At 43.6% G+C, this 72,089-nt stretch overlaps 1 pseudogene; it reads right to left on the bottom strand.

Moving 5' to 3' along the window:
- Positions 1-15,121: 15,121 nt before the first annotated feature.
- Positions 15,122-67,357, bottom strand: LOC109879603 (ankyrin repeat and fibronectin type-III domain-containing protein 1-like; annotated as a pseudogene).
- Positions 67,358-72,089: the final 4,732 nt, after the last annotated feature.

The raw sequence follows: 72,089 nt of genomic DNA, 5'->3' as shown, positions 1-72,089 counted from the left end.
AAGTGACTACAAAATATCTCAAAGTTACCTGTAAACTTTGCCAAAACATTTCAAACTACTTTTGTAATACAACTTTAGGTATTTTTAAAGTAAATAATCGATAAATTTGATGATGATCTGTGTTCAATACAGGAAGAAAACAAACTGACGCTACCTTTCTGGTCACGCACCTCTAACAAACAGTACACTTGAAGTGACCCTTGTTTTGAAAAGGGCTACTTCTTCATTACACAAAGGAAAAACCTCAACCAATTTCTAAAGACTGGTGATCCATCCAGTGGAAGCGGTACGAACTGCAGGACGGTCCGATAGAAATCTGGATTCCCAATGAAAACTCATTGAAAAGAGAGTGACCTCAACAACAAAAAATCTAAATGGTCTTTCCTCTGGGTTTCGCCTGCTACATAAAGTCTGTTATACTCACAGACATGATTCAAACAGTTTTAGGAACATCAGAGTGTTTTCTATCCAAATCTACTAATACTATGCTAATCTTATCTTCTGGGGATGAGTAGCAGGCAGTTGAATCTGGGAATGCATTTCATCCGGATGTGAAAATACTGCCCCCTGTCACCAAGAAGTTAAAGAATAAACCCTCCTCCTCATAGCTACCGATGTCCCTTAATGTTGATGATGTGGTTGTTACTGACAAGGAGCACATGGCTGAACTCTTTAAAGGTCCTCAATGATATCAACGTTGCCCTTGATTCTAAGCAATGTTGTGCTGCTATTTTTAATGACTTGGCCAAAGCTTTTGATACGGTAGACCATTCCATTCTTGTGGGCCGGATTTGCTAACTTTCTCTCTCAAAGATTTAGTATATACATTCAGAACAGCCACTGCCTGTCACCAAGGCTTGATCCAAGGCTCCACACTCTTCTCAATTTACATCAACAACATAGCTCAGGCAGTAGGAAGCCTTATATACAGTCTTACAGTCTTATATACAGCTGGCGCCTCCCCGGGTTTTGTGTTAACCTTTTTGGGACACTGTTGAACTCTTTTGGGATAGGGGGCAGCATTTTCACTTTTGTATGAATAGCGTGCCTAGAGTGAACTGCCTCCTACTCTGTCCCAGATGCTAATATATGCATATTATTACTAGTATTGGATAGAAAACACTCTGACGTTACTCAAACTGTTTGAATGATGTCTGTGAGTATAACAGAACTCATATGGCAGGCGAAAACCTGAGAAAACTCCAACCAGGAAGTGGGACATCTGAGGTTTGTAGTTTTTCAAAGCTTGGCCTACCGAATACACATTGAGATACGGATAAAGTTGCACTTCCAATGGCTTCCACTAGCTGTCAACCGTCTTTAGAAAATTGAATGAGGATTCTACTATAAAGGAGGGGCTCATGAGACCTCTTTGAGTCAATGGTCTGGCAGAGAGCCTTGGTTTCATGACGTGCGCTCCCGACAGAGTTACCTCTCGTTCCAGTGCTTTTCTGAAGACAAAGGAATTCTCCGGTTGGAACATTATTGATGTTTTATGTTAAAAACTTCCTAAAGATTGATTCCATATATCGTTTGACATGTTTCTAAAGGTCTGTAATGGAACAAAAACTGAAGTTTTTGTCTGGATGAAGTGCCTGCGCCTCATGAAGATGCATTACTGGACTGAACACGCTAACAAGAAGTGGCTATTTGGACATAAATAATTAAACTTTATGGAACAAATCAGTAATTTATTGTCGAACTGGGATTCCTGGGAGTGCCTTCTGAAGAAGATCATCAAAGGTAAGTGGATATTTATGGTGCTGTTTCTAACTTTGTTGATTCCAAAATGGTGGATATTCCTCTGGCTGTTTTGGGTTCTGAGCACTGTTCTCAGATTATGCTTTTTTTTTGCATTAAGGAGAAGTCTATCTATAATTATGTGAATAATGCTTGTATCTTTTATCAATGTTTATTATGAGTATATCTGCAAAATCACCGGATGTATTGGAATCAAAACATTACTGCACCTAAGGCGCCAATGTAAACTGAGATTTTTGGATATAAATATGCACATTATCGAACAAAACATACATATATTGAGTAACATGATGTCCTATGAGTGTCATCTGATGAAGATCATCAAAGGTCAGTGATTGATTTCTCTATTTCTGCCTTTTGTGACTCCTCTCTTTGGCTGGAAAAATGGCTGTGTGTGTCATATGTGTCATATGTTGTGCTTTAGCTGTAAAGCATTTTTGAAATCGGAAACGATGGGACACGATGGGAACAAGATGTTTTTCTTTCATTTGCTGTATTGGACTTGTTCATGTGTGAAAGGTACATATTTAAAAAATATATTTTTGAATTCCGCGCGCTGCCTTTTCAGCGGAATGTTGTCGAGCGCTAGAAAGGTTAAACGCTCTACAACAAAGCTTTCTTGGTGTCCAACAAGCTTTCACTGCCCTTAACCTTGTTCTGAACACCTCCAAAACAAAGTTCATGTGGTTTGGTAAGAAGAATTCCCCTCTCTCCACAAGTGTGATTACTACCTCTGAGGGTTTAGAGTTTGAGGTAGTCACCTCATACAAGTACTTGGGAGTATGACTAGACGGTACACTGTCCTTCTCTCAGCACATATCAAAGCTACAGGCTAAAGTTAAATCTAGACTTGATTTCCTCTATCATAATCGCTCCCCTTTCACCCCAACTGCCAAACTAACCCTGATTCAGATGACCATCCTACCCATGCTAGATTAACGGAGACGTTTATAGATCTGCAGGTTAGGGTGCTCTCAAGCGGCTAGATGTTCTTTACCATTCGGCCGTCAATGCTCCTTATAGGATACATCACTGCACTCTATACTCCTCTGTAAATTGGTCATCTCTGTATACCGGTCGCTTATTTAAAAAACCCTCTTAGGCCTCACTCCCCGCTATCTGAGATATTTACTGCAGCCCTCATCCTCCATATACAACACCCATTCTGCCAGTCACATTCTGTTAAAGGTCCCCAAAGCACACACATCCCTGGGTTACTCGTCTTTTCAGTTCGCTGCAGCTAGCAACTGGAACGAGCTGCAACAAAATCTCAAACTGGACAGTTTCATATCAATCTCTTCATTGAAAGACTCACTCATGGACACTCTTACTGACTGTTGTGGCTGCTTTGCGTGATATATTGTTGTCTCTACCTTCTTGCCCTTTGTGCGGGTGTCTGTGCCCAACAATGTTTGTACCATGTTTTGTGCTGCTACCATGTTGTGCCGCTGCCACGTTGTTGTCATGTTGTGTTGCAGCCATGCTATGTTATTGTCTTAGGTCTATCTTTATGTAGTATTGTGTTGTCTCTCTTGTCGTGATGTGGGTTTGTCCTGTATTTTTATTTTATTTATTTTACATTTTAATCCCAGCCCGCAGGAGGCCTTTTGCCTTTTGGTAGTTCGTCATTGTAAATAAGAATTTGTTCTTAATTGACTTGCCAAGTTAAATAAATAAAATCAATAAAATATACTGCGTTTTCAAAATACCCCTCCATATACTCTTCAAAATTCCTTGCGGAACCACATCACGTGTTGCTACCATGTTGTGTTGCTACCATGTTGTTGTTATGTTTTGTTGCTACCATGATGTGTTGTCATGTGTTGCTGCCTTGCTATCTTGCTATGTTGTTGTATTAGGTTTCTCTTTATGTGGTGTTGTGTTGTCTCTCTTGTCGTAATGTGTGTTTTGTCCTATATTTTGACTTTGTTTGAAAAAAAATATGTAGGATTTTTGCCTTTTTGTAAGCCGTCATTGTAAATAAGAATTTGTTCTTAACTGACTTAGTTAAATAAAGGCTAAATAACATAAAACATTAAAAAAAGTGACTAGCGAAAGTATTCACCCCCTTTGGCATTTTTCCTATTTTGTTGCCTGAAATTAAAATGGATTTGTTTCGGGGGGATTTGTAACATCTTATCTAAACAACATGCCTACCACTTTGAAGATGCTAAATATTTTTTATTATGAAACAATCAAGAAATAAGACAAAAAAACGGAAAACTTGAGCGTGCATAACTATTCACCCCCGCAAAGTCATAACTTTATAGAGCCACCTTTTGCAGCAATTGCAGTTGCAAGTCTCTTGGGGTAAGTCTCTATAAGCTTTGGTAGATTTTTGCCCATTCTTCAAGGAAAAACTGCTCCAGCTCCTTCAAGTTGGATGGGTTCCGCTGGTGTACAGCAATCTTTAAGTCATACCCCAGATTCTCAATTGGATTGAGGTCTGGGCTTTGACTAGGCCATTCCAAGAGATTTAAATGTTTCCCCTTAAACCACTCGAGTGTTGCTTTAGCAGTTTGCTTAGGGTCGTTGTCCTGCTGGAAGGTGAACCTCCGTCCCAGTCTTAAATCTCTGGAAGACTGAAACAGGTTTCCCTCAAGAATTTCCCCGTATTTAGCACCATTCATAATTCCTTCAATTCTGACCTGTTTCCCAGTCCCTGACGATGTAAACATCGGGGGTTCTCGGAGTGATGAGAGGTGTTGGGTTTGTGCCAGACATAGCGTATTACTTGATGGCCATGGCCAAAAAGCTAAATTTTAGTCTCATCTCACCAGATTACCTTCTTCCATGTTTGGGGAGTCTCCCACATGCACCTTGGCGAACACCAAACATGATTGCTTATTTCTTTCTTTAAGCAATGGCTTTTTTTCTGGCCACACTTCGTTAATGCCCAGCTCTGTGGACTGTACGGCTTAAAGTGGTCCTATGGACAGATATTCCAATCTCTGCTGTGGAGCTTTCCAGCTCCTTCGGGGTTATCTTTGATCTCTTTGTTGCCTCTCTGATTAATGCCCTCCTTGCCTGTTTCGTGAGTTTTAGTGGGTGGCCCTCTCTTGGCAGGTTTGTTGTGGTGCCATATTCTTTCCATGTTTTAATAATGGATTTAATGGTGCTCCGTGGGATATTCAAAGTTTCTGATATTTTTTATAACCCAATCCTGATCTGTACTTCTCCACATCTTTGTCCCTGACCTGTTTGGAGAGCTCCTTGGTCGTCATGGTGTCGCATGCTTGGTGGTGCCCCTTGCTTAGTGGTGTTGCATAGTCTGGGGCCTTTCAGAACAGGAGTATATATACTGAGATCATGTGACAGATCATGTGACACTTAGATTGCACACAAGAGGACTTTATTTAACTAATTATGTGACTTCAGGAGGTAATTGGTTGCACCAGATCTTATTTAGGGGCTTCATAGCAAATGGGTTGAATACATAGGAATACACACGCAACGCTTTCCTTTTTTAAACGTTTTATTTTTTCATTTCACTTCACCAATACTTTTGCAAGGCACTGTACTTCACACCCTAGCAAACTATTACTACATTGCTATAGCCTACACAATATCACAGATTATTTGCCCAGACTCACAACATTTTCCCTTCTAGCTCTGCCACCAAATGTTTGCATACTTCTGGTGAAGTGAACAAGTTTAGCTACTATTGTAACATTATGGAATAATGTTTTTTAAATAAACAAATGGCGGGAGAGGTTTACAGACACTCCTGGCCTGCAAAACGATGACTCATATCACGCAAATGAGAGACAAGTGAACTGAATCACACAGGGTTGTGACAGCTAAGGAGGACACTCTGTCTCACTGTTTTTGACAATAATGCTCTCCCCATTGAGTAGAATATATCACGTGACATCTAGATTGCTACCAATATGAGTTATTTCTTGTGTAGGCTGCTATCTTCCTTGAAATACTATATAATCCTGGGAGGGGACAGCTGACTGGTGACTGCACCTTAGGTCGACAGACACCTTGGTGCACTGGTCATTCGCATGGGCTTTAGCGGCTTGCGAGTACAGCCCACATCATGGTTTATGTGTCAAATGCTGCCCTGCAAAAAATATATTTTGAACTGCTAGAAACAAGCCATTTTCTCTGTGATAATGGTGGAAACATAATGGTCACGAATCTGCACTCAATGTATTCTCTATGGCACTGCGATACAGCCTATAATCTCAATTTCTTTTATTTTTTTTATTTTACCTTTATTTAACCAGGTAGGCAAGTTGAGAACAAGTTCTCATTTACAATTGCGACCTGGCCAAGATAAAGCAAAGCAGTTCGACAGATAAAACGACACAGAGTTACACATGGAGTAAAAACAAACATACAGTCAATAATGCAGTATAAACAAGTCTATATACAATGTGTGCAAATGAGGTGAGAAGGGAGGTAAAGGCAAAAAAGGCCATGATGGCAAAGTAAGTACAATATAGCAAGTAAAATACTGGAATGGTAGTTTTGCAATGGAAGAATGTGCAAAGTAGAAATAAAAAATAATGGGGTGCAAAGCAGCAAAATAAATAAATAAATAAAAATTAAATACAGTTGGGAAAGAGGTAGTTGTTTGGGCTAAATTATAGGTGGGCTATGTACAGGTGCAGTAATCTGTGAGCTGCTCTGACAGTTGGTGCTTAAAGCTAGTGAGGGAGATAAGTGTTTCCAGTTTCAGAGATTTTTGTAGTTCGTTCCAGTCATTGGCAGCAGAGAACTGGAAGGAGAGGCGGCCAAAGAAAGAATTGGTTTTGGGGGTGACTAGAGAGATATACCTGCTGGAGCGTGTGCTACAGGTGGGAGATGCTATGGTGACCAGCGAGCTGAGATAAGGGGGGACTTTACCTAGCAGGGTCTTGTAGATGACATGGAGCCAGTGGGTTTGGCGACGAGTATGAAGCGAGGGCCAGCCAACGAGAGCGTACAGGTCGCAATGGTGGGTAGTATATGGGGCTTTGGTGATAAAACGGATTGCACTGTGATAGACTGCATCCAATTTGTTGAGTAGGGTATTGGAGGCTATTTTGTAAATGACATCGCCAAAGTCGAGGATTGGTAGGATGGTCAGTTTTACAAGGGTATGTTTGGCAGCATGAGTGAAGGATGCTTTGTTGCGAAATAGGAAGCCAATTCTAGATTTAACTTTGGATTGGAGATGTTTGATATGGGTCTGGAAGGAGAGTTTACAGTCTAACCAGACACCTAAGTATTTGTAGTTGTCCACGTATTCTAAGTCAGAGCCGTCCAGAGTAGTGATGTTGGACAGGCGGGTAGGTGCAGGTAGCGATCGGTTGAAGAGCATGCATTTAGTTTTACTTGTATTTAAGAGCAATTGGAGGCCACGGAAGGAGAGTTGTATGGCATTGAAGCTTGCCTGGAGGGTTGTTAACACAGTGTCCAAAGAAGGGCCGGAAGTATACAGAATGGTGTCGTCTGCGTAGAGGTGGATCAGGGACTCACCAGCAGCAAGAGCGACCTCATTGATGTATACAGAGAAGAGAGTCGGTCCAAGAATTGAACCCTGTGGCACCCCCATAGAGACTGCCAGAGGTCCGGACAGCAGACCCTCCGATTTGACACACTGAACTCTATCAGAGAAGTAGTTGGTGAACCAGGCGAGGCAATCATTTGAGAAACCAAGGCTGTCGAGTCTGCCGATGAGGATATGGTGATTGACAGAGTCGAAAGCCTTGGCCAGATCAATGAATACGGCTGCACAGTAATGTTTCTTATCGATGGCGGTTAAGATATCGTTTAGGACCTTGAGCGTGGCTGAGGTGCACCCATGACCAGCTCTGAAACCGGATTGCATCGCAGAGAAGGTATGGTGAGATTCGAAATGGTCGGTAATCTGTTTGTTGACTTGGCTTTCGAAGACCTTAGAAAGGCACGGTAGGATAGATATAGGTCTGTAGCAGTTTGGGTCAAGAGTGTCCCCCCCTTTGAAGAGGGGGATGACCGCAGCTGCTTTCCAATCTTTGGGAATCTCAGACGACACGAAAGAGAGGTTGAACAGGCTAGTAATAGGGGTGGCAACAATTTCGGCAGATAATTTTAGAATCAATGATTATTCTCTGGGTGATGTTTTTGTAGGTCATTTACGAGCAATTTAGAGCAGACCGAAATGGCTTTTGTCAACTTGAGCTGGCAAACGTCAATCAGCTAGCTAGGTTGGCTAAGGAAACATGCAGTAATTCAATGTTGGCTAGCAATACATATACTTATGAACAAGTCAAGGTACCTCAAATCAAAATCAAATCAAATCAAATCAAATTTTATTTGTCACATACACATGGTTAGCAGATGTTAATGCGAGTGTAGCGAAATGCTTGTGCTTCTAGTTCCGACAATGCAGTAATAACCAACAAGTAATCTAACTAACAATTCCAAAACTACTGTCTTATACACAGTGTAAGGGGATAAAGAATATGTACATAAAGATATATGAATGAGTGATGGTACAGAGCAGCTTAGGCAAGATACAGTAGATGGTATCGAGTACAGTATATACATATGAGATGAGTATGTAAACAAAGTGGCATAGTTAAAGTGGCTAGTAATACATGTATTACATAAGGATGCAGTAGATGATATAGAGTACAGTATATACGTATACATATGAGATGAATAATGTAAGGTATGTAAACATTATATTAGGTAGCATTGTTTAAAGTGGCTAGTGATATATTTTACATCATTTCCCATCAATTCCCATTATTAAAGTGGCTTGAGTTGAGTCAGTGTGTTGGCAGCAGCCACTCAATGTTAGTGGTGGCTGTTTAACAGTCTGATGGCCTTGAGATAGAAGCTGTTTTTCAGTCTCTCGGTCCCAGCTTTGATGCACCTGTACTGACCTCGCCTTCTGGATGATAGCGGGGTGAACAGGCGGTAACATCGGGTGGTGTAGGTGTCCTGGAGGGCAGGTAGTTTGCCCCCGGTGATGCGTTGTGCAGACCTCACTACCCTCTGGAGAGCCTTACGGTTGTGGGCGGAGCAGTCTCGATTGTGCATCTGTAGAAGTTTGTGAGTGCTTTTGGTGACAAGCCAAATTTCTTCAGCCTCCTGAGGTTGAAGAGGCGCTGCTGCGCCTTCTTCACGATGCTGTCTGTGTGAGTGGACCAATTCAGTTTGTCTGTGATGTGTATGCCGAGGAACTTAAAACTTACTACCCTCTCCACTACTGTTCCATCGATGTGGATAGGGTGGTGTTCCCTCTGCTGTTTCCTAGAGTCCACAATCATCTCCTTAGTTTTGTTGACGTTGAGTGTGAGGTTATTTTCCTGACACCACACTCCGAGGGCCCTCACCTCCTCCCTGTAGGCCGTCTCGTCGTTGTTGGTAATCAAGCCTACCACTGTTGGGTCGTCCGCAAACTTGATGATTGAGTTGGAGGCGTGCGTAGCCACGCAGTCGTGGGTGAACAGGGAGTACAGGAGAGGGCTCAGAACGCACCCTTGTGGGGCCCCAGTGTTGAGGATCAGTGGGGTGGAGATGTTGTTGCCTACCCTCACCACCTGGGGGCGGCCCGTCAGGAAGTCCAGTACCCAGTTGCACAGGGCGGGGTCGAGACCCAGGGTCTCGAGCTTGATGACGAGCTTGGAGGGTACTATGGTGTTGAATGCCGAGCTGTAGTCGATGAACAGCATTCTCACATAGGTATTCCTCTTGTCCAGATGGGTTAGGGCAGTGTGCAGTGTGGTTGAGATTGCATCGTCTGTGGACCTATTTGGGCGGTAAGCAAATTGGAGTGGGTCTAGGGTGTCAGGTAGGGTGGAGGTGATATGGTCCTTGACTAGTCTCTCAAAGCACTTCATGATGACGGAAGTGAGTGCTGCGGGGCGGTAGTCGTTTAGCTCAGTTACCTTAGCTTTCTTGGGAACAGGAACAATGGTGGCCCTCTTGAAGCATGTGGGAACAGCAGACTGGTATAGGGATTGATTGAATATGTCCGTGAACACACCGGCCAGCTGGTCTGCACATACTCTGATGCCGTCTGGGCCTGCAGCCTTGCGAGGGTTAACACGTTTAAATGTTTTACTCACCTCGGCTGCAGTGAAGGATGTTTTCGTTGCAGGCCGTGTCAGTGGCACTGTATTGTCCTCAAAAAAGTTATTTAGTCTGCCTGGGAGCAAGACATCCTGGTCCGTGACTGGGCTGGTTTTCTTCTTGTAGTCCGTGATTGACTGTAGACCCTGCCACATACCTCTTGCGTCTGAGCCGTTGAATTGAGATTCTACTTTGTCTCTATACTAACACTTAGCTTGTTTGATAGCCTTGCGGAGGGAATAGCTGCACTGTTTTTATTCGGTCATGTTACCAGTCACCTTGCCCTGATTAAAAGCAGTGGTTCGTGCTTTCAGTTTCATGCGAATGCTGCCATCAATCCACGGTTTCTGGTTAGGGAATGTTTTAATCGTTGCTATGGGAATGACATCTTCAATGCACGTTCTAATGAACTCGCACACCGAATCAGCGTATTCGTCAATGTTGTTGTCTGACGCAATACGAAACATATCCCAGTCCACGTGATGGAAGCAGTCTTGGAGTGTGGAATCAGCTTGGTCGGACCAGCGTTGGACAGACCTCAGCGTGGGAGCTTCTTGTTTTAGTTTCTGTCTGTAGGCAGGGATCAGCAAAATGGAGTCGTGGTCAGCTTTTCCGAAAGGAGGGCGGGGCAGGGCCTTATATGCGTCGCGGAAGTTAGAGTAGCAATGATCCAAGGTTTTTTCAGCCCTAGTTGCGCAATCGATATGCTGATACAATTTAGGGAGTCTTGTTTTCAGATTAGCCTTGTTAAAATCCCCAGCTACAATGAATGCAGCCTCAGGATGTATAGATTCCAGTTTGCAAAGAGTCAAATAAAGTTCGTTCAGAGCCATCGATGTGTCTGCTTGGGGGGGAATATATACGGCTGTGATTATAATCGAAGAGAATTCTCTTGGTAGATAATGCAGTCGACATTTGATTGTGAGGAATTCTAAATTGGGTGAACAGAAGGATTTGACTTCCTGTATATTTCTGTGATCACACCACGTCTCGTTAGCCATAAGGCATACGCTCCCGCCCCTCTTCTTACCAGAAAGATGTTTGTTTCTGTCGGCGCGATGTGTGGAGAAACCCGCTGGCTGCACCGCCTCCGATAGCGTCTCTCCAGTGAGCCATGTTTCCGTGAAGCAAAGAACGTTACAGTCTCTGATGTCCCTCTGGAATGCTACCCTTGCTCGGATTTCATCAACCTTGTTGTCAAGAGACTGGACATTGGCGAGAAGAATGCTAGGGAGTGGGGCACGATGTGCCCGTCTCCGGAGTCTGACCAGAAGACCGCCTCGTTTCCCTCTTTTACGGAGTAGTTTTTTTGGGTCACCGGCTGGGATCCATTCCGTTGTCCTGGTTGAAAGGCAGAACACAGGATCCGCTTCGTGAAAATCATATTCTTGGTCGTACTGATGGTGAGTTGACGCTGATCTTATATTCAGTAGTTCTTCTCGACTGTATGTAATGAAACCTAAGATGACCTGGGGTACTAATGTAAGAAATAACACGTAAAAAAACAAAAAACTGCATAGTTTCCTAGGAACGCGAAGCGAGGCGGCCATCTCTGTTGGCGCCGGAAGTACCTACCCAGCAGCTGCTGAAAATACACTTCCACTTCACAGCCGCTTCAAGAAGAGATTTACTGAAAGTAGTCTGAACTTCATGTGTCTCACCTGACACGATGAGGTTGGTGCCTGAAAGTGATCATTTGAATCTACAGTAGGCATAAGCTATTACTGTAAAGAAATACCGTATGTTCAAGTGATTTTTACAGGAGGCTTCCGAATTACAGTTAATAACAGTATTTTTCAGCACTTTACCCACAATGCAGTGCAATCTACGGCATGAACGCTGTAAAACACATGTATGGTGTTATACTGTGCATCCTACAGTGTTTCTCTGTTGAAATTACAGTAAAGTCTTAAAGGGCAGAATGTGTTAAAAAGGACCGACATCACATTGAAAAACCTCTCCAAACTTTGAGCATTGTGAACGTGCTCCCATGTCTACTTCTACAACCGTTCACGTGATCTGTAAAAAAGAAACTCAAAACAATGGAGGTTTTATTTGATAATATTCATTTATATATTGTTTTCATGACGTGATGCCTCCTTCATGACTGTGCCCAGTGGATCTGCCAAAGGGTCCTTGTAAAGACCTGGCTTTTCTTCTCCTTTGGCAGGTGAGGGACTTGCAAACCCCCTCACCCTCTGCCCTTTCACCCTTCAGAATTGACCTCTGACCTCTATATTGTTGACAGACCCAGTAGCCTGACGTCTAACAGTAGATACATTTAGGACCGTTTTCTTTATGTCCAAGTATTTTTTTGCAGTCTGCCCTTGTAAAAACAGTTTTTAACAATCTGAATAAAAGATACATCTAAGCGCTAACACAAGAGTTCAAAACATCTGTTCAAAACATCTGTAAAACCAAAACTTATTTTTTAAACATTTTTTATATGTAAACACACATTTTTGTGGGGGAGGGTAAAGGAAACTAGAGAACCTGGCTCGTAGAACCCAACCACATCTAAGGGAAGGTTATAGAACAGGGTAGAAGGTTCTAGGTCTAAACTTTTCTGGACCAACAATGTCAGAGTAAGTGCAGGCTATCATTCCAGACATCAGGGCACCATATTCAACCAGGGTCTTTCACACGGGGCTGAAATGCCTTCTGTTTGAACCCTTTCAAAGAACTTAGGAAAAAAACCTTGAATGTTTTGCTACATTGGATTTCCACCAAATGAACACAAAGATGAGTGCTTGACTAAAACCAAATCCTGCAGCCACTGTGAGCTCAAAGAGCTTACTAGTATCACATTGAAGAGCAACTTGGCCATTACTATTTCCATTGGAGTACTTACAGTACTGTATTGACTAACAGACCCCAAATGAGGTGACAAACACCTCTTACTGCTCAGATAACACAAAACACTGCACTGACTAACAGTTAGCACATGGCTAGTATGGCACGGTCTTCAGAGGAATTCTGGAAGATGTACAATTGTCTCGAATCACAAAGAAACAAATGGGAAAAAAACTTTGCGGAAGTATTGCTTCTCTTTCTTTTGTTCCTGTTTGGGTTTCGTAAAAAATAAATACAAATCTGTTGTCTCTGCCTTTCTTATCGATAGCTGCGTTGGATGAGATTATTTTTTGTTCAGGAGATGCCATGCACAAAGTATTTGTTCTTGCTCTCAGGAAGAAAAAGAAACACCAGAAAGTAAGTGCCAAGATCCCAAAGAAATAGCATCCTCCTTTCTCCCATCCCTCCCTCCCGAATGTAGCGCACCGGGCTGTGCATGCCAACCTCCCCACGGTAAGCACGGGGAGTTGGCTCAGGTCTATAACCTGACTCCGCCAATCTCACCGTGTGCCTCCCCCCAAAAATGTGGCGGCTGCCTCTCGTGCATGCTTCATCGTGCCAACTCCTCGTATCTTCGCCGTTCCACGTTTGCTGCTTCTATTTCCTCCTTAGGACAGCGATATTCTCCAGCCTGCGCCCAGGGTCCCTTGCCTTCCAGTATCTCCTCCCATGTCCACTCCTCCAGAAAACGCTGCTTGGTCTTTTTGTGGTGGGATCTTCTGTAACGATCGCCGTTGGTGGAATTAGACCAAGATGCAGCGTGGGGTAGGTTAATCATATTCTTTACTGATAACCAGAAAACAAGAAAGAGAGAACCAACGACATGTACAGCCTTGTAGGGCTCAACAGCAACAATACAAGGACAAGATCCCACAACATAGGTGGGGAAAAAAGGCTACCTAAGTATGATTCCCAATCAGAGACAACGATAGCCAGCTGCCTCTGTTTGGGAACCACACTCGGCAGAACGCGAAGAAATACAAAACATAGAATGCCCACCCAAATCACACCCTGACCAAACCAAATAGAGACATATAAAGGCTCTCTAAGGTCAGGGCGTGACAGGTTGAGGAAGGAAGGGACATTTACATGGGATGGGAGGAGACTTCATGGAAACAGTCTCACAGAAGCAGTTCAGTTAACAAAAACAAATACACAAGCATAAAATGATTAACTAGGCTCTGTACAGTAGTTGGTTGGAAAAAAACAACCAAAGAGGAAAAGAGAGAGAAAGAGAGGGTGAAAAGGAGAGAACGTTCCAGTTCATCCTAGGTAGGGTGCCTACCTTTGGTCCCATGTGAAACATTCGAAGTTCATGGTCCCATATTTCTAAAGGAGAAATTTCCCTATAATAGTCCAGAACTAAATTCCATGATTGGGGGGAGGGGACCACCCCAACCCATAGTTTCAGACAGTAGTCACCCTGCTGTACTGCAGTGCCAGGGGTGAGTACTCCTTGATGTGGACGCACAGCTTGCCCAGGGGCCAGGGGTTCTGTACCTCCAGGGGACAGAAGCCATCCTGGAGCCACTTCTCCCTGCCGTCCACCACCAGTACAAGGCCAAAGTGATCCAGCTGCCCAGGGCTGTACATACAATGCTCATCCTCCACTCCCCCTCCATTACTTCTGCTACTGCAACCTCCGAGGAGCTGCCGCGACACTGCTTTCATCTCCTGCACCACAAGCTGGACCATCTCCCTGGCCGATGTGCCTGGGGTCACCTGCAGTTTGGAGGGAGAGAAACAGAGAGACAGAGATGGGGGTAGGGATCGAGAGAGGAACAAAGACAATCAGATTAAGCAGAATGTGATTGGTCAATAGTATAACTGGAGAAGAGTTATGACAGTTTTATAATTGGATATCCAAATCAGAGAGTTGCCCAAAAATGGACAACAATTCATTACAACCTGATATCCTCAAGCCAAGTTCCCCATACCTTCACACTGATTTCCTTGGGTACCCTTGTTCGGTACTGTGGGTACACCCGTAACATGGCGTTCCAGCCTTTCCTGTTGGTACCAGGGGAGGGGGCACCTGAGAGCCTCTGGGAGCCGCTGTCCTCTGACAGAATGCGAGCAAGGGGCTGGGGGTTTCGCAGGCACTGCTCCGTAGGGCAGTAGCAGTCCACAGAGGTGGGTCGGTGCTAGTGGCGGGTGGCGGGAGGAGGATGGCAACGGTGAGGGTGAGTGGGCAGGATGACCAGCAAAGGGAGAGGAGAATTCAACACTACTGGTTCTCACACAGAAGGCCTTCCTCTTCTCTGCGATCCTCAGTTGATCGATCTGCCGGCTGGGTAAGATGAAGTCGCTTTCACTTCGCCTCTCCCCCCGGGCCCCACTCTGCTCAGCTGTCGTTTGCCGGCAGGGCCCGTTTGGGGCACCGAGGCCTGGAGGACGTCGGGGGTGGAGTCGCTCAGCTCCCCCATCCCTGAACCCTCTCCAACCCCTCCTACGGGGGCGTGTTAGGCAACACATCACTGGAGAAGTTGATGATCCAGGCCAGGGAAATGCCACCTGTGGGCTGCTTGTAGCGGTCATACTGTATAGCATCTATGATCCACCGAGCCTCCCGCCACACCTCCTTCATTTGCTGTAGAAAGGGGAAATACGTAGGAAAAATATATTGTTTACTTTTAGTGCTCTTTGAAACATCATGTGCTATAATTGAACTCCAGGTGACCTGTAATCTATTAGCTCCTTGTGTGATGCTATTTTAGCACTTAAATGACTCTAGTTATCACTATTGAGCACCTGGAGACTAAATCCATATCAAGATATCAGGGTTATGGTTACATCAGCTAGGACTTCCATCTACCTGCATGTGCTCCTGGACCTGCTGGTGTTTCTGCTTGGCAGCGTGGAGCTCCGCCTCGGAGAAGGCCTCCCTTAGGATCTGCTGGGACATGAGCAACTCCAGCTCCAGCAGGGCAGACACACGGCAGTACTGCCATATAAAGCTGGGGCAGTAGGCTTCAAAGTGAACTGTAGAGGGGACAGGATTGAAAAACATACAAAAAGACGAAATAATTCACACCTTTCCAAATGTGACCCGATTCAGTATACTAAGCGTGTGTTGCAGTTCACGACTTCACAGAAGAGCCATTTGAACGCAAAAAAAAACATTTTTTCACCAAAATGCATTTTTTGGGGGCAGAAATGCCTTCTTGTACGTCTGAACTTTCATGTGCCTTAATAATAAACTTTTATGCCAACTGTAAATACGAATAAAGTTGGTAAATTACGAGCCTAGTTGGTTAGCCAAAGAAAAAGTCAGGAACCTTCCCACTAGATTGGCTGAAATAATGAGTGGGCTGGACATGCCGAGAGATGAGTTTCATATTGGTCTGCGGTGTAGCACCTTGTGTTTATAAAATTAGCTCTCGTTATGCGTGGATAAGCTTTTTCTTTTTTTTCTTTTTTTCCCCCAATTTCGTGGCATCCAATTGTTTTTTAGTAGCTACTATCTTGTCTCAGCGCTACAACTCCCGTACAGGCTCGGGAGAGACGAATGTTGAAAGTCATGCGTCCTCCGATATACAACCCAACCAAGCCGCACTGCTTCTTAACACAGCGCGCATCCAACCCGGAAGCCAGCCGCACCAATGTGTCGGAGGAAACACCGTGCACCTGGCAACCTTGGATAGCACGCACTGCCCGCTACAGGAGTCGCTGGTGCGCGATGAGACAAGGATATCCCTACCGGCCAACCCCTCCCAAACCCGGATGACGCTAGGCCAATTGTGCTTCGCCCCACGCCCCACGGTCACGGCCGGTTACGACAGAGCCTGGGCGCAAACCCAGAGTCTCTGGTGGCACAGCTGGCGCTGCAGTACAGCGCCCTTAATCACTGCACCACCAGGGAGGCCCAGATAATCTTTTCTACTGCAGTTTTTCGAAATATATAACGTTAGCAATGGAGAACTGCAAAAATGTTGCTTCTGCTCTCAATAACATTGCTGCCCTGAATTTATCAGGAGCTATTGACAAAGGTCAGTGGGAAAAAGTTGTGATGGACCACTTTCTGGAGGACGATCGTGCCATGCTGACTCTCTCTGACTCTGACTCTGAATCAGACGATGAGGAAATCCCTGATTTAGGTAAAAACCCTTTCATTGAAGAAGACATTGTAGAGTCAGCGATCAACAGTGTTGTTGTCACATGCATATTATTAGCATATTTGGATAGAAAACACTCTGAAGTTTCTAAAACAGTTTGAATGATGTCTGTGAGTATAACAGAACTCATATGGCAGGCAAAAACCTGAGAAAAAAATCTAACCAGGAGGTGGGAAATCTGAGGTTGGTCGATTTTCAACTCAGCCCCTATCGAAGATACAGTGGGATATTGGTCATGTTGCACTTCCTAAAGCTTCCACTAGATGTCAACCGTCTTTAGAAACTTGTTTGATGCTTCTACTATGAAGGGGGGCTGAATGAGAGGGGAATGAGTCAGAGGTCTGCCAGCAGTCACGCGCTGGTCACATTCATTTCACATGAGAGGTATCTCCCGTTCCTTTGCTTTTCTGAAGACAAAGGAATTCTCCGGTTGGAATATTATTGAAGATTTATGTTAAAAACATCCTAAAAATTGATTCCATACATCGTTTGACAAGTTTCTACGGACTGTAACAGAACTTTTTTACATTTAGTCTGCAACTAGTGAATGCGCTTTGTGAGTTTTGATTTGTTTACCAAACGTGCTAACAAAAGTAGCTATTTGGACATAAATGATGGACATTATCGAACAAATCAAACATTTATTGTGGAACTGGGATTCCTTGGAGCGCATCTTGATGAAGATCATCAAAGGTAAGTGAATATTTATAATGTTATTTCTGACTTCTGTTAACTCCAACATGGCGGATATATGTATTTGTTCTCTGAGCACCGTACTCAGATTATTGCATGGTTTGCTTTTTCCATAAAGCTTTTTTGAAATCTGACACAGCGGTTGCATTAAGGGGAAGTTTATCTATATTTCCATGTATAACACTTGTATTTTCATCAACATTTATATTGAGTATTTCTGTAAATTGATGTGGCTCTGCAAAATCACCAGATGTTTTTGGAACTACTGAACATAACGCGCCAATGTATACTGAGATTTTTTTTTATATAAATATGAACTTTATCAAACAAAACATACATGTATTGTGTAACATGAAGTCCCGTGAGTGTCATCTGATGAAGATCATCAAAGGTTAGTGATTAATTTTATCTCTATTTCTGTTCGAGGGCTTGCCTGCTAGCTAACATTGAACCTATTTGGCTGAATTTAGCTAGCTATGGCAATCGGTTTGTATTGCTAGTAACGTTATCAATGGATTGGGATTATAGTACATTTTTTAGCTAGCTAGCTAATGTTAATATGACATGTCTAAATAAAAGACCCAAGTTAAAATTTGTTGTTAGCTATCTAACGATAGCTGAGGTTAGATGGCTGGCTTGCTAGCTAACATGATCTTGTGTGTGTAACTTTTGTGATATTTTCTCAGAATGCCAATTCACATTGCTAGTTATAGCCTACTGTTAGCCAGCTAACAGGCTAACATTGAACCTATTGGTTAACTTTAGCTAGTTATGACAATCGGTTTGTATTGCTAGTTAAAGCTTGCTGTTAGCTAGCCAGCTGACGTGTATGAACTGTGTGTATTGATGTTATCTCAGAATGCCGTTTCGCATCTATTGTACAATAATGCTAAAATATTTGTATCATGTGGACCTGAATTGTGATAAATACAGTGGCCAAAACAAGAACAAGGTTGTGCTCTGGTATTGTGCCTGGTGGACCATGCACAAGCTCCACCACAGACTGGATCATTCACTTCCTGATCACAGGCCACACCAAGTTTGCCCCTGGCTGGTGCTTCGGCCTCATTAAGCAGTGCTTCAGAAAGACAATTTTGAACACTTTGTCTGAGATTGCTGGTGTTGTGAAGGACCGCACTGTGACAGAGGTCAACATCCCACAGCTGGTTGGACTGGAGGATGGTACGGTGCTGGTGGAAAGCTATGACTGGCAACAACACCTGACTCCGTACTTCAGGCTACTGCCACAGATCAAGCAGTACCAGCACTTCAGGTGAATATCATTTTCAGTGCATTGTATGAGGTTATTCTTCTTATCTAAACTTGGGAGGTTCATTGATGTTGTGCAGTGTTGTAATGTCTTTTTGTTGTTGTTGTTGTTGCTATTCCCTGTTTTACAGCTTCGATGCTCTGGAGCCTGGTGTAGTTGTCACCAAGGAGCGTTCGGACTGTCAGGACCAGGTTTCAGCTGCTGCTCAACGCCGACATCCTTCCTCCCATAGATGGTCTGCCTGTACAAACAGCTAGACAAACATATATTTTTGAGAAGATCAGGGACTTTTGCGACGAAGAGGCTATGGACATCACATGTCCTGCACCAAAGTCAAGTGCAGGACCGAAAAAGGCTCTCTCCTAACACACATGCTATACTTTGCTGTACTTTTTGATCCTGCTGCTCAGCTACTTTACTTGATTGTATGCATATAACTACCTCATCTGATATCGTTATTGATATTGTTACTGTAATACTGTATATATATTTTTTTATTGACACTATTTCTTATATTGTTACTATGCAAGTATCCATTTGGCTGTAACATTTACACCTTCTGTAGAGACCCATCCACTTAGAAAGACTTAGCAAAATATTAATATGTGTGGTCGTAACAATATCATGTAACCATATCAAGTGTCCACAACATAAATATATGGAGCATGCATCTATTTATGTAATGTACATTTGCACCTCACTCAGGTTTCCACTCAGGATGCATGGCCTTAACTTAGGTATGGAATACTATGTGATAAGTATGTGTGTAACAGCATACAAAGTATGCTTATGTAGTGATGTGAAGGCATTTGGGCAGTGGGGTAAAGTACTAAAGTAAAAATATTTTAAAGTACTAATTAAGTATTTTTGGGGGGTGTCTGTACATTACTTTACTATTTATATTTTTGGCAACTTTTATTTCACTATATTCCAAAAGAAAATAATGTACTTTTTACTCCATACATTTTCCCTGACACCCAAAAGTACATTTTGACAGGAGAATCAAATTCACACACTTATCAAGAGAACATCAAGAGAACATCCCTGGTCATCCCTACTGCATCTGATCTGGCAGACTCACTAAACACACATGCTTCATGTGTAAATGAGTGTTGGAGTGTGCCCCTGTACGTCCGTCAATAAAAATGTGTTTTAATAATTGTGCCTTCTGGCGTAATATAAGGAATTTGAAATGATTTATACTTTAAGTGAAGTATGACAATTTAGTACTTTTTCTACCACTGGATGTAAGGGGTGCGTACAGGCGGCAGAGAAGTCAGACGCAGGAGAGCAAAAACTGTGTTTCCAAACGGCGTAGTTTAATAATAACAAAAAAAAACTACCGGAAAACAGAACAATCAAATAATGGCTACATCACCCGATGCACACTAGGACAGACGTGCACAAGCATTTACAATCAACAATTACCAACAAGGACATGGGGGGGAACAGAGGGTTAAATACACAACACGTAATTGATGGAATTGGAACCAGGTGTGATGAAAGACAAGACAAAACCAATGGAAAATTAAAAGTAGATCAGTGATGGCTAGAAAGTCGGTGACTTCGACCGCCAAACGCCGCCCGAACAAGGAGAGGGACCAACGGCGGGAGTCGTGAATATACCCCCCCTTGACGCGCGGCTCCAGATGCGCATCGACACCTCGGTGACGACCCAGAGGGCAAGGCGGTCCGGACGAAGACGGTGGACCTCCTGCAGCATTGAAGAGTCCAACACGTCCCCGACCGGAACCCAGCACCTCTCCTCCGGACCGTACCCCTCCCACTCCACGAGATACTGAAGGCCCCTCGCCCGACGCCTCGAATCCAGTATGAGGCGAACGGAGTACGCCGGGACCGCCCTCCCGGTGTCCAGAGGGGGCGGAGGAACCTCCCGCACCTCAGACTCCTGGAGCTGGCCAGCCACCACCTGCATGAGGAGAGACACATGGAACGAGGGGTTAATGCAGTAATCGGGGGGAAGCTGTAACCTGTAACAAACCTTGTTCACTCTCCTCAGGACTTTAAATGGCCACACAAACCGCGGACCTAGCTTCCGGCAGGGCAGGCGGAGGGGCAGGTTCTGGATCGAGATCCAGACCCGGTCACCGGCGCCTCACTGCGGTGGCGATCTGCGTTCACCTTTTGGCGCGTCACGGCCTGCTGAAGGTGAACATGGACAGCTTCCCATGTCTCCTCTACGCGCCTGAACCAGTCGTCCACCGCAGGAACCTCGGTCTGATTCTGATGCCAAGGCGCCAGATCCGGCTGGTACCCCACTACGCACTGGGAGGGAGAGAGGTTAGTGGAGGAGTGGGAAAGCGAGTTCTGTGCCATCTCTGCCCAGGGCACGAACTCCGTCCACTCCCCCGGCCGGTCCTGGCAATAGGACCGCAGAAACCTGCCCATATCCTGGTTCACTCTCTCCACAGAACATGGAGAAGGACCAACTTCGGCGGAAGTCGTGACACTGGATGTGGCTGGGGGTTATAGCATTTCTTTCACATGGCCCATCAATTTAGACGAGTGCGTCTGGGTAAGTGTCATCTAATATTTATAAAATATTTTTATCTGGACACTTTCTGTTTACTTGGAATGTTTCCTTATTGTAGGCTACTACCACTTTTAGTCTTAAGTTTTACTACACTACTCAGTGTTTAGCACATGACCTCACATGTGAATCCTTATAGAGATGGGTGGGGTTGGCTTAAAAGGGTGTGAACAATGCTGAATGGGTGTACACAAAGGAGAGCTCTCCAGTAGGTACCAAAACATTCAAAGGCCCTTTTCGCAAAAGCGAGTTTTCCAGTTTATCAACTTGTAAAGCAGAATTACTTTCCGTTTGTTCCTCAAAAATGCAGTATGTGATATCCCATTTTGTAGATCTGAGTCTCTACTTTTATCCAATGTAAAAATAAACAATTTCAAATTTTGCTACGTAAAACCAATTTGAGCCGGTCAGTCACAAATGCACTTTATGCAGTTGACTCCTGATCAGTGTACTTCAGATAAGTTTCACGTAACTTTTTAATGACTTTTAATTGCTTTGGGTTTAGTGCACACTGTCACAACAGTCTCAAGCATTCATTTGGAGTCAACTGCACAAACCATTGTAAGTCCCAATAGGCCAACTAACCTGAGGTCAACTGAATGTACATAGTTGAATAAATAACAGTAATGGGAAGAAATAAGGAAATCCTACTAGACAGAGCAGTACTGACCCAGCTCAAAGACCTGCAGAGGCAAGGTGAGAAAGCCTGATCGGGGGGAGTAGGGGTTGTTCTGGCCTGGGACTGTACACACGTTGTCTGAGGGGGGCAGCAGTAGCAGGAAAGGACACCTTGTCCCCAAACTCCAACACTTCCTGGGCATAGATACGGAATTCTTGTGCCTGGAAGAGGGGGACAGCATACTGAGTCACAACTATGACATTATTGCCATGTAGTAGATGGATATACAACATGGATGTAAGAAGCTCTTTGAGCTGGGTCAGTACTGCCAATATTTTTCAAGACCTCTGGTGGGTATTACCATCAGAACAAATGAATCTTGCTTTTTTAGTAGACTAAGGGCAATTTATCTATTTGACAATAATTCCGTACAACTGAAGTAAAGTATTTTTACTTGTTTGTTTACCATCTAAAGTACCAATTTACCCGACAACTTTGTTTCCAATTCATGAAATCCATTAATTAAGACTTGTCTTTAACCTTTTCACGCGTGAGTTCCAAATATCTCTAACGGTCACACCAGCGTGAGTTTATTTATGCACGTGATGTCAAAATGTGATTGTTAAGAAACAGGAGAGTTCCTCTACACTGTCCTCAAATCAAGGCACTGTTCCCAAATGTGATTGTTAAGAAACAGGAGAGTTCCTCTACACTGTCCTCAAATCAAGGCACTGTTCCCAAATGTGATGGTTAAGAAACAGGAGAGTTCCTCTACACTGTCCTCAAATCAAGGCACGCTGCCTGTTATTTATCTACAGACCATGTTTCAACTTGTCAATTTTTAATTATTTTCTAACAACAGTTTGAATTGAGGTGTGTTCCACCTCATTAATTCACATAAGAAGTAGCCCATTTCAAATCAAATCATATTTGTCACGTACACATATTTAGCAGATGCTATTGCTTGTGTAGCGAATTGTATGTTTGAGGCTTTACTGAGCTGGGGAAAAGCTTCACTCTTCAACGAGAGCCCAATCACTTCCTCAGTGTTTCCTCAGATCAAGAATGAAGACATTGCACATCTCTAGTCAGAACCGGCCTTGTACAGACTTTTCCCCACAGCACATTTTCTCCCTGGCACCTGCATTGCCTTCATTGTTTTGGACTTTGGACATGTGTGCATTCCTATCACAGTAAGTGGCTTATTTTCTGTATATCGTGTTGTCGTTTCTACTGTAGCACACAGTATGTATTTTTTTAAATGGTACCTTTATTTAACTAGGCAAGTCAGTTAAGAACAAATTCTTATTTACTATGGCGGCCTATCCCAGCCAAACCTTCCCTTTCACCAAAAACAGAAGATGCTGAGCCAATTATGAGCCTGTAGACCGCTGCACCACTCGGGAGCCATGGATCAAAATGTATTTATTTTATTCATGTTTTCAAGTGCTGGTGACAAATCATGCATTCTGATTCTAGCATAGATTGGTCTTACAGGCTCTTCTGGGATAACCAGAATGCATTGTAGGATGTCAACAAACATGGTGCCATACATAGCCAGCAAATAGCTTAGCATTAGCTCATCATAATCAGTACAACTTTCGGAAAGTTGGAGCTCTAAAAAGAGGCCCGAGTTCCCAAGTTGGTATTCCGAGTTGGATGACCGCAAAAAAGAAAATCCCAGTAGGAGCTAGTTTTTATCCGAGTTCCCAGTTGTCTTGAACACACTGAAGTCAGAGATTTTCGAGTTCCCAGTTGTTTTGAACACGGCATCAGATTGTAACGTTGGTATGTTAGGGTTGCCAGCTAAGACGCCCCTTTCCAGGGGTTTTATTTTTATTTAGTGTATAAACTTCTCCTGTGTTTGCACCCCATTTATTGATAAATCCCCCATCATTTCCTGCATCATATGCCCCTACGATACCTTTCCCCATTTCTACCCCCATGTACTTCAACATCTCTACGGTAGGTGAGACGTTAACGTCCCACCAGGCCAACATCCGGTGAAACTGCAGAGAGCTAACATTCTAAATACACCATTTGTTATAGTAAACATTCTTGTAAATACATGTATCTTACATTATTTAAAAGATGAACATCTTATTAATCCAGCCACTGTGTCAGATTTCAAAAAGGCTTTACTGCGAAAGCAAACCATGTGATTTTCTGAGGACAGCTCCCCTACACACAAGTATTACTAGCATTTTCCAACCAAGCTTTAGCGTCACGAAAGTCAGAAATAAAACTAAAATAAATCGCTTACCCTTGAAGATCTTCCTCTGGTGGCAATGCCAAGTGTCCTAACTACACAGTGAATGTTCGTTTTGTTTGATAACATCCATTTTTATAGCCTAACACGAAATATTTGTAAACCGCTTGCGTCGTGATTTTTGGACGAAGCGTTCGTGGTAATTACACACACTAAACAAACATTTATCCAGTCATGGTTGGTTTCATTGCAATCCTCTGGTTGTTACTAACACAACCATACCTGATGGTTCTTTTCCCGGGACGTATTGACCAAAAGAAACCGATTTGAAGACACCAATCAATGACCTCATTGCGCACCAATGGTAGGACCGGTCTATCGTTGATTGACTGTATTTTGGCCCAATGACCACTGATCATCTTGAAATCTAGCTGGGAAGATAGCCAATGAGCTGAGGTAAACGGCAATATGTAATGGTTATACGTTTGAAGACCAGCCTTTGTCATAAACTCTGACGTTTTTTATTGTTTTATATAAATACTTTTGGTGGGGGGGGGGGGGGGGGGGGGGGTGATAGAATAGCATTTATGTATTTTGGGGGGGGGGGGGGGGTGATAGAATAGCATTTATGTATTTTGTACATAGTTATTTCCTTCCAAATGTATCACTGTACCAATTCGGCCACTTGGGTACATTTGTGTGGGACACCTGGGTGACTTCATGCTCAATGTCATGTAGCTCGCTCATTTTTGAAGTTATCTGTCTAAAACTTTGCTCAGCTATTGCTTCCATCATATGCCCTCATTCAAATCATCTGCAGCATCATATCTGTATGTTTGGCTGTTTTTGGTCATTTGAAAGATCATGCAGCAACAATAAAAAACAGAAAACGTATGTTAATTTCCTTGTATTTACTTCTACCAGATCTATTGTGTTATATTCTCCTACATTCAATTCACATTTCCACAAAATTCAGAGGGTTTCCTTTCAAATGATACCAAGAATATGCATATCCTTGCCTCAGGCAGTTAGATTAGCGTATGTCTTCAGGCGGAAATTGAGAAGAAGGGGGGGTACCCCAAAGAAGTTAATACCCCCACAAACCCCCTTAAAATGGTTTCATCCCTGTTTAGCTTTCACGCTATGGCTAGGCAGTAGGCTTGTATTTGGTGTGATGATCTGTGAGGTGATAAGATTTTATTTTCTTTGTGAAAAACTGTAAACGACTTGTCAAGTCATATGCTCCGGTTCTTGTATACACTGTAACAAGTACATCGAAGATTTGTTATATGCTGAAAAGTGGCTAAACTAAGTAAATATTTTTCAGAAAATGGGCGCAGCCATCTTTGATTTTGTTTATTTGCGTTTTATAGTGAAAGGCATTCTGGGATTAGGGAGTTTTCGCCAAGTCAAACATAAACAAACATCGCTAAAGAATTTACACATCTCCTTTCTAAACAATATTGCATTTCTCCCTTATGTTCACCAGAGATGTGGTACATTGTAAACACATCTAGCTGTTAAATTGCTAACTTATGTTGTTTTTTTTGTCAGCCCAAACTGTTATTTAAACTGGTTTTGTCACATCTGCTTCACCTCTCTTGTGCTTGTCTCCAACCCCTCCAGGTTTTGGCCATTATCCCCTGTGCATTTATACATGTGTTTTCTATTTGTCTGTTGCCAGTTTGTCTTGTCTCATCAAGCCTACCAGCGTGTTATTCTGTACTTCTGCTCTCTTTAGTCCCTGTTTTCTAGTTCTTCCGGTTTTGAACTTTCTGCCTATCCTGACCCTGAACCTGCCTGCCGTTCTGTACCTTACGGACTACCTTACGGTTTTCCTGCCCCCTGTTTTGTAAATAAACTTCTGTGATTCGAACTGTCTGCATCTGGGTCTTATCCTGAGTTCTGATAGGTTTATGGAATGAGTTTAGCTGTGGATGTGTTACTTGTGATGTTTGGATGAGGAAGTTCGCATTTATCTTTTACAATAAAAGGTGCAATTGAGGAACAAAGTTGTGGAGACCTTTATTTCCCATCAGTACAAAACATTGTTAAGATACTTTTCAGAAAACGATGCTGTGAAGACGCATTTGTTGCATCATAGGTTTGGTTGTTACTGTTCCAATCACATATTTGTGATCATACGCTACAAGGACCCCTCAACAACAATCACAAATACGTGATCGTACACGTCAAAGGGTTAAGAAGAAAGTTGTCTTTAAAAATAATTGTAATGTCTTATCAAGATCCGGGGGAGTTATATTATCTACTAATATTTTTTTAATCAAACATAGTCTAATACATCTATTTCAAATAGCACATATTATACTATTTCGCCATTTGAGGTGAAAAATGTCAATGAAATATAGGCTTACTAATTATATATTCTTATTATACTTGAAGTATTTTTACATTCACCAGTCTTATGGTTTCCGATACACCTGTCAATATTTCCTTGAGGGCGGGAGTAAAGAATCTAGTTGCAGCTGTCTAGTAGCATAATCACTAGACATGGTATCAGCAAGAGATCAACTGATATGCTGTTTTATTCTTGTGGGTTTGTGGTTGCAAACACATTTGTTTTAACATTCAGGTCCAGCGTTGACCTGCACGTGCACGTTAAATTCTGCTTGTCCGTTGCAATTGACCCAATATGTCTGAAAGACTCCAATCTCTGAATTACTCTCATTTAAATGAATGACGTTTCAGGGAATTTGAGCATAAGAGATTACGGGAGCTGTTTTGTTGGCATGGGTCCATTGTCTATAGCATTTACATGTCTGCTGTGACTGTGAGTCAACTGGACTAGATTGATAGACTACTTAGATACAAGTGACCAGTAGGTATGACAGGCAGGCAATTGCCATGTGTGTTTACAATGAAAATAATCACATGCAGTGTGGTGAAGGGTAAATGTAGGGAACAGTTTAAACATTGCTATTTTGGTTTGGCATGAATGGAGCATTATCCTCTGTGTATGCTGAAATGCAGTTACTGTAAGTACTGGCAGGAATACAAATAGCTACCATTCATATTTTGTATCACTGTCCTCGATCCAAATTCAATCCAATTAGTTATTAAAAATGATTCCATTTTAGTCCCTGGGGATCATGCAATGCTTAAGGAAAAGGGTGTCAGTGTCGCTACAGTGTTAAGCTACAAACACCAGTGATTGTAATGGGTTGGGACCGACATGGAGGGTGTTGAGCAGCATGTCCAAAGCCGCGGGCTCCTTGGGGGGCGATATTAGACTTGCGTTGGAGCTGGAGCTTACAAGGCTGGGTCCACTTGGGGCATGCGTTCATGTCCCTCAGCAACACCAGCAGGGCATTGCAATACTTATCTTTGATTGGCTCAAAATAAACTTGACCCAGCTCCTGAGTTCCCAGCATGCCCTGCAAAAACATCCCCAAAAAGACACTTTCAAAGACACATTACCTTTGATGGTTTTGACCAGAATCTGATGGTTCCAATTAATATTTGATGGTTCTGACCAATTTGAATAAATATTTAATGGTGTTGGCTAAGAGTTGCTTGTTTCGATGAAGATTGGATGATTTTGACCACGTTATCAGTCGTAACCAGTCATAAACAACCATGAGTGTTTCCAAGGTGTTATTAAGGTGTTATATCATGTTTATAACAGTATTGACATGTAAGGAAGAACCTGGAGCTGGGAGATGGCCTGCAGCATCTTGAGGCGTGTCTGGAGGGTGCATGAGCAGAAGGACTGGGAGGGGCTGAGACACTGCTGCAGCCACGGAATCTCCTCCCATAGGTAGGACACCTGGGGATAGAGGATACACAATCACTTTCTTTCACGCTACAGAAATGACCAGTTATTAGAAAGTAAAGGGTAAAATGGTAATCGCACAGTAATAATTTATACTTGTTTATTTCTCCAGGACTCATTAAATCAAGCACCATGGGGCACCACGGGGCACCACGGGGCACCACGGGGCACCACGGGGCACCACGGGGCACCAGGTTCTTAGCATGTTAGACATTTTGTTGAATAATTTTAAGTACCAGAAAGTACGAACTGTAAATACCAGTGGAAACTGTAAAATGTGAAACGTGAGGAATGGAACTAGTGCGTTGGTGCCTTAGTGAAGGATAGGAAGTCCTGCATCAGTGAGCTGGAGTAGGAGTCCTATCTCTACGATGGGGATCTGTTCCTCAGGCGTCACCAGGACGTTGTCGTCTTGGTAGGATATAGATGTCAAGTAGAAACCTTTGAAAGACCATAGACAAAGCAGTCACTGAGTTTTGAACAATTCTCAAAAGGTAAAAGGTAAAATGACATTTGAGATTATATTTTGTGGCATTTGTAGCATTTATTGGTGTCAAAACAAATTGCCTCATGAAAGTGAAGATGGAAGAAGGCAGGAGATACAATACTTGAATCACCTCGCTAGATCATAAAGGAACAATTGCCCAGACAGAGGTTGAGTTTATGAATTCCCGGTTTATTAAGCCAACTCAACACAGACTACTGTTTGGCCGTAGCCCACGCCAAATAAATTAAGGATACCCATATAAAACAACCGTGACCATCTCTTATTAAGACCAGACGTAAGAGAGAGAACAATGGCTAAACATGGTCTTAAATTTGCGATGCTCCACCCCCCCCGCCGCTCCACCAACCAACAGGATGCCCGGCACAAGAACATTCAAGGCATTCCCGTGGTTGGCAGATAGCAGGTTGACTGGCATGTCGAACCCTGCGAACACTGAGTAGTGGTAAGTACAACACAACCAACGAACATCCTAACACACAGCTGTCTGTGCGGGTCTCAATACATAGAGGTGTAAAGGGAGACTAGAAAAGTGGTTATGTACCGTTTCAAGCTTTTGACAAATTTGCTGTTGGGCTGGAAGAGGTGGCGCAGGCTTTTGGATACAGTGTTTCCTCACATGTGGAGGGGCTTGCACTGCTCTGGAAGGACAGGACATTCAAGACAATGATTCATAGAATTACCAAGCCAAAGACACAGTAAGAATGTACAGTAAGAATCTATTTTCCTCGGTGCATCACTGTTAGGAATGGGATCCTGTGTCCCACAATTTAGGTGTATGTGGTGTGGTGGAATGTGTTGTTCTATTCAGGTTAAGTTGACACAGACACTCACACTCTGCTGCAGATTATAGGGCCAGAGGGAACCAGTCATTCTCAGTGCATTCCCAAAGGGGGGCTGGATGTGTGAGTGTGTGTTTTATTATCCTTGTGGGGCCCAGAAGTGGGACGTTTCAGAAATAAAAGGCTATTTTAGGCTTTGGGGTTAGGGTTAGGTTTAAGGGTTAGGAGTTAGGTTTAGGGTTATTGGGTTTGGGGTTAAGGTTGGCATTAGGATTAAGGTTAGGATTAGGGTTAGGCTCAAGCCATTTAAGTCAATAAATGCCCTATTCAGGAGAAATTAACTCATTTTCTTTTCATGAGACGAGTCGAGGTGGAATAACACGAAAACGAGCTGCAGCTCAACTCGCCCCCCCACTAAACCCCCCCTTTCTTACCGCCCTGACACTGAGTAAGACAGACAGGTATAGCCGTCCGCTGGGGTGCCAGTGTTAGTCAGGGCCCCTTTCACAGTTTAATTAATAGTGTTTGGAGAAGGGGTGCCGGCAGGGCGGGGGGTGGGAGGGTGGTAGCAGACAGCGGTCCTGGAGGCCTGTAGAGGGATCGGGCTGCAGCCAGTCAGTGCTAATTTATACCCCTTAAACTAGCGTCAAGCCTCCGTCTCTACAAGAACAACAAACATGACCCGGTACAGACGATCTTGGCTACCGTGCATGAACTTGTGCTGCGTACTCTGGAAAAGCCTGGCCAGGGGACTGAATGCTGACTATTATTTAGACTATTACTGATGACTATATGTCATGTTGCATTATATCATAATGCTATATGTGTATATAGTATACACTGCTACCCCTCTGACCACTATACATGACGTTACATTATGTCATTACACTATGTATATAGTATAATTATACACAGTATACTATATATATATGCACATACTGTACAACTACTACAATTACTATGGCATATGACATATATAGTATCATTGCACTATATAAACTAGATAGTATAATTATACATAGTACACTATATATACAGTGTATGCATATATTATCTCCGACCATTACACTATTGGGCTGAGCTGACTGACTGACTGTTTGGTTGTGAAACTGGATTCACAACCAACAGTGAAAATCTTCTGTGTGATCTGGCCTTGACATTCATGGAGCCAATTTACTGTAAGTGGTATTTTAGAAAGAAATGCAAACCTGGGAGCCAGCTAATGGTGAAGCATTGAACAATATCCCCAAGAGATACTTGGCATTTTATATGCTCCTACTCCAAGTGAATGACCCATTATTCATTTTGGGAGAACGGCTGTCTCATGAAAAGATGGTGGCTCATTTCAGTGTGGCACACAGTATGACTCACATTTCCCCTAACCAGATTAATATAGCCCCAGTCTAACCTTAACATCGAGCAGGATTCAGAACGGTCTGATCCAATATCAGTGTTGAGGTGAAAGAGAAGAGTAGATAGAGAGAATGTTTATACCGTGGTACACACAGTGAAGGTGTGCCTCTTTAATGTGTCCCAGTAGCTGGTCTAGCGCCTCCCTCTGGACCCGCTGGCGAGGTGCGCAACCATTAATATCCCTCCAACCTGCCGATACATACATTTTTTTATATAATTATGAACTTTATCAAACAAATCATACATGTATTGTGTAACATGAAGTCCTATGAGTGTCATCTGATGAAGATCATCAAAGGTTAGTGATTCATTTTATCTCTATTTGTGCTTTTTGTGACTTCTCTCTTTAGCTGGAAAAATGGCTGCATTTCTTTGTGAGTTGGTGGTGACCTTCCATAATCGTTTGTGGTGCTTTCGCTGGAAAGCATATTTGAAATCGGACACTGTGGTGGGATAAACAACAAGATTACCTTAAAAACGGTATAAGATACATGTATGTTTGAGGAATTTTAAACATGAGAGTTCTGTTGTTTTGAATTTGGAGCCCTGCACTTTCACTGGCTGATGTCATATCGATCCCGTTAACGGGATTGCAGCCCTAAGAAGTTTTTAAGACTAAAAGTGGTAGTAGCCTACAATAAGGAAAAATTTGACTTTATGCATTTTATTCCAAAATATATTTATAGAACAACAAAACTCGCTATCAACTATTGACTACTATTAACTATTAACTAATTTCGCTATCAACCACCCTCCATTTTGGCTATTTTTTGAGTTTCAGTTCGGCTACAACCAATACTGTTTAGTCTTTATTTCCAACACAAAGGAAGTCATAGTGGACACCTACGAAGAAGGACTGTGTGATGATGGCATCTCAGGTAAGCAGCACTGGGCGTTCTTCCATCCAACTTTTACAGAGCTAGTAGTTAGCTCCTACGATTCAGTGTCGGTTCATAACATTGTACTATATTACATAGATACATACATACCGTAGAATGATTAATCATGCAATTATTATTCTCAACTTAACCAAAAACATTTAGCTTTGAACGCCTGTTCTCACCATTTTCAGTTGAATTCATCTAACTTTCTTTCATGGCAACTCATAAGCAGGCCATGTCCTATTTGTTTCATAGTCAATATATAATCATATTTCATGGCTTTTTTTTACAGAAGGATGAAAGAACACTATGTCTGTCAGGGAATGCTATTCTGAAATGTCAGATGAAGAGTTAGACGAGAAAGTCAGAGGCATTAAGGCAAGGATGCCCCATGCGGGCTTTAGAATGTTCAAAGGAAGTCTCAGAGCAATGGACATCATGTACAATGGCGAAGAGTCTTTGCAGCATGTAGCTGGTATCATTGCCAGAATGATCCAGCTTCGTTGCATTGCTCTGCAAAAACGTTCCTGCACCTCTGTCTCTCGTTGTCACGCCCATGCCTTAGTTATCTTTGTTTTCTGTATTATTTTGGTTAGAACAGGGTGTGACATGGGGGATTTATGTGTTTTGTCTGGTCTAGGGTTTTGGTATGTTTATGGGGTGTTTACCTAGTCTAGGTAATTATGTAAGTCTATGGTTGCCTAGATTGGTTCTCAATTAGAGGCAGGTGTTTATCGTTGTCTCTGATTGGGAACCATATTTAGGCAGCCATGTTCTTTGGGTATTTTGTGGGTGGTTGTTTCCTGTCTTTGTGTTCTCTGCACAAGATATGACTGTTTCGGGTTTTGCAGCGTTTGTTATTTTGTATAGTGTTCACGTTATCGTCTTTTATTAAACAAGTTGAACACAAACTACGCTGCATTTTGGTCCTCCTCTCCTTCGACGGCAGAAAACCGTTACATTCGTCCACATTAATAAAAATCATAAATTGATAAGGTAGTAAGATGTATAATGTCTCCATCAAATCTAAGTAGTTATTTTAACTTTTTTATTCTTACTTATTCCAAGGCAAATTTTCAATGACATGAAATCTGAGTTCTTCATAACTGGTAATGCATAAATAATGAAGCAGATTAAACATTTCACCTTGAATTCCAATGTTTTTATCAAGATAAATAAAAAATACAATTATCTTGTATGCATTTTGCATATGTCCCATCACGTAATGAACAACCTCAATACCAGTCTGGTGTTAAGCTTTCTGTGCTGTATTGACGTATCCTGAAAATGACATCTGCTGCTTTAGATTCAACGGTCATATCTCAGTTATTGTTTTCATATCTACAAAAAATAAGCTATTTTCTTTACTTTCAGAGTGCGAGCTGATCAAGGGGTCGAACATGTAGATTTTGCCAGATGTTCCCTGTCCGAGGAACAGGCCATGGAAGATTTATTGCTGTCAGAGGTGTCCACATTAAACTGTTCTGTGTTCTTTTCTCTCTTTCTCTCTGTCTGTCTTGTTGTACATGGAACCTGTCTCACATGCACAGTCTGGAGGAAGAAGGATACCTTGACTTGTCCAATTCTATCCACCTCTTCTGTGCGGGATATGTGTTCAGATCTGTGGGCAGATCGGCAGCATTTCACAGAGAGTTGGAATAATCACCCGATAAGTACGGAGGCGAACCTGCCGCCTCACCAGCTGTGGCATATCGGAATGCTCCAAACACCTGTGTATATATATTTTTGCCTTAGCACTACACAGCTGATTCAAATGATCAAGTCATCAAGCTTCAAGTGGTATGTATGTCTAATAATGACATTATCTTCTATTGTTTGTCCTCATGTGTCTGTTTTTCAGCAAACAGTACTCTTTGGCCACTTAGTGTGGACACCAGGTGAGACCCCACACACACAATAACTGTCTCTCTCCTTCACTTCATCCCTCTCCCAATTCTTCCAAAATCCTCTAGGTTATATCAGCTGTGTCGGTGAACCCCTCCCGCATCTGATCTGGCTGACACAGAGGGCACAGCATGATCATAGGTGAGAGGTCACTTGGTCGGGTCAACAGGAAGTATTATTAAAGAGATGCTTTACATTGAAATACAGAGAGATGTAGTAGTCCCAGAGTTAATGAGCCAAGGTCAGTTTGAGTTTCACTTCCTGATGATTATGATGACTGACCGCGTTAGAATAAAAAAACAATGCCTAATCATGCTCTCTCTCTATCCATCTGTCTCTCGTCTGCATGTATGTTTTGATGTGAGTGAGGAAGCCATTCCCACCATCACCACCTCACTCGCTCTTGAGATAACCTTCGGGCCAACCGGGGGCTGGTTAGGAGACACCGCTAGAGACACTGAGAGAGAATATTAGGGTAGCACTGTAATTCATGAATCATATGCTGTCTGCCTCTGTTTTACCTCGTTCCCTTTCGGTCTTCTACACCTCTCTCCCCACCTTGTCTTTCTTACTCGTTTTATAATGCACACCATATGTGCATTTAAGTACAGATTGAACTTGTATTTATAATATAACATTACAATTTTCATAATTATAATGCATTCTGTATTTATAACACCTGGATAATGAACCTCTTTCAATAAAGCATTTCAAATTCTCCACTGGTTAAGTATCTTGTTGTAAAACTATCCTGTGTCCTCATTAATGCAGATAAAGGAAGTTAGATATGCATAGTTTTTCTTCTTCTGGATATGTGAATTACAAATCAGCCTTTACTTTAAATCATGTTTCTAGTCTATTGCATAATTACAATGTGTAATCATTGATGTCCCAGGAGCAGGAGTGGTAAACACTGTTGAAGTGTATAATTGTAATACATACATGCAGACACAGCATCATTCAAATAATGACGTTTGATACACCTGGTATTGGATATGACTGAAAAAGATTGTCTCAGAGATTTATACCTGAACCACACCTTTATTTGCCAAGGAAGAGTAGATGATCAGTGAATATATTCAATATACAGGCTACAATGTGGGAATCTCATGCGTGGTAATAACTACAGAACATGTATATAGGACTTGCGTCCTTGGCACAATAAAGTTATTATATTCTACTCAATCCATAGGCTTCATTAATGCCACTCAGTCTTGAAGTTTGATACAACAACTTTGATAGCTGAGGTTCATAGATAGGTTCTGAACTAATATTCATACCAAACGTTTTAGGGTCCATGCACAGATCGGCAACATACTGCTAGCTACAAATCCATAGGCATACAGTTATTTTTATCCTCCACTACACAATAAGCAAGTAAATAGTTAGCTAGCTATGTTACTTCAGCTGCATTGGAAGGCAAGCTTACGTATTTGTACTTTTCAATTTGCAGTAAATGCTTTAGCTAGCTAGATTCTTTACATCCACTGTTTCACAAGACGACAGCCTGGTTTACTGGTTTTCTCAGAATTCCCTAAAACATTAAACAACATGAATTACAAATTCAATTAGATAGCTAATTGTAGCTAGTCAGATAACATGCTAACTAGCGATTTTCGTAAAATAACTTTGACAAAAAAATGCACAAACATTTGTCTCTACATTAACTAACATATTCCTCTCAATTGTACATTTTTTGCTTGACTTATGATGTTATAACAACTTACATTTGGTGACACTTATGTTGTGTCGCACACCAGACGCTCTGGCAGATGAGTAGGGTTGATCCGAACGTTCTGACTTCACAGCGGCCATCAAGCACCCAAGCTAACTGGCTAACATTGGCAAGCTTGTTAGATACTTCCAGACACATAATGAGAGAACACCCAACTCGGACCATTTTTCTTGCCCTAGCAGAGCTAGTTAGACTGTTTTCATGTCATCCAGAGCGTGACTAACTGTGCTGCTGGCAACAATTTAAATACGCTTTTTTGACAATGTTTACTGACACGGCCATATGTAAATTTGTCAGTTGTTCTGCGCTCTGACACACTCAGACGAGACTGGTCTGAAATCGGTGTCGATAGCCAGAGCGAATTTACCACCTATGTCAATCAACAGTTGTCTCGCTGACCTCATGAACATTCTATTGAAATGGTTACTTGCATAGTGGAGTCTTTTGTTAAGACATGTAGATAGCTAGTGTAATGAAGTGCTATTTCCTATGCAAATGACCAGCTTACTGCTATTACATTGCTATAACTGAGACAACACATAGCAACGTATTTTCACAGTAAAACATGGTAGGGCCCATACAGGATATCTCTCACACACACACTCACTGAAAAGACACACAGACTTGCCAAGACAGGAACGCACACACTTACACACACGCAGCCCCTCCCCTTCTGGATGGGCTCCAAAGACAAAGAACTCTGTCGAGAACCAATGGGATACTGACACCAGGCTGGAGGAGACTGTCTATCATCTACGAACAACCTACCAGAAGCCAGGACTACCAGAATATACCTACGTCATTTCAATGTATAAAATGAACTGTACGATATGTGTCCGCCCTCTTTTTCCAATCGTTCGCATGAGAACTTGACGAAACGGAGCCGTGCACGTTTTGCCAGATATCATTACTCTTGAATAAACGGCCTTTACTATACCGTATCCGCCCTGTCCAGCGTCTTGACTTGGTCTCGTTTCTCATATACCTATTCATCAACACTAGCTAGCTAAACAATGAAACATAATCCCAACTCATGATGTTACTACCCTGCATGAATCTGCAGGTAGCGAACCAACCAGGTTCAATGTTAGCTAGCTAACAATAGGCTATAACTAGCAAAGCAAATGGGTCTGAGATACGAAACATATTACTACACAGATCATACACGTAATGTTAGTTAGCGAGCCAGCCAGCTAACATTAGCTAGCTAGCTAACAGTTTGCTTTAACTTTAAATGAAAATTACTTTCTGACAAAATTTGAAACGTGTGATTTCTGAAAATGTAGCTAGCTAGACTATGTTACCCGTATACATGGATGGACGCTTCTCCCTCTCTGTCACGAATGCCATGGTTGCCCTTAGTTTGAAGATGTAATCTGCAGACAGGTGTTTTCTCCATCTCTTTAGCTATCATACTCAAATTCCACTGATTTCAAAACCCGGTCCTCCAGAAAGTGGAGAGCAACAAACACTTATGCAGTTCTACTATGTGATATCTTTTTTTTAAATCTGAAAGAATTACCTATAAATACCGACCAGCTCAAATAAAATGGCGCACGACATAGCAGGTGACCTTAATCATACATTCAATTAGATTGACAGATGCAGCAATAAAAAAGGCCAATTCAAGCAAATCCAAAGTGCAATCTAAAACGTGACAATTTGAGATTACTCCTCCCACCTCAAAAAGACTAGTCCTTTTTTCTCTCAAAGTAAAACAAGCTGTTCAAGAATTGACTACATTTTTATTTCCAAAAATGATCTGAACAATTTACTTAAAATGCTCTGAACAATCATGCTTAACTATACCAACAGAAATTACACTTAGCGACAGAATATAGAAAATGAACAGAGCATCTTGAAGACCCGAAATGTATTAATTAAATACCTAAATTAAAAAAGAAAATCTTTACCAATACAAATGTAGACATAGAGAACAGTGAAAAGCCACCCCCCAATAGAATTTGGGATTCTTTTAAGGTGTACATTAGGGGAATGATAATCAAACTCTGCAAAAGTTCAATCTAAATTTAGACATTTTAATTCAAGAAAAATGAATCACTATTTTAGAAAAAGCACCCAAAAAATGTTACAAGGTAAAGAAGAAAATAGCATTTCTGAACTTAGTTTTTTACTTTTGAAGAGAGCCAACATCTACAGGTTAAACTCAAATAAAGCAGAGTGAGTCCATGCAATTTATTATGTGTGACCTCTTAAGCACATTTTTACTCCTGGATGCATTTATGCTTACCATAACAATGGGGCTGAATACTTATTGACACAAGACATTTCAGCTTTTTATTTTTTATTAACTTGCAGAAAGAATTAGACAGGACCAAAAAATATATAAAATACTTAAGATGCTTAATAAGGAAACAATATAAATATAATATAACTATACTTTTTCCCCATTACTCAACAAAATGAAAGCAGATCTAATTAAACGGAACATTCTTTCCATGAATCTTATAATAAATCTCTTCAGAATGGCTTGACTCTCAAAGTTTTTACATTTATTCTGGGTAATCCCAATTAACCCACTGAAGACATTCTTTCAAAAAGAATATTCAATCATAACAGTCTTTATCTGGACAAATACAATTCATAGGATAAAAAGGAAAGTTCTTAAATCAGAGGGTGGTTTTAACCTTCCAGACTTTGAATTGTATAACTCGCCACCCAGGGCTTTTACTTGCAACATGTAGTTAAATGCACTAAAGAGGAACAACGGGTACATATTGAAGAAGTGCATGCTCACCCACAGAATCTTTTTTTAGTGTCTATTTTCTAAGCGCAAAGCTAAGAACATGAACAACTTCATAGTTAAGATCACTATAACAATATGGAAGAAAATGAAACGTATTCTACCCAACATCACTCCCTAAAAACAGGACCATACGGAAACATAATTTGATAGCTTTTCAGAATTCACCAATAAATTGGTTTCCATTGATAACTAAAGACATAGAAACCGTAAATGACTTGGTAACAGGAAATACATTTTTTACTGACCAATGCAGATCTTTTGAAATACATGCAACTTAAAGACATTTCTATTTGAAATCTATTGGACATCAGAGTAATCTTTGGAACCCAATTTGAGTCAGAAAAGAATGTACATGTCATAGGTAAGATATGCAAACCTTGCAGAGAGCCTATCCAGATGACAATCTCAGAGAAAAAAATATACCCGGACAAAAATATGAATGCAACATGCAACAATTTCAAAGAATTTCCTGAGTTACAGTTCATATAAGGAAATCAGTCAGTTGAAATAAATTCATTAGGCCGTAATCTATGGATTTCATATAAATACATGGCGACGTGCATTATCATCCTGAAACATGAGGTGATGGCGGCGGATGACTGGCACGACAATGGGCCTCAGGATCTCGTCATGGTATCTCTGTCCTTTGAAATTGCCATTGATAAAATGCAATTGAGTTCGTTGCTTGTAGCTTATGCCTGCCCATACCATTACCCCACCGGTGCCATGGGGCACTCTGTTCACAACGTTGACATCAGCAAACCGCTAGCCCACACAACAGCATACTGTCTGCAGTTGTGAGGCCGGGTGGACATACTCCCAAATTCTCAAAACGATGTTGGAGGCGGCTTATGGTAGATACATTAATTTATTGTCCCCAGCACAAGGTGCACCTGTGTAATTATGATTCTGTTTAATCAGATTCTTGATATGTCACATTGTCAGGTGGATGGATTATCTTTGCAACAAAGTTACAGTTAAGGAAAGTGTACGCTTAATCCAGTATAAACTATTGTATTGAATTTATTATACAAGAGTGTCACGATCGTCTAAGGTGAAAACAGTGGACCAAGGTGCAGCGTGGGGAGCGTACATACTTCTTTATTGTAAGATGTCACCAACAAAACAATAAACATCAAACGAAACCGTGACGCCAACGTAGTGCTCACAGGACAACTACCCACAAATACATGTGGGGAAAAAAGGTACCTAAGTATGGTTCTCAATCAGAGACAACGATAGACAGCTGCCTCTGATTAAGAACCACACCCGGCCAAACACACAGAAATACAAATCATAGAACAAGGAACATAGAATGCCCACCCTAGTCACACCATGACCAAACCAAAATAGAGACATATAAAGCTCTCTACGGTCAGGGCGTGACAAAATTCACAATTTTACAGCACAACGGCAGTCATGTCTGCAGTGTAAAACTAACAATGACTCAATAATCCATGCCTCCTGGAATGCTATGAAGTCCAAAAGTTATGGGTGGAGTTACAAATTTGGCTCTCAGAAGTATTACAATGTAAATGTACTTTTAATCCATCTGTCTGTATATTTCAAGACAAAAGCTAACGGGGATCCAAATAAACAAATACACCCCCCCCAACACACACACACACACACATACTATACAGTCAAACACACTACACATCCCATCCCCCCTCTCCCAGTCACACTGTATACACAGGGGTAAACAGGTTAGTATAGACTCTCCCTCTAGATAGAGAGAGCATGGCAGCAGTGTCCCGCGGAGGAGTAGAAGAAGGAGGGAGGACGATGTGCTGGTGATAAGACGGCAGCAACACGGGCGTCTTGGTTATCCCCCGTGGGCCCCTGGAGGCTGGGTGAAGCACCGTGAGCTCTATTCCCGGAAAGGTTCCTGGACAACTAGCCTCTTTAATGGCCCCGGGCGGAGAGAGTGGTCCTCGTATAAGGGCCTCACTGTTGGGCCTTTACGGCCCCAGTTCTTACTGACATGCAAATATTTCCAGTGGTGGCCCAGATAGAAAACACAAACACGCAACCGTTGAAATTAGCTCGGAGGGAGGGGAGAGTGGGGAAGAAGGGGGGGAGGGAAAGCCCTGCAGTTTCTCTCTCTCTCTCACGCTTTCTCTCTCTTGCTCTCTCAGTCATGTATACAGAGAGATATACAAACACTCACAAACATTCTGTACAGTGCACACGCACTATACAGACTTGCACAGACAAATGCATACACTCATTGGTTTATGTCTGTATGTGTTTAATATTTTTAACACGAGTACGGAAATAAAGAGACGTGCTTAAAATGAACACGAGCCCGCACACACAAACGTGCAGATAATCAATGACATATGTTACATATACAATAACGTATACATATTGAATGTGTTCTAAAAGCCAGAGTACAAACGGTCTATTCTCCAGTCATACACTGGAGTTACATCTCCCTCTCTTTCCTACCATGGACATTCAGGTCAGGTATTGAGAGACCTAAGAAAGTCAACACCAGTTGACGCACTGAGGTTTTTAGGCACACACTCTAAAACTCATCCCACACCTTGCCGTCAGGAATCCCACTCGGAATGTGGAAGCGACTGAGGGCCGGGTACATCTAAATAGCCTAAATGGGCTTCCTCTCCTTGTGTCCTTACTGAGAGAGAGAGAGCGAGAGATTAAGGGAATGAGAGAGAGAGGAGAGGAAGAGACAGAGCTCGAAAGAGAGAGTGCGAAAGAAAAAGGGAGATGAAGGAGATAAAGGAAGAGAAACAGATATCGAAAGATCGAGAGAGAAGAAGAGAAATAGAGAGCTGTTCTGGCCACTCATCTCTTCAGCTGTTGACTTGGATGACTTCACACCACTGATCTCATTGGCCCAAACACACGGCTAGGGTTACACACACTGACATCCGGCCTGGATGGGGGGTCCAGCTGCCAACCACCACCCACCCAATACCATGGAAGACGGAAAGTTGAAACAACGTTGGCATTGGAAATTCTGCTCACAGGACACATTAGATGGTTCAATGAGAATGACACACACATTAATGGACACATATGCACGCACGGATGCACGCACGAACACACACACACACAAAGGAGGGGATAGAGAGGTGGACTTACTGGAAGGGGAAGCGCAGGACAGGGTGGAGGTCTGGGCAGGACCCCATCCCTCCATGTTGTAGGCAGACACCTGGACATAGTAATATGTTCCCTGCCACAGAACAACACAAAGAGATGGCATTAGCACAATGCACTATGAAATACAATGTAATTAAATAAATTAAACAAAATAGATTTAAAAAATGTTAACATTTTAATGGGTCTTTTTAATTATTACTTGAGTGTCTCTAATAGTGATACAGTTGACAAATGACATATTCTCTTTCATAGCATATACAGTGCGTTGGGTGGCAATGTTTGTCCCTGCATGACTTATACTGTGTGTGTGTGTGTGTGTGTGTGCTTTGGTGTAACAAAGCCCAGCGGAAAAGCATAGTAGAGATTGTATTTAATATGCGTATGTGCTGCTTACTATCGAGTGCCTCCGCAGCTGACCATAACTCACTGAGGCCAGGCCCAACATCAGGTTTCCTTGACCCCTCAATGAACTACAGCTATTACAGCATGACCCAACAGCCACTTCCATCTCCATGTCTCTATGCATCCCTACGTGTCTGTGTTGCAGTGTGTATATGTGTCTATCGCCATCTCTATGTGTGCAAGCGTCCCTATGTATCATGCATCCCAGTGTGTGTGGGAGGCTCCCATCCCATGTCTACAACAGCCTACCACCACAAGTAACACGACACATGGTCTTGCTGTGGAACCAGCCTGCCCTCCCCTTTTCAGCCAGATCAATCAGGCAGCCGCCAGCCACTTCCTGACCCCACGCTGACTGCTGTCATGTGACGGTGGCTCCCGGGTCATACTGCACTGTGCCAAGGGGCGGCATGGTGACAGGAGACACTCGTTTCGCACCACTTCGATACAGCTACGACAGGAAGTGATTTTCTTGGCAGGTGAGTAGAGAATTTTCAAAATCAAATCAAATCCAATCAAATTTTAATGGTCACATACACGTGTTTAGTGTAATGTGGGTACAGCGAAATGCTTGTGCTTCTAGTTCCGACAGTGCAGCAATATCTAACAAGTAATATCTAACAACATATACCCAATACACACAAATCTATGTAAGACAATTGGATTTAAAATATATAAATATATGGATGAGCAATGTCAGAGCGGCATAGACTAAGATACAGTAGATAGTGTAGAATACAGTGTAAACATATGAGATGAATAATGCAAGAAATGTAAACATTATTAAAGTGACTAGTGCTATTATTTAAAATGACTAGTGATCCATTTATTAAGTGGCCAGAGATTTGAGTCAGTATGTTGGCAGCAGCCTCTCTGTGTTAGTGAATGCTGTTTAACAGTCTGATGGCCTTGAGATAGAAGCTATTTTTCAGTCTCTCGGTTCCAGCTTTGATGCACCTGTACTGACCTCGCCTTCTGGATGATAGCGAGTTGAACAGGCAGTTACTCAGGTGGTTGTTGTCCTTGGTGATCTTTTTGGCATTCCTGTGACATCGGGTGCTGTAGGTGTCCTGGAGGGCAGGTAGTTTTCCCCCAGTGATGTGTTGTGCAGACCTCACTACCCTCTGGAGAGCCTCACGGTTGTGGGTGGTGCAGTTGCTGTATCAGGCGGTGATACAGCCCGACAAGATTCTCTCAATTGTGCATCTGTAAAAGTTTGTGAGTGCTTTTGGTGACAAGCCAAATTTCTCCAGCCTCCTGAGGTTGAAGAGGCGCTGCTGCGCCTTCTTCACGACGCTGTCTGTGTGGGTGGACCAATTCAGTTTGTCCATGATGTGTACGCCGAGGAACTTAAAACTCACTACCCTCTCCACCACTGTCCCGTTTATGTGGGTAGGGGGGGTGCTCCCTCTGCTATTTCCTGAAGTCCACAATCATCTCCTTTGTTTTCTTGATGTTGAGTGAGAGGTTATTTTCCTGACACCACACTCCCAGAGCCCTCACCTCCTCCCTGTAGGCTGTCTCGTCATTGTTGTTAATCAAGCCTACTACTGTTGTGTCGTCTGTAAACTTGATGATTGATTTGGAGGCGTGCATGGCCACGCAGTCATGGGTAAACAGGGAGTACTGGCATCCTCGTGCGGCCCCAGTGTTGAGGATCAGTGAAGTGGAGATGTTGTTTCCTACCTTCACCACCTGGGGGCAGCCCGTCAGGAAGTCCAGGACCCAATTGCACAGGGTGGGGTTCAGACCCAGGGCCTCAAGCTTAATGATGAGCTTGGAGGGTACTATGGTGTTGAATGCATTCTTACATACACTACCATTCAATTGTTTGGGGTCACTTAGAAATGTCAGTGTTTTTGAAAGAAAAGCACATTTTCTGTCCATTAAAAGAACATCAAATTGATCAGAAATACAGTGGAGACAATGTTAAATGTCTACACAGTGTAGACAATGTAGGAAATGACTACTGTAGCTGGAAGCGGCTGATTTTTTATGGAATATTGACATGGGCGTACAGAGGGCCATTATCAGCAACCGTCACTCCTGTGTTAGGTAATCCACGTTTATCATCTTAAAAGGCTAATTGATCATTAGAAAACCATTTTGCAATTATGTTAGCACAGCTGAAAACTGTTGTTCTCTTTAAAGAAACAATAAAACTGGCCTTCTTTAGACTAGTTGAGTATCTGGAGCATCAGCATTTGTGGATTTGATTACAGGCTCGAAATGGCCAGAAACAGAGAACTTTCTTCTGAAACTTGTCAGTCTATTCTTATTCTGAGAAATGAAGGCTATCCCATGCGAGAAATCGCCAAGAAACTGAAGATCTCGTACAACGCTGTGTACTACTCCCTTCACAGAACAGAGCGAACTGGCCCTAACCAGAATGGAAGTACATTAAAGTGTCTAGTTTGAGAAACAGACACCTCACAAGTCCTCAACTTCGCTTCATTAAATAGTACACATAAAACACCAGTCTCAAAGCCAATAGTGAAGAGGCAACACCCGGGATACTGGCCTTCCAAACAGAGTTCCTCTGTCCAGTGTCTGTGTTCTTTTTCCCATCTTACTCTTTTCTTTTTGTTGGCTGGTCTAAAATATAGCTTTTTCTTTGCAACTCTGCTAGAGGGACAGCATCCCGGAGTCACCTCTTCACTGTTGACATTGAGACTGATGTTTTGCGGGTACTATTTAATGAAGCCAGCTGGTCTGCGCATGCTCTGAGGACATGGCTAGGGATGCCGTCTGGGCTGGCAGCCTTGCGAGGGTTAACACGTTTAAATGTCTTACTCACATCGGACATGGGGAAGGAGAGCTCACACTCCTTGGCTGTGTCGGTGGCACTGTGTTATCCTCTAAGTGGGCAAAGATCGTGTTTAGCTTCTCCGGAAGCAAGACGTTGGTGTCTGCGACGTGGATGGTTTTTTGTAGTCCGTGATTGTCTGTAGACCCTGCCATATACGTCATTGAATTGCAACTCCACTTTGTCTCTATACTGACGTTTTGCCTGTTTGATTGCCTTGCGGAGTGAATCACTATTCTGTTTGTATTCTGCCATATTCCCAGTCACCTTGCCATGGTTAAATACGGTGGTTCCTGCTTTCAGTTGTTGTTTTGCCGAAAGGAGGGTGTGGGAGGGTCTTGCATGAAGTTGGAATAACAATGGTTGAGTGTTTTTCTAACGTGAGTACTACAGTCAATATGCTGATGGAATTGAGCCTTTTCCTCAAAATTGCTTTGTTTACAATCCACAAATAAAATAAATACAGCCTCGGGATATATGGTTTTCAGTTTGCATAAAGTCCAGTGAAGTTCCTCCTCAAACCGTCATGGTATCGGTTTGAGGGGGGAAATATGTGGCTGTGACAATAACCGAAGAGAATTCTATTGGGAGATAATACGGTCGGCATTTGATTGTGAGGTATTTTAGGTTGGTTGAACAAAAGGACTTGAGTTCCTGTATGTTATTACAAATACACCATGTGTTGTTCATCATGAAACATACACCACCTCCCTTCTTCTTCCCGGAGAGATGTTTATTCCTGTCGGCGTGATGATCTGAGAACCCAGATGGCTGGACCGACTCCGACAGTATATCCCGATAGAGCCATGTTTCCGTGAAACAGTATGTTACAATCCCTGATGTCTCTCTGGAAAGAAACCCTTGCCCTGATCTCATCAACTTTTTTATCCACAGACTGAACATTAGTAAGTAATATACTCAGGTGGTGTGAGCGCCTCCTAAGTCGGACTAGAAGACTGCTTCGAGTTCCTCTTTTTCGCTAACCCTCTTTTTCGCTAACCCTGATCCTTTTCCTAACCTTAACCTAAATATCCTAACCTGCTGCATTAATTCTCCTAACCTGCTGTGTAAAATCTCCTAACCTGCTACGAAAAAGTAACTTCTGTATCGAAGTGGTGTTAAAAGAGTGTTTCTCATGGTGACAGGGCTTATAGGACCTATAGACACTAGGGGATTTCTCCTGCACAATAATGTTGGGGGGGGGGGGCGTCTGTCTAAAATCAGGTTGTGTATTAGGGGGGATAACAAGCTGCTCTTTAATTATGTATATATCAAATCAATCACTATATATATATATATCAAATCAATCACTAAATCAAAGTTTATTAGTCACCTACACATAAACTTAGCACTGTCAAATGTGTTTACTTTCAGCAAACTTAACATGTGTAAATATTTGTATGAACATTACAAGATTCAACAACTGAGACATACACTGAACAGGTTCTACATACATATGACTAACAGAAATGGAATAATGTGTCCCTGAACAAAGGAGGGGTCAAAATCCAAAGTAACAGTCAGTATCTGGTGTGGCCACCAGCTGCATTACTACATTAAGCACTGCAGTGCATCTCCTCCTCATGGACTGCACCAGATTTGCCAGTTCTTGCTGTGAGATCTTACCCCACTCTCCCACCAAGGCACCTGCAAGTTCCTGGACATTTCTGGGGGAATGGCCCTCACCCTCTGATCCAACAGGTCCCGGACGTGCTCAATGGGATTGAGATCCGGGCTCTTCGCTGGCCGTTGCAGAACACTGACATTCCTGTCTTGCGGGAAATCACGCACAGAACGAGTAGTATGGTTGGTGGCATTGTCATGCTGGAGGGTCATGTCAGGATTAGCCTGAAGGAAGGGTACCACATGAGGGAGGAGGATGTCTTCCCTGTAACGCACAGTGTTGAGATTGTCTGCAATGACAACAAGCTCAGTCCGATGATGCTGTGACACATCGCCCCAGACCATGACGGACCCTCCACCTCCAAATCCATCCGGCTCCAGAGTACAGGCCTCGGTGTAACGCTCATTCCTTCGACGACAAACGCGAATCCGACCATCACCCCTGGTGAGACAAAACCGCAACTCGTCAGTGAAGAGCACTTTTTGCCAGTCCTGTCTGGTCCAGCGACTGTAGGTTTGTTCCGGTGATATCTGGTGAGGATCTGTCTTACAACAGGCTACAAGCCCTCAGTCCAGCCTCTCTCAGCCTATTGCAGACAGTCTGAGCACTGATGGAGGGATTGTGTGTTCCTGGTGTAACTTGTTGTTGCCATCCTGTATCTGTCCCACAGGTGTGATGTTCGGATGTACTGATCTTGTGCAGGTGTTGTTACACGTGGTCTGCCACTGCAAGGACGATCAGCTGTCCGTCCTGTCTCCCTGTAGCGCTTTCTTAGGTGTCTCACAGTACGGACATTGCAATTTATTGCCCTGGCCACATCTGTAGTCCTCATGCCTGCTTGCAGCATTCCTAAGGACCCTGGGCATCTTTCTTTTGGTGTTCTTTAGAGTGAGTAGAAATACCTCTTTAGTGTTCAAAGTTTTCATAACTGTGACCTTAATTGCCTCAGGGTCCTGAAAAAGGGACGTTTCTTTTTTTGCCGAGTTTATTTTCAGATGTTATCACAGGTGCAGTAAAATGCTTGTGTTTCTAGCTCCAACAGCGGTACACAAACAGGTAACAGCGGTAATAATACCTAGCAATACAAACCAATACAAAGAAAATCCACAAAGTAGAAAGAAAGAATATTAAGAATTATCGGAATGAGCAATGTCAGACTCTGGAAAGAAATATACATTGAGTATACAAAACATTAAGGACACCTTCTTCATATTGAGTTGCGCCCCACCATTTGCCCTCATAGACTCTACAATGCGTCGAAAGCGTTCCACAGGGATGCTGGCCTATGTTGACTAACAATGCTTCCCACAGTTGTGTCCACTTGGCTGGATGCCCTTTTCTTGACACTTGTTGAGCATGAAATCTCAGCAGCTTTTCAGTTATTCACACAAACCAGTGCATCTGGCACATACTACCATACCCAGTTCAAAGGCACGTAAATAGTTTGCCTTGCCCATTCAACTTCTGAATGGCACCCATACACAATCCCATGTCTCAATTGTCTCAAGGCTTAAATCTCCTCCCTCTACAAATCAAATTCAATCAAATCCCACTTTAACAGACCTTACCGAGAAATGCTTACTTACAAGCCCTTAACCAACAATGCAGTTCAAGAAAGAGTTAAGAAAATATTTACAAATTAAACTAAAGTAACCAATAATAAAAAGTAACACAATAAAATTTAAATAATGAGGGTATATACAGAGGGTGCTGGTACTGAGTTAAAGTGCAGGGGTACAGGTTAGTCGAGGCAATTTGGACATGTAAGTAGGGGTAAAGTGACTATGCATAGATAATAAACAGCAAGGAGCAACAGTGTAAAACTGTGTCAATGTAAATAGTGGCCATTTGATTAATTGTTATGGGGATAGAAGCTGTTAAGGAGCCTTTTGGTCCTAGACTTGGCCCTCCGGTACCGCTTGCCAATAAAGAGGCTTGGACCCTTTATTGTCGACACGGAGCCCCGCAGATCCATCACGACTGGACTGCCGACGTGATCGCTCAATACAACAGGCTATTCTGTTACGATGTCGGCGAAGAAACATCTACTAGCCCCGACCCGCTAGCTTTTCTGAACGCTGTGTCCCCTGCTCGCCTAGCGTAGTAATGACTACAGAACGGCACCCTGACTCACCTATTGCTGCTCTTTTGACCCTATGATCACTCGGTTACACAGCTGATGCCCCCTGGACTGTTTCAACAGCATGGTACCTCATTTTGTTTACCTGTCGGCCCCAGCCTCGAACTCAGGTCCTGTATGTATCTAACTGATCCGCTCTGCCCATTCATCGCCATGTACCCGCTGTTGTCTTAGCTCTCCTGATCAACACCTGTGATTGCTGTATGCCTCACTCTAATGTCAATATGACTTGTCTACTGGTGTCTTGGCTAGTTCTTATTGTTTTATTTCACATTAGAGCCTCATTCCTGCTCAAAATGCCTTAGATAGCTCTTTTGTCCCACCCCACACACATGCGGAGACCTCACATGGCTTAACTGGTGCCTCCAAAGACGAAACCTTTCTCATCTTCACTTAACGCCTAGGTTTACCTCCACTGTACTCTCATCCTACCATGCAATTGTCTGTACATTGTGCCCTGAATCTATTCTACCATGCCCAGAAATCTGCTCCTTTTATTCTCTGTTCCAAACATACTAGACGACCAGTTCTTATAGCCTTTAGCCGTACCCTTGTCCTACTCCTCCTCTGTTCCTCTGGTGATGTAGAGGTTAGCCCAGGCCATGTAGCCCCCAGTTCCACTCCTGTTCCCCAGGCGCTATCATGTGTTGACTTCCATGCATGTTAACATCAGAAGCCTCCTCCCTAAGTTTGTTTTATTCAGTGCTTTAGCATCCTGATGTCCTAGCCGTGTCTGAATCCTGGCTTAGGAAGGCCACCAAAAATTCTGAAATTTCCATCGCCAACTACAACATTTTCCTCCAAGATAGAACTGCCAAAAGGGGTAGAGTTGCAATCTATTCCAGAGATAGCCTGCAGAGTTCTGTCCTACTATCCATATCTGTGCCCAAACAGTTCAAGCTTCTTCTTTTAAAAATACACCTTTCCAGAAATAAGTCTCTCACTGTTGCCGCTTGTTATAGACTCCGCTCAGACCCCAGCTGTGCCCTGGACACCATATGTGAATGAATTGCCCCCCGTTTAGCTTCAGAGTTTGTACTGTTAGGTGGCCTAAACTGTGATATGCTTAAATCAAATCAAATCAAATTTATTTATATAGCCCTTCGTACATCAGCTGATATCTCAAAGTGCTGTACAGAAACCCAGCCTAAAACCCCAAACAGCAAGCAATGCAGGTGTAGAAGCACGGTGGATAGGAAAAACTCCCTAGAAAGGCCAAAACCTAGGAAGAAACCTAGAGAGGAACCCGGCTATGTGGGGTGGCCAGTCCTCTTCTGGCTGTGCCGGGTGGAGATTATAACAGAACATGGCCAAGATGTTCAAATGTTCATAAATGACCAGCATGGTCCAATAATAATAAGGCAGAACAGTTGAAACTGGAGCAGCAGCACAGCCAGGTGGACTGGGGACAGCAAGGAGTCATCATGTCAGGTAGTCCTGAGGCATGGTCCTAGGTCTCAGGTCCTCTGAGAGAGAGAAAGAAAGAGAGAAAGAGAGAATTAGAGAGAGCACACTTAAATTCACACAGGACACCGAATAGGACAGGAGAAGTACTCCAGATATAACAAACTGACCCTAGCCCCCCGACACATGAACTACCGCAGCATAAATACTGGAGGCTGAGACAGGAGGGGTCAGGAGACACTGTGGACCCATCCGAGGACACCCCCGGACAGGGCCAAACAAGAAGGATATAACCCCACCCACTTTGCCAAAGCACAGCCCCCACACCACTAAAGGGATATCTTCAACCACCAACTTACCATCCTGAGACAAGCCCGAGTATAGCCCACAAAGATCTCCGCCACGGCACAACCCAAGGGGGGGCGCCAACCCAGACAGGAAGATCACATCAGTGACTCAACCCACTCAAGTGACGCACGCCTCCCAGGGACGGTATGAAAGAGCCCCAGTAAGCCAGTGACTCAGCCCCTGTAATAGGGTTAGAGGCAGAGAATCCCAGTGGAAAGAGGGGAACCGGCCAGGCAGAGACAGCAAGGGCGGTTCGTTGCTCCAGAGCCTTTCCATTCACCTTCCCACTCCTGGGCCAGACTACACTCAATCATATGACCCACTGAAGAGATGAGTCTTCAGTAAAGACTTAAAGGTTGAGACCGAGTTTGCTTCTCTTACATGGGTAGGCAGACCATTCCATAAAAATGGAGCTCTATAGGAGAAAGCCCATGTACGGCAGGACCAAATCAGAGAGATAAGGTAGGAGCAAGCCCATGTAATGCTTTGTAGGTTAGCAGTAAAACCTTCAAATCAGCCCTTGCCTTGACAGGAAGCCAGTGTAGGGAGGCTAGCACTGGAGTAATATGATCAAATTGTTGGGTTCTAGCAGCCGTATTTAGCACTAACTGAAGTTTATTTAGTGCTTAACACCCCGCTGTCCTACAATCTAAGCTAGATGCCCTCAATCTCACACAAATCTTCAAGGAACCTACCAGGTACAACCCTAAATCCATAAACATGGGCACACTCATAGTTATCATCCTACCCAACCTGCCCTCTGAATACACTTCTGCTGTCTTCAACCAGGATCTCAGCGATCACTGCCTCATTGCCTGCATCCATTATGGGTCAGCGGTCAAACGACCACCCCTCATCACTGTCAAACGCTCCCTAAAACTCTTCAGCAAGCAGGCCTTTCTAATCGACCTGGCCCGGGTATCCTGGAAATATTTTGACCTTATTCCGTCAGTAGAGGATGATCTCACACAAACTGTATATATAGATTTATATCTGTTCTATTGTGTTATTGACTGTACATTTGTTTATTCCATGTGTAACTCTGTGTTGTTTGTGTCGCACTGCTTTGCTTTGTCTTGGCCAGGTTGCAGTTGTAAATGAGAACTTGTTCTCAAATGGCCTACCTGGTTAAATAAATGTTAAATAAATACAAGAAATACGGTAGCAGAGAGAGCAGTCTATGACTTAGGTGAATGGACTCTTTGAAACTTTTGTTGGTCTTTCCTCTGACACCGCCTAGTATATAGGTCCTGGATGGCAGACAGATCTTCCCCAGTGATGTACTGGGCCATACGCACTACCCTCTGTAGCTCCTTATGGTCAGATGTCGAGCAGTTGCCATACCAGGCGGTGATGCAATCCATCAGGATGCTCTCGATGGTGCAGCTGTAGAATTTTTAGGATTTAAGATTTAACAAGTGAAACCAATAAGGGATCATAGCTTTAACCTGGATTCATATGGTCAGTCTGTCATAGAAAGAGCAGGTGTCCTTAATGTTTGTATACTCAGTGCATTCGGAAAGTATTGACTGAGACATTGTGACTTTTTGACATTCTGATTGGGCTTCTCTCTGATGTGATGGGCCTGTGTGTACATATGTGTGAGCGTGTCAGTGTGTTCCGCCTCTCTGACTGAGGCATTGAACTTGGATGTAAGATTTTCTGGAAACAAAGTTATTTATTTGTCAAGAGTAGTAGGCTAAGGCCTAGTTCTCTGTGACATTTTAGAGACACATTTGCATACACCCACACACACACTCATGAAGAAGTTTCACTTTCAAACACACACAGAGAGCACAAAGAAGGAAGAACATTGAGAGAGAAAAGTAATGCAGTAAAATGGTTAACACTGTTCTAATGTTTTTTGCAATAAAGTATGATGGATATAGACAAGGTTTGTTAGGGCCTGTAGGAGGTTGATAATGAAAGGTTATAATGCTGAAATGTTGTAATGATGGGATGTTTAAATTGTTGGATATCTAAGAGGTAGTAAGTTAGGTTAGAGGGGGATTGTAATGGAGCTAAGTGGGGAACGATAATGTTAAAAAATGTATGTTTTAAAAGTTAAGGTTAATAAAGTACATTAATAATGAAGTTCCCTGGTCAGAGCTGCCAAGAAGACACATCCTATCAAGGCGGGCATCCTGTGTAGGCGAGCGTCCTGCCTAGGCGAGGAAAGGAGCGATGTCCGCATTAAGTGTTAACCACTGAATGCGTCATCGGAGCAGGTGTCAGTCACGTTGGTCTAGCAGAAAATAGAATGGAGGGTATAAAAGAGCTATGGTTTTTGGAGAGGAGCACTCTCCTTGAGAAAGAAGAACCTGTCGACTGCTGGAAAAATATTTTTGCTGTGGCTTTTAAACTTCAGATATCTTTAGATTTTTATTGCACTTATATTTAGATTTGTATTATACTCAGTTAAAGTAAAATTGTAGGAGGAATCCTTTGTGACGTGGTAAGGTTGGACCCAGGTGCAGAGAAGAGACAGGCGAGGAATCTGTGGTTAAGGATAAACATAATACTTTACTGAGAAACGGTAACGGAAGGATCACAGTACATTCGAAAAAACAACAAACACTCAGTCTCGAAAACTAATACAACAGGTGTAGTGCTTACAGTGAAATGAATACCTTACAGTGAAATGTTTACTTACGAGCCCCTAAACAACAATGCAGTTTCAAAAAAATATGGATAAGTATAAGAGATAAAAGTAACAAGTAATTAAAGAGCAGCAGTAAAATAACAATAGCGAGATTATATACAAGGGGGGTGCCGATACAGAGTTAATGTGCGTGGGCACCGTTTAGTTGAGGTAGTATGTAGGTAGAGTTATTAAAGTGACTACTAATGTGCATAGATGATAACAACAGAGAGTAGCAGGGGTGTAAAGAGGGGGTGGGGCAATGCAAATAGTCTGGGTAGCCATTTGACTAGATGTTCACGAGTCTTATGGCTTGAGGGTAGAAGCTGTTTAGAAGCCTCTTGGACCTAGACTTGGCACTCCGGTACCGCTTGCCGTGCGGTAGCAGAGAGAACAGTCTATGAATAGGGTGGCTGGAGTCTTTGACAATTTTTAGGGCCTTCCTCTGTCGGTCCTGGATGGCAGGAAGCTTGGCCCCAGAGATGTACTGGGCCATTCGCACTACCCTCTGTAGTGCCTTGCGGTTGGAGGCCGAGCAGTTGCCATACCAGGCAGTGATGCAACCAGTCAGGATGCTCTCGATGGTGCAGCTGTAGAACCTTTTGATGATCTGAGGACCCATGACAAATATTTTCCTGAGGGGGAATAGGTTTTGTCGTGCCCTATTCACGACTGTCTTGGTGTGCTTGGACCATGTTAGTTTGTTGGTGATGCCTCTAGGACTGTCTCTGCCGCCCTCTGGTGACAGGTGGAACCATGACATCCTTAAGGTTATCTCATTCATAGAGGTTTGGTAAAGTAGTTGTTAGAGGTTTAGACGCCATTTGAGGGACTGAACGTCCTGAGGGGGGAGCCAAAAAACTGTTTATAGTGTTGTAAAAGGTAAGAAACCATTTTTCTTGTTATTAAATATTGAAACTAACATTTTATTGGCGCGGCCCAACAGGTGTTTAGGTAAGGGCTCTGAAGGTGGTCTATCAATTTAATTTACTGTACATTTTTTGCATATCATTAGATTTGTGATGTTGATTTGTGATTGATTGATTGATCTGGGATTTTTTTATGCATGTTTCTGGAATTCTGAATAAACTTGCTTTATTGTTCTGAAAACCTGTGTCATCAAAGAGTCATACAAGTACATGTTATGTTACTCTAGGTTTTCCCAGAATAGACTTGATTGATTGAGGATTTTCATAGCATCTGGTTAGATAGTCTATCAGAGACTCAAGTGGCTGGTATAAAGGAACCTAACCTGAGACCCAACTATAGGTACTGAGTGCATTGGTAGGAGTAGTAGGAGGAGAGATTCTGGGCTAAGCCGGGAGAGAGCCTCTCATAGTGTTCTAAAGTTGAAGCTCTGGCCTGGATGATCCTGAAGAGGTGCCGGGTTGCAGGGTAAAGGATCATAGGCACTTCGGAGATAGCCCACTCTACCGCAAGGCTCGTACTGTTGAGTTTGAGGGACAGTCCCTAGCTGTATACTAGCTCAGTAGTAAGGCAGAGCGGCATCTATCAGATCTGTAGGGATTAGGGTCAAGAGATAACGGAACTTCCATTGGGTAGAGAGGGCCTAGTTGAGTCAGTTAATCCTGCAGGGGTGGTATTTTAGCTTGTACATGTTGATAGAATAAGTTTATTTATTTAATTTGACCTTTATTTTGACAGGGAGTCATGCCTAGAGACCAATATCTGTTTTATAGATGAGCCCTGTATACACATTTAATACACATTAATATACACTATACACATCACTATACACATCAATATTCACATCAATACACGAAAACAAAACACAATCATAGAAAACAAACACATTCTTCAGTAAAAAGATCCTCAATCAATTGCCAAAGAGGCACCAATTCATCCAATTTTAGAGAGCCTTGGAGATTATTCCACAAGTAAGGTACAAATATCTAAAAGCATATTTACCTAACTCAGGGGTGATCGATTGGATCTCCACAGTTAGCCATCCCATGGGACTGGGTCTGGTATCTCGCCCTCTTTGGGCTAGGAGGCAATATTTTCAAGTCCGGATGAAAAGCATGCCCAAAGTAAACTGCCTGTTACTCAGGCCCAGAAGCTAGGATATGCATATAATTGGTAGATTTGGATAGAAAACACTCTAAAGTTTCTATGTCTGTGAGTATAGCAGAACTGATATGGCAGGCGAAACCCCGAGGACAAACTATCCGCCCCCAAAATATTTCCAGTTTACACTATTTTCAATGGCTAGTACTATAATTATAAGCCCAAGTCCTTCCAAATTGCAGGGCTTCCACTAGATGTCAACAGTCTTTAGAAAGAGTTTCAGCGTGTTTTTTGGAAAAATGACCCAGAAATTGTAGTTTTTCTAGGTGGCTCCCATTTTGGCTGTAGTGTTTCCAAGCTCATGGAGGAAAGAGCGTTCTTTCTTGTTTATCTCCAGTAAAGACAATAACAATTCTCCGTCTTCTATTTTATCATTTATTTTAAACGTTGTTTGACTTGTTTGGAGAAGTTTATTAGTAACGTTTGGGATTCATTTTGTATGCATTTTAATGGAGGGAAACTGAGTGGATTATTGACTGAAGCGCGCCAGCTAAACTGAGTTTTTATGGATATATAATAAGGCCTTTATCGAACAAAAGGACCATTTGTAATGTAACTGGGACCTTTTGGAGTGCCCAACAGAAGAAGATCATCAAAGGTAAGGCATTTTTTGTATCGCTATTTCTGACTTTCGTGTCGCACCTCCCTGGTTGAAATATGTTTGTCATGCATTTGTATGATGGGGCGCTGTCCTCAGATAATCACATGGTTTGCTTTTGCCGTAAAGCCTTTTTGAAATCTGGTGGCTGGATTAACAAGAAGTTAAGCTTTATTTTTGATGTATTGCACTTGTGATTTTATGAAAGTTAAACATTTCTAATAATTTGATTTGAATTTTGTGCTCTGCAATTTCACCGGATGTTGTCGATGTTCCGCTAGCAGAATGTCTGCCGTAACAGGTTTTAATAATGAAGAACGGTATGGTGGAAGTTTATGCAGGAGGGCTATTCTCTGGTAGCTGGGGGGAAACAACATCAGTGCTTTGGAATAGCCTTGGGTTGAGTTCAGTGGGTAGAAAACAGAGTAAAACGGGTAGGTGTCATCTAAACTTGTCCAATAAGAGCATAGAATTTCTGCCACGGAATTGAGTTTTTCCATTGCAAAACGTTTTGGTACAGTGTGCCCTACTGGGCGAACATGACTCTGATGTTTGAGTATACTCACAGGTGTGAGGTCAGTAATGTTGCACTGCAGTAGACTGGTGTCCTCTACTAGCGTCTCACCCAACAGAGGACTGTGGGAAGGGGAACTGCTCTACCTCACTGTGGAGCACACATGCACACGCATTCACACACGCATGTGAATGCGAATGCAAATACGCACACTCACAGTTACATTTGTGCATAGGGAATAAACTAAACTTTCCGTTGCGAGGTAGAATAGTAGAATAAACGAGATGCAATTTTGAAATTTGGTCAGAACTCATATGGCAGGCAGAAACCTGAGATGAAATCCAAACAGGAAGAGGGAAATCTGAGGTTGGTCGATTTTCAACCCAGCCCCTATTGAATACACCTTGGGATATGGATGAAGTTGCACTTCCTAGGGCTTCCACTAGATGTCAACCGTCTTTAGAAACTCGAATGAGGCTTCTACTGTGTTGTGGAGCCGGATGGGAGCTCTTTGAGTCAGTGGTCTGGCAGAGAGCCAGGTCCTTGTCATGCGCATTTCACATGATAGCGATCAGCGTTCCATGGCTTCTCTACAGTCCTAGGAATTCTCCGGTTGGAACTTCATTGAAGATTCATGATAACAACATCACAAAGATTGATTCTATACTTAGTTTGACAAGTTTCTTTGACCTGTAATATAACTTTTTGAAGTTTTCGTCCGACATTCGTATGGACCTGCACGAGTGTTTGGATTTGTGTACTAAGCGCGCTAACAAAAGTAGCTACTTGAACATAAATAATGGACATTATCGAACAAATCAAGCATTTATTGTGGAACTAGGATTCCTGGGAGTGCATTCTGATGAAGATCGTCAAAGTTAAGGGAATATTTATAATGTGATTTCTGATTTCTGTTGACTCCAACATGGCGGATAATTGTATTTGTTTTCTGACCGCCGTCTCAGATTATTGCATGGTTTGCTTTTTCCTTAAAGTTTTTTCGAAATCTGACACAGCGGTTGCATTAACCTTTATAGCGCATGCTCGATAACATTCCGTTGAAAAGGCAGTGCGTGATTTTTTTTTTTTTTTTCAGAAATATGTAACTTTCACACATTAACAAGTCCAATACAGCAAATGAAAGATAAACATCTTGTTAATCTACCCATCGTGTCCAATTTCAAAAATGCTTTACAGCAAAAGCAGCACATATGATTATGTTCGGTCATAGCCAAGTCGAAAAAACACAGCCATTTTTCCAGCCAAAATAGGAGTCACAAAAAGCAGAAATATAGATCAAATGTTGATGATCTTCATCAGATGACACTCATAGGACATCATGTTACACAATACATGTATGTTCTGTTCAATAATGTGCCTATTTATATAAACAAATCTCAGTTTACATTGGCGCCTTACGTGCAGTAATGTTTTAATTCCAAAACATCAGTGATTTTGCAGAAATACTCATAATAAACATTGATAAAAGATAAAAGTGTTATTCACAGAATTAAAGATAGACTTCTCCTTAATGAAACTGCTGTGTCAGATTTTAAAAAACTGTACGGAAAAAGCATAATCTGAGAATGGCGCTCAGAACCCAAAAGGAATATCAGTGGGACTGTTGAGCTAGCGTAGGCTAATGTGGTTAGCATGAGGTTGTAACTAACAAGAAATTTCCCAGGACATAGACATATCAGATATGGGCAGGAAGTTTATATTCTTGTTAATCTAACTGCACTGTGCAATTTACAGTAGCTATCACAGTGAAATAATATGCTATTGTTAGAGTGCACAGTTATGATCTTGCAAATGTATTAATAAACCAATTAGGCACATTTGGGCAGTCTTGATACAACATTTTGAACAGAAATACAATGCTTCAGTGGATCAGTCTAATTTACACATACACTGCTGCCATCTAGTGGCCAAAATCTAAGTTGCACCTAGATTCATAAATCATATATTGGCCTTTCTATTGCGTTTCAAAGATGATGATTTTTTTTTCTTGTATTATCTTTTACCAGATATAATGTGTTATATTGTCCTACATTAATTTCACATTTCCAGAAACTTCAAAGTGTTTCCTTTCAAATGATATCACGAATATGCATATCCTTGCTTCAGGTCTTCAGGGTATGGCATTTTAGGCGAAAATTGAAACAAAGGGTCCAATCCTTAAGAGGTTTTAAATGAGAACACAGACACGCTACACACACTCATATAAGAAGCACACCCACACACACAGGCCTACTCACTCATACACACACGCATGTACTGTATGCATACATACACCAGGGAGGACGGTTATGTTCATGAGCATGGCCTTATTTCTATTACAGCATATTGGATGATTGTCATTCATATTCCATTCACCCAGTTCAATGTAACCTCGATAGGTTTAGCCTTCTACATGATACAAAAATGTTTCCTATACTCATCATGAGGTTTCTACAACTTAGCCTGTGAATGAAAGTTTACAATGTAGGTGCACACATGTCAGGAAAACATGTGAGGTGACATACACCTACACATGGTCAGACACTGACACATTCACTATCACACACTCTGGGCTGCATCTATCTGATCTAGGATGTAATCATTAGTCCAACAGTTGCAAACAAGAGTTTCCGCTGGACACATTCAGGTATGTTTATCCCTGTTTTCTTCCTTTTGCTTCCGTTTAAGAAACGTTGTCCAACAGAATTGACCCCTGATCACACGTAAACACAGTCCACTAACATAGCAGCCACATTCCTTCTTGCATCTACACGCTTTCTTCTCACCTTTTCCCTTCACTTGTGGACTTCAATGCACAACACATCCGCTGTATGTGACCAAGTGAAAAATAAACTTTCCAAGCCAAACCATATCATAACCGCTACTCACAGCCTACATTGTTGTCACCATATTAGCTAAATTAACACCATAGTCAACATAGCTAATAGAACTAACGCGTTAGTAAACCCGCTACAATCATGCAGTAACGTTACTTACAGTGTACAGTCAGTAAGCACTTACACCGGTGGTCCCTGGTGGCAATAAATTAGTTAAACCAAACACTTACCTTGACTTGGAAGAGTTCCAGTGTTGTGTTGGATAGTCATAGCCAGCTAGCTAACATAGCATCCCTCTGTTTACCGTGCAGTACCGAAGAGCCCTTACTGCTGCTCGATCATCCTATTTTTCTAACTTAATTTAGGAAAATAAGAACAATCCGAAATTCCTTTTTGATACTGTCGCAAAGCTAACTAAAAGCAGCATTCCCCAAGAGAGGATGACTTTCACTTTAGCAGTGATAAATTCATGAACTTCTTTGAGGAAAAGATTATGATTATTAGAAAACAAATTACGGACTCCTCTTTAAATCTGCGTATTCCTTCAAAGCTCAGTTGTCCTGAGTCTGCACAACTCTCCCAGGACCTAGGATCAAGAGAGACGCTCAAGTGTTTTAGTAATATATCTCTTGACACAATGATGAAAATAATCATGGCCTCTAAACCTTCAAGCTGCATACTGGACCCTATTCCAACTAAACTACTGAAAGAGCTGCTTCCTGTGCTTGGCCCTCCTATGTTCAACATAATAAACGGCTCTCTATCCACCGGATGTGTACCAAACTCACTAAAAGTGGCAGTAATAAAGCCTCTCTTGAAAAAGCCAAACCTTGATCCAGAAAATATAAAAAACTATCGGCCTATATCGAATCTTCCATTCCTCTCAACATTTTTTGAAAAGGTTGTTGCGCAGCAACTTACTGCCTTCCTGAAGACAAACAATGCATACGAAATGCTTCAGTCTGGTTTTAGACCCCATCATAGCACTGAGACGGCACTTGTGAAGGTGGTAAATGAAATTTTAATGGCATCGGACCGAGGCTCTGCATCTGTCCTCGTGCTCCTAGACCTTAGTGCTGCTTTTGATACCATCGATCACCATATTCTTTTGGAGAGATTGGAAACCCAAATTGGTCTACACGGACAAGTTCTGGCCTGGTTTAGATCTTATCTGTCAGAAAGATATCAGTTTGTCTCTGTGAATGGTTTGTCCTCTGACAAATCAACTGTAAATTTCGGTGTTCCTCAAGGTTCCGTTTTAGGACCACTATTGTTTTCACTATATATTTTACCTCTTGGGGATGTTATTCGAAAACATAATGTTAACTTTCACTGCTATGCGGATGACACACAGCTGTACATTTCAATGAAACATGGTGAAGCCCCAAAATTGCCCTTGCTAGAAGCATGTGTTTCAGACATAAGGAAGTGGATGGCTGCAAACTTTCTACTTTTAAACTCGGACAAAACAGAGATGCTTGTTCTAGGTCCCAAGAAACAAAGAGATCTTCTGTTGAATCTGACAATTAATCTTAATGGTTGTACAGTCGTCTCAAATAAAACTCTGAAGGACCTCGGCATTACTCTGGACCCTGATCTCTCTTTTGAAGAACATATCAAGACCATTTCAAGGACGACTTTTTTCCATCTACGTAACATTGCAAAAATCAGAAACTTTCTGTCCAAAAATGATGCAGAAAAATTAATCCATGCTTTTGTCACTTCTAGATTAGACTACTGCAATGCTCTACTTTCCGGCTACCCGGATAAAGCACTAAATAAACTTCAGTTGGTGCTAAATACGGCTGCTAGAATCCTGACTAGAACCAAAAAATATGATCATATTACTCCAGTGCTAGCCTCTCCACACTGGCTTCCTGTCAAAGCAAGGGCTGATTTCAAGGTTTTACTGCTAACCTACAAAGCATTACATGGGCTTGCTCCTACCTATCTCTCTGATTTGGTCCTGCCGTACATACCTACACGTACGCTACGGTCACAAGACGCAGGCCTCCTAATTGTCCCTAGAATTTCTAAGCAAACAGCTGGAGGCAGGGCTTTCTCCTATAGAGCTCCATTTTTATGGAACGGTCTGCCTACCCATGTCAGAGACGCAGACTCATCTCTTCAGTGGGTCATATGATTGAGTGTAGTCTGGCCCAGGAGTGGGAAGGTGAACGGAAAGGCTCTTGAGCAACGAACCGCCCTTGCTGTCTCTGCCTGGCCGGTTCCCCTCTTTCCACTGGGATTCTCTGCCTCTAACCCTATTACAGGGGCTGAGTCACTGGCTTACTGGGGCTCTCTCATGCCGTCCCTGGAAGGGGTGCGTCACCTGAGTGGGTTGATTCACTGATGTGGTCATCCTGTCTGGGTTGGCGCCCCCCCTTGGGTTGTGCCATGGCGGAGATCTTTGTGGGCTATACTCGGCCCTGTCTCAGGATGGTAAGTTGGTGGTTGAAGATATCCCTCTAGTGGTGTGGGGGCTGTGCTTTGGCAAAGTGGGTGGGGTTATATCCTTCCTGTTTGGCCCTGTCCGGGGGTGTCCTCGGATGGGTCCACAGTGTCTCCTGACCCCTCCTGTCTCAGCCTCCAGTATTTATGCTGCAGTAGTTTATGTGTCGGGGGGCTAGGGTCAGTTTGTTATATCTGGAGTACTTCTCCTGTCCTATTCGGTGTCCTGTGTGAATCTAAGTGTGCATTCTCTAATTCTCTCCTTCTCTCTTTCTTTCTCTCTCTCGGAGGACCTGAGCCCTAGGACCATGCCCCAGGATTACCTGACATGATGACTCCTTGCTGTCCCCAGTCCACCTGGCCGTGCTGCTGCTCCAGTTTCAACTGTTCTGCCTTATTATTAAAAGACCATGCTGGTCATTTATGAACATTTGAACATCTTGGCCATGTTCTGTTATAATCTCCACCCGGCACAGCCAGAAGAGGACTGGCCACCCCACATATGCTCTCTCTAATTCTCTCTTTTTTTCTCTCTCTTGGAGGACCTGAGCCCTAGGACCATGCCCCAGGATTACCTGACATGATGACTCCTTGCTGTCCCCAGTCCACCTGGCCGTGCTGCTGCTCCAGTTTCAACTGTTCTGCCTTATTATTATACGACCATGCTGGTCATTTATGAACATTTGAACATCTTGGCCATGTTCTGTTATAATCTCCACCCGGCACAGCTAGAAGAGGACTGGCCACCCCACATAGCCTGGTTCCTCTCTAGGTTTCTTCCTAGGTTTTGGCCTTTCTAGGGAGTTTTTCCTAGCCACCATGCTTCTACACCTGCATTGCTTGCTGTTTGGGGTTTTAGGCCGGGTTTTCTGTACAGCACTTTGACATATCAGCTGATGTACGAAGGGCTATATAAATACATTTGATTTGATTTGATTTGTTTGAGCAGGGTGTTTGAGTAGGCTAAACTAGATAGCTGCATTTGCTAGCTAAGTAAGTGAAAGTGAAAATAAATGATGATAAATGATGAAATATCTCTCTCTTTCTTTCTTTTTTAAAAACTGTTCAACTATTGTCTTTCTCTCTTTTTGAGTCAACAACTCAGTACTAGATTTATTATCTGATCCTTTGATTGGGTGGACAACATGTCAGTTCATGCTGCAAGAGCTCTGATAGGTTGGAGGACATTCTCCGGAAGTTGTCATAATTACCGTGTAAGTCTATGGAAGGGGTGGAACCATGAGCCTCCGGTTTTGTATTGACGGAAGGTAGCTGTCCTCCGGTTACACCATGGTACAGAGTGCTGTTGAGGCTACTGTAGACCTTCATTGGAAAAAAGTATGCTTTCATCAATTTGGTGATATGTCAATATATTTATATACATATATATATTTATTTTTTAAATGAATTCACTGAGGAGGATGGTCCTCCCCTTCCTCCTCTGAGGAGCCTCCACTGACATACACACACACACACACATACGCACAAACACACATGCTTGCGAGTACACACTACACACACCTACATGCACACACACACACACACATGCACACCCCCGCTTCGTCCCAGCCATCACAACGTGGAACCCATTATCAGCTCAGCCCAGACAGAATGTCATCAAAGAACAGAAAATGTCATCAAAGAACAGAAAATTTGAAATCAAGGAAATGCTGGACACACACATACATACACACACACACACACACACACACACACACACACACACACACACACACACACACACGCACACACACACACACACACACACACACAGTATATTTTACAATTAAGTTGCACAAGGTAGTGCCCCTGGGTGTGTACTATGTGTGTTTTGGGTCTGCATGTGTGTATCTACTGACTGGTATGCTCAAAGCCCGTCTGCATGCGTCTGAAGAGCCGGTGCCTCCACTCGCAGGCTTTGAGTTGCCTCTCATGGTTCGACGACTCCCGCTCCCCGGGGCCCTCGGTACGCACCTGGGACTGTAGGTCCCCCATGCGCTCCTCTGCCTCATGGACCAATGTGGCCAGGTGAACAGCCCTCAAGGCTCACGACTGCTGGGCACAACAACAGTTGTAATTTATATTAAGACTAGAATCGCCGAGGTGATCAACACATTACTTTATCAGCCATGCTCTTTGAAATTAAATTATAACTTTTGGGGGAATAAAGAGTGCAGATATCCTTTTTTTTCATTTCTTCAACATATTGTTCTTCCCTCAGAAAACGAGACCCAATAGATGTGCTGAAAACACACAACTCTTTGATTCTAAGAAACCTCCTGTTTTCCCATAACCCACTGGTATAACACTCTAGCCTTTTTAATGTCTTTGTTTGTCAGAGGCACTAACGCAAATTCCCAATTAAAGCCCATTTAACTGCGGAGTCACCCTTTAACCTCTTGAGTGTAGGGGGCAGTATTTTGATGTTTGGATGAAAAATGTACCCAAATGAAACTGCCTATTTCTCAGGCCCAGAATCTAGAATATTCGGAGGCTGCTAGATCACAGGCGGCAGAACGGCCTAATGAAGATGACTAATATCGCATCAAGATGACTAACAACACCCCCTGAACACCATCGTGTTTTTCGTCTCCCTTTTTCTCTATATTTTTCTCTATATTTGATCAGCAATGCAGAGAATAAGATTTTGTTTCTTTAAAAAAAAAGAACCACCAATCGAGGATACAGACAGCTCGAGAGGTATGCTTAGATATGCAGAAAAATAAGATTTTTTTTTTACATAGAGTTAAGCAAAATTATTATGGCTCTAGATTGCAGGAAAAAGCTGTTTCATGTGTTTGAAATATGCTAAATTCTCCATCTTCCAGAAACCCCCCCCCACAGCCATCCTCATGTACTTCGTGCCCCCTTAGATTTTTGGGGTGCATGACAGCCCTTTGCATGTCTCAGTATGTCTCAGTGTTTTGTCCCTCTCTTGTACCATCTGAGCAACACAGGACCACTATGAGTCTATGCCTGTCTCTGTCTCCCTCTGTTTGTCTCTGTACAGTATGTCTCTTCTGACATCTCTGTCCCTGTCTGTCTCAGGGAGCCACATACAGACTCTGTGAAGTATCCTACAGCAGAATCAATGGCTTCCTTTCAAAGCCCAACAAAAACCATGCATTGTCTTTGATCTCAATTCTCCTCCGATGGAGTTTGATTACAATGGTTCTTATAAAAACGCTGACACTGTATCCTGACTAGGGCTGATGGGAGATACCTTTATCTCGCTCTCCCTCTCTTTCTATTTTCCTCTCTTTTTTCTTCATGTGTTATTTGGGCTCCGGAGAGCAATCAAAGAGCGAACTCCAGTAAACACCACTTTCCCTCAAGTGTTTTCAATTTGGTGATACCTTTATAAAATGTCTGGACAGGTTCTGGAAAGGGAGTGCAAACACAAATAGTCTGGGAGAGCTCGGTGAGGCCTAATCGTTAGCAGAGAGTGAGACGGCGGAGGCTGCTAGATCACAGGCGGCAGAACGGCCTTATGAAGATGACTAATATCGCATCAAGATGACTAACAACACCCCCTGAGCACCATTGTGTTTTTCGTCTCTCTTTCTTTCTTTCTTCTCTCTTTGCCAACTTTGACATACTCTGTAGTGTGGGAACATGCTGTTGTTTGGTGCGTGGTTGTTCTGCTGGTTGTGGTTGCTGTGGCAACTGCTCTGGTTGCCGTGGCGGGTACAGGTGCCACGAGGATGGCCATGCTTGCCAGAGTTAGAATGAAGTCACTTTTAGCCACTGATCGAAATTCAGTTTTGTGGGCCTCCCGAGTGGCGCAGCAGTTTAAGGCACTGCATCGCATTGCTAGAGGCGTCACTACAGCCCCGGGTTTGATGCCGAGTTGTAACACAACCGGCCATGATTGGGAGTCCCATAGGGCGAGGCACAATTGGCCCAGCGTCGTCCAGGTTAGGGAAGGGTTTGGCTGAGGGGGGTCTTTACTTGGCTCATTGCGCTCTAGCGACTCCTTGTGGCAGGCTGGGTGCCTGCAGGCTGACCTCGATCACAAGTCGAACAGTGTTTCCTCCGACACATTGGTGCGACTGGCTTCCGGGTTAAGCAGGCGGGTGTTAAGAAGCGCAGGTTTGGCGGGTCATGTTTCAGAGGATGCATGACTCGACCTTCGCCTCCCGAGCCCACTGGGGAGTTGCAGCAATTAGACAAATTGGGGAGAAAATTAAGTTTTGTGTTTTACAGGTTAAGATTTGGGTAGGGTAAGCTTATCCTAAATCAGTACCAGAAGTGCAACTTCTACTCATACTATGGTTTATGATGGAACATGCTCCATATTTTCGTCAATAAACAACTGTTATGATCCTATAAGCTAAGGAGCGGGTGTGCAAGTGGGCACACAGACAGACAGAAAGTCAGTCAGTCAGAACAAACATAGCCAGACAGAAAGACAGACAGATAGCCAGTCAGCCAACCAACCAGCAAACCAGAACAGGTACCCACAGTGGTGGCTTTCCTTGGCTCCAGCGTGGAGCAGCAGCCTCTCCATGGGTATGGTGTTGGTCATGACGGCCATGTCCAGGGGCAGCAGGCCCTCACTGTTTGGGATGTTGAGGTCCAGTTCTTCCTTGGCTCTGGCGTGGAGCAGCAGCCTCTCCATGGGTATGTTGTTGGTCATGACGGCCATGTCCAGGGGCAGCAGGCCCTCACTGTTTGGGATGTTGAGGTCCAGTTCTTCCTTGGCTCCGGCGTGGAGCAGCAGCATCTCCATGGGGATGGTGTTGGTCATGACGGCCATGTCCAGGGGCAGCAGGCCCTCACTGTTTGGGATGTTGAGGTCCAGTTCTTCCTTGGCTCCGGCGTGGAGCTGCAGCACCTCCATTTGTATGGTGTTGGTCATGACGGCCATGTCCAGGGGCAGCAGGCCCTCACTGTTTGAGATGTTGAGGTCCAGTTCCTCCTTGGCTCCAGCGTGGAGCAGCAGCACCTCCATGGGTATGGTGTTGGTCATGACGGCCAAGTCCAGGGGCAGCAGGCCCTCACTGTTTGGGATGTTGAGGTCCAGTTCTTCCTTGGCTCTGGCGTGGAGCAGCAGCACCTCCATGGGTATGGTGTTGGTCATGACGGCCATGTCCAGGGGCAGCAGGCCCTCACTGTTTGGGATGTTGAGGTCCAGTTCTTCCTTGGCTCCGGCGTGGAGCAGCAGCCTCTCCATGGGTATGGTGTTGGTCATGACGGCCATGTCCAGGGGCAGCAGGCCCTCACTGTTTGTGATGTTGAGGTCCAGTTCTTCCTTGGCTCCGGAGTGGAGCAGCAGCCTCTCCATGGGTATGGTGTTGGTCATGACGGCCATGTCCAGGGGCAGAAGGCCCTCACTGTTTGGGATGTTGAGGTCCAGCTCTTCCTTGGCTCCGGCGTGGAGCAGCAGCCTCTCCATGGGTATGGTGTTGGTCATGACGGCCATGTCCAGGGGCAGCAGGCCCTCACTTTATGGGATGTTGAGGTCCAGTTCTTCCTTGGCTCCGGCGTGGAGCTGCAGCACCTCCATTGGTATGGTGTTGGTCATGACGGCCATGTCCAGGGGCAGCAGGCCCTCACTGTTTGGGATGTTGAGGTCCAGTTCTTCCTTGGCTCCGGCGTGGAGCAGCAGCACCTCCATGGGTATGGTGTTGGTCATGACGGCCATGTCCAGGGGCAGCAGACCCTCACTGTTTGGGATGTTGAGGTCCATCTCCTGGTGCTCCACTGCCTCGAACAGCACCTTGTTGCTCTGGAACTAACACACATAAACAAATGTTTAAAGAGATACTTCAGGATGTTGGCAATCAAGCCCTTTAACTCGTGGATTCCATTTTTATATCTGTGTGCAATTTGAAGGAATTTTTGAACTAGCGTTAGCACAATGCCTGGAAGTCTATGGTAACTGCTAGCATGCTAGTATATACCATAGACTTTCAGTCATTGTGCTAACGCTAGTAAGCATTGGCTTGCAAAACTAACTCTAACTTATAGAATACTGAATGCAGAGATATAACAAATGGTATCCGTGAGTTCATCTGACTAATTGAGAAAATCCTGAAATATCCCTTTAATGAGACTTTGGTGTTTGGGGCTGTGTTGAGCATGTCTTGAATCAGTGTTGTGTCTGTGTTGAACCAGTGTTGTGTCTGTTGAGCCTGTGTTGTGTCAGTGTTGAGCCTGTGTTGTGTCTTTGTTTAGTCTGTGTTGTGTCTGTTGAGCCTGTGTCTCGCTTGTATCTCACCTGTGTTTAAACCTGTATTGACCGTGTGTTGAGCCTGTGTCCCTCACCATGGTGGACTTGCGGAGGTGCTCCTTGTCACACCGTCCTGACACCACACTGTCCTCCAGGTCAGGCAGGTTGCCCGCAAGGAAACTCCCCGACAAGTTCCTGTAGAGGCGGCAGGCAGCGCTCGGGGATGACAGGCTGGTGGACTTGTTCCGGGTGGGAAGAGGGTTAGGCTTTCGCATCTCTCGCTGGGTCATCTTGGCTGAATCATCCCTGTGGGGAGAAAGCAGTGAATCGATGCAGGGGAGGGTCGAAAGTGGCTTTTGGTGAGTATTAGTATCAATCATTATATCAGTATGGTATTTTAGCAGACACCTTTATCCAAGGTGACTCAGAGTATATTTTGGCAACTATAGTATATTCAGTATTTGTGGACCATGAGGGAATCAAATCCATAAGCCCGGTGTTGCTTGGACTTACCCACTGAGCCACTGGAACCAGAGGGGGAATGGGGTGAGTATTATTGTACTTCTGCTATTTTTGAATCACTAGCACTGTGGTTACCAACACTTTTGAAGAATGCACCAAACATTACCTACAGTATGTTTGGTGGGCCACATGTTTGACGCTTCTGCCTTAGATGTTGTTATAATGAACAGTACCTTGCTTGTTAACGTCTTCAAAATGTCTTGTTTAGAATGTCCTTAACATGGAGGCTCTGACGAAGACTAAGAAAACACATTAGATCCTACACCAGCTATAGAATGAATGCACTATTTTTGAAGTGACATACCTCTTTCTTTATGTGTTATGAGGTAGGGCCAAGAGTTTTTCTTAACCAAATGACCAGGCAAGGAAAAACTCTGGGCCTTAATAATGGAATATAAGGTCATAACTTGGACCTGAAGTTTTTCCTGGTCAGCTGGTCAGGACAAACTCCTGGTCCCGGTCCTGACACGTTTTCTTAATTCCATGCCAATGTGCCGGCAAACCAGGTGGGTATCGCAATGGCATAATTTCTAAGTAATTATGATAGTTAACATATGAGTCATCATTGGCTCTGCCATCGCTGTTCCTCTGCCAGTCCTGCCCTCTCAACCTGACACCTCTTTCTCATGAGAGGCTGAGATGAGCTCATTCCTTCTCATTCCTTCCTATCTTGGCATCTGAGGAATGGCAGAAATGCTGCCCTCTCCACTCTGCCACAGGAACAATGTGAATGACTGGGGAGCTTGGGCTGTGCTGCTAACACACGCGCTGACGGAACTGTCAATTGGATGCCGAGGCGGTGGTGGCGCATTCCGTAACCCGATCCCACATAAGATAGATGAAGGAAGAAAGATAGAAAGTGTGAAAAAATTAAGAAACACCTCTTTCGGCCGCCTTTCCTTCCAGTTCTCTGCTGCCGATGAAAAGATCACTTAAACTGGAGACTTATATCTCCCTCACTAACTTTAAACATCAGTTGTCAGAGCAGCTTACCGATCGCTGCAGCTGTACACAGCCCATCTGTAAATAGCCCATCCAACCAACTTCCTGCCTCATCCCCATATTTGTTTTTGTTTTTGTTTTTATGCTCTTTTGCACACCAGTACTTCTACTTGCACATCCTTATCTGCACATATATCACTCCAGTGTAAATTGCTAAATTGTAATTACTTCCCTTACCTCCTTACTTCATTTGCACGCATTGTATACAGACTTTTCTATTGATTTATTGACTGTGCGTTTGTTTATCCCATGTGTAACTCTGTGTTGTGGTTTCTGTCACACTGCTTTGCTTTATCTTGGCCAGGTATCAGTTGTAAATGAGAACTTGTTCTCAACTGGCCTACCTGGTTAAATAAAGGTGAAATCAAACTAAAAGAAAGAAATGTAAGAAAAAAGAAAGAAAGAGCCTCGCTATGCTTAGTCAATAGTGACCTATTGAATGTGTGTGTGTCATGGACCAAATGCACATGACACATATTGAGCCTATGGTGAAATCAGTGTAAAGAGTCCATTTCCAACGCTCGTCCTATGTTTATGAGTGTTAACAGGGAATAGAGAATTAATAGAGAATTTAAATGAGTTATAGTGTTTCTGTAATCAGGATTAGCACAGACACACACACCAAACAACAGCTGACAGTGGCGGCAGAGCCCACATATCTCCAAGATAAAGGCTACAGTCGATGGAGCCATCAACCCCTTTCACAGGCAGGGCGACACACCAAACAACAGCTGACAGTGGCGGCAGAGCCCACATATCTCCAAGATAAAGGCTGCAGTCGATGGAGCCATCAACCCCTTTCACAGGCAGGGCGACACACCAAACAACAGCTGACAGTGGCGGCAGAGCCCACATATCTCCAAGATAAAGGCTACAGTCGATGGAGCCATCAACCCCTTTCACAGGCAGGGCGACACACCAAACAACAGCTGACAGTGGCGGCAGAGCCCACATATCTCCCAGATAAAGGCTACAGTCGATGGAGCCATCAACCCCTTTCACAGGCAGGGCTACACACCAAACAACAGCTGACAGTGGCGGCAGAGCCCACATATCTCCAAGATAAAGGCTACAGTCGATGGAGCCATCAACCCCTTTCACAGGCAGGGCGACACACCAAACAACAGCTGACAGTGGCGGCAGAGCCCACATATCTCCAAGATAAAGGCTACAGTCGATGGAGCCATCAACCCCTTTCACAGGCAGGGCGACACACCAAACAACAGCTGACAGTGGCGGCAGAGCCCACATATCTCCAAGATAAAGGCTACAGTCGATGGAGCCATCAACCCCTTTCACAGGCAGGGCGACACACCAAACAACAGCTGACAGTGGCGGCAGAGCCCACATATCTCCAAGATAAAGGCTACAGTCGATGGAGCCATCAACCCCTTTCACAGGCAGGGCGACACACCAAACAACAGCTGACAGTGGCGGCAGAGCCCACATATCTCCAAGATAAAGGCTACAGTCGATGGAGCCATCAACCCCTTTCACAGGCAGGGCTACACACCAAACAACAGCTGACAGTGGCGGCAGAGCCCACATATCTCCAAGATAAAGGCTGCAGTCGATGGAGCCATCAACCCCTTTCACAGGCAGGGCGACACACCAAACAACAGCTGACAGTGGCGGCAGAGCCCACATATCTCCAAGATAAAGGCTACAGTCGATGGAGCCATCAACCCCTTTCACAGGCAGGGCTACACACCAAACAACAGCTGACAGTGGCGGCAGAGCCCACATATCTCCAAGATAAAGGCTGCAGTCGATGGAGCCATCAACCCCTTTCACAGGCAGGGCGACACACCAAACAACAGCTGACAGTGGCGGCAGAGCCCACATATCTCCAAGATAAAGGCTACAGTCGATGGAGCCATCAACCCCTTTCACAGGCAGGGCTACACACCAAACAACAGCTGACAGTGGCGGCAGAGCCCACATATCTCCAAGATAAAGGCTACAGTCGATGGAGCCATCAACCCCTTTCACAGGCAGGGCTACACACCAAACAACAGCTGACAGTGGCGGCAGAGCCCACATATCTCCAAGATAAAGGCTACAGTCGATGGAGCCATCAACCCCTTTCACAGGCAGGGCTACACACCAAACAACAGCTGACAGTGGCGGCAGAGCCCACATATCTCCAAGATAAAGGCTACAGTCGATGGAGCCATCAACCCCTTTCACAGGCAGGGCGACACACCAAACAACAGCTGACAGTGGCGGCAGAGCCCACATATCTCCAAGATAAAGGCTACAGTCGATGGAGCCATCAACCCCTTTCACAGGCAGGGCGACACACCAAACAACAGCTGACAGTGGCGGCAGAGCCCACATATCTCCAAGATAAAGGCTACAGTCGATGGAGCCATCAACCCCTTTCACAGGCAGGGCGACACACCAAACAACAGCTGACAGTGGCGGCAGAGCCCACATATCTCCAAGATAAAGGCTACAGTCGATGGAGCCATCAACCCCTTTCACAGGCAGGGCTACACACCAAACAACAGCTGACAGTGGCGGCAGAGCCCACATATCTCCAAGATAAAGGCTACAGTCGATGGAGCCATCAACCCCTTTCACAGGCAGGGCGACACACCAAACAACAGCTGACAGTGGCGGCAGAGCCCACATATCTCCAAGATAAAGGCTACAGTCGATGGAGCCATCAACCCCTTTCACAGGCAGGGCTACACACCAAACAACAGCTGACAGTGGCGGCAGAGCCCACATATCTCCAAGATAAAGGCTACAGTCGATGGAGCCATCAACCCCTTTCACAGGCAGGGCGACACACCAAACAACAGCTGACAGTGGCGGCAGAGCCCACATATCTCCAAGATAAAGGCTACAGTCGATGGAGCCATCAACCCCTTTCACAGGCAGGGCGACACACCAAACAACAGCTGACAGTGGCGGCAGAGCCCACATATCTCCAAGATAAAGGCTGCAGTCGATGGAGCCATCAACCCCTTTCACAGGCAGGGCTACACACCAAACAACAGCTGACAGTGGCGGCAGAGCCCACATATCTCCAAGATAAAGGCTACAGTCGATGGAGCCATCAACCCCTTTCACAGGCAGGGCGACACACCAAACAACAGCTGACAGTGGCGGCAGAGCCCACATATCTCCAAGATAAAGGCTACAGTCGATGGAGCCATCAACCCCTTTCACAGGCAGGGCGACACACCAAACAACAGCTGACAGTGGCGGCAGAGCCCACATATCTCCAAGATAAAGGCTACAGTCGATGGAGCCATCAACCCCTTTCACAGGCAGGGCTACACACCAAACAACAGCTGACAGTGGCGGCAGAGCCCACATATCTCCAAGATAAAGGCTGCAGTCGATGGAGCCATCAACCCCTTTCACAGGCAGGGCGACACACCAAACAACAGCTGACAGTGGCGGCAGAGCCCACATATCTCCAAGATAAAGGCTACAGTCGATGGAGCCATCAACCCCTTTCACAGGCAGGGCGACACACCAAAC

Source organism: Oncorhynchus kisutch, linkage group LG25 (genome assembly GCF_002021735.2).
Source record: "Oncorhynchus kisutch isolate 150728-3 linkage group LG25, Okis_V2, whole genome shotgun sequence".
In the NCBI taxonomy this organism is placed as follows: domain Eukaryota; kingdom Metazoa; phylum Chordata; class Actinopteri; order Salmoniformes; family Salmonidae; genus Oncorhynchus; species Oncorhynchus kisutch.
The sequence above is the reverse complement of the archived record's forward strand: the minus strand, read 5'-3'. Positions and strand labels throughout refer to the sequence as shown.